The sequence below is a fragment of the Lissotriton vulgaris genome, chromosome 4_1 (assembly GCF_964263255.1).
Source record: "Lissotriton vulgaris chromosome 4_1, aLisVul1.2, whole genome shotgun sequence".
Classification (NCBI taxonomy): Eukaryota; Metazoa; Chordata; class Amphibia; order Caudata; family Salamandridae; genus Lissotriton; species Lissotriton vulgaris.
In genome coordinates this window covers 1720033941-1720106029 of record NC_141691.1, presented here as the reverse complement: position 1 = coordinate 1720106029, position 72089 = coordinate 1720033941, and the positions used below count along the sequence as shown (strand labels likewise).

The 72089-nt window shown below is 44.6% G+C and overlaps 1 protein-coding gene across 1 annotated transcript; it reads left to right on the top strand.

Annotated features, from left to right (window-relative positions):
* The first annotated feature begins 18681 nt into the window (after positions 1–18681).
* GEM (GTP binding protein overexpressed in skeletal muscle) lies at positions 18682–56700 on the top strand. Its single transcript, XM_086966000.1, has 5 exons — positions 18682–18803; positions 31160–31486; positions 44968–45044; positions 50502–50706; positions 55421–56700. The coding sequence occupies exons 2-5, from the start codon at positions 31168–31170 to the stop codon at positions 55696–55698; spliced, it is 879 nt and encodes a 292-aa protein (XP_086822126.1). The 5' UTR covers positions 18682–18803; positions 31160–31167; the 3' UTR covers positions 55699–56700.
* The last annotated feature ends 15389 nt before the right edge of the window (positions 56701–72089 follow it).

Sequence of the window (72089 nt, the reverse complement as noted above, 5' to 3'; positions counted from 1 at the left end):
ATCACCATTCGGCAACTTAAAACATGACCCATCCACATACAGGGTGCCATCCGGGTCTTCCAATGGGGTGTTTTTAAGGTCCACACGACCTTTTGTTTCCTCTTCTGTCCGCAAGTAACAGTCATGTTCTGCTACTTCATCTGACTCTGCACTAACTGGTAACAAAGTTGCCGGATTTAGGACATTACAACGTTTTATCTGAATGTGGCTTGCCAAAAGCGTCAATTCGTACCCAGACAACCTCGCACTCGTCAAGTGCTGAGTTTTCGTACGATTCAACAGAGTATCGACTGCATGCGGAACCATCACCGTAAGCATATTATCCATGACCAATCCTGCTGATTGTCGGATGGAGACCGCAGCTGCCGCAGTTGCTCTCAAACAACTCGGTAATGCTCTAGCTACTGGGTCTAAGGTCGAGGAAAAATATGCACATGGACGTTGCTTACCACCAAAAGGTTGCGTTAAAACACTCAACGCACAACCTTCCCTCTCGTGAACATATAACGTGAACGGCTTACTGTAATCAGGGGTACCTAACACAGGAGCCGAACACAATGAATCACGCAGTTCAGAAAAACTGTTCTGACATTCTTCCGTCCATGGTAAAGGAGTAGAAACATCCTTACACGTAAGAGCCACCAATGGTTTCGCTAGCAATGAAAAATTAGGAATCCACTGCCTACAGTACGACGTGATACCTAGAAAGGCACGCACATCTCTTTGGGTTTGTGGCACAGCCATGCGCGCAATCGCTGCAATTCTCTCTGGGGTCAATCTCCTTCCCTCCTTTGACAATAAGTGACCTAGGTAGGTTACTTCTTGACAACAATATTGGAGTTTAGAAGGTGACACCTTGTGATTTAACTCACAGAGATGTTGCAGCAGCGACACTGTAGCAATTTTGCAAATGTCCTGAGTATCAGCAGCCACCAATAAGTCGTCGACGTATTGGATTAAAGCCGCACCAACCGGCAACCTAAACGCATCTAGTTGACCCTTCAAAGCTTGACTGTAAATCGATGGACTTTCACAGTAGCCCTGAGGAGCGCGTTTGAACCGGAAGCTACGTCCACCAAGAGAGAAACCGAAAAGGTCCCTACTCTCTTCGGCAATCGGGATGCTGAAAAATGCATTTTTCAAATCAATCACCGAAAACCATGAAGCAGTAGCTGGAATCAGAGTCAGTAGCGCCGTGATGTCAGGCACAACAGGGAATTGAGGAACCACAATTTTATTTACCTCCCGTAAATCGATAACAAAACGATAAACAGGCAGTTTGGTAGGATCAGTACGTTTAAGAATGGGCAGTACAGGACTATTGCACACGTTTCCCCGAGTTTCTTCAATGACATCTTTCTCGATCAAATCATAGATGATCGCTAACAAAGCTCGTTCACCATCAAGGGAGATACGATATTGGGGAATACGTGGCAATCGCACATTAGATTTCAACTGAACAACATAAGGGGAGATATCAAGTAGGCCCACATCATTTGGACCCGTCGCCCACAAAGACGCAGGAAGAGAATCCAATTCCGGTGGAAGCTTATCGAGAGACAAGTACATGGGAGAGACTACTCTCTCTCCTAACGTAAGCTTTACACCCGCAGGAGAACAATACAAAGTCGCATACAAACGTTTAAGCAAATCCAGACCCAAAAGATTTTCGCCACAACCAGTGGTCAAAATCAATGGAGCTTCGAGCTCACAAGGCCCAATTTTAAGGGGCAAAGGGCACGAAACTGGATTGCTAACGGGGGCGCCAGAGAATCCAACGGAAACATTTGTTAAGCCAGACAAAGGTGCGCCAGGGAGTTTCGAATGCATGATAGAACTTTTCGCTGCACCAGTGTCCAACAGAAAAGGCTCAACGACGCCCGATGTAGCAACTGCGACGTAAGGCCCTCTCTGATCAACCGGAACTGATACCACTCCCTCTCCTTGTCTTTGGCTGTCCTAGTAATTACTATCGTCAGTTCCCTGATCGACGTAATAATCGTCTACATTATACTGCGCAGATCGTCCTTGCGATGATCCACGTTGATCGAAACAGTTATTAGGATTTGATGAATTGTCAGAACGGTCGTTCTGAGCACCACGACCTCTACCACGTGATGCGTTCTGTGAACCACCACGACCTCCTCTAGACGAAGTACCACTAGTACGGTCATTCAAAGCAGGACAATTAAATTTAATGTGTCCCTCCTGTTTACAATAAGCACATTGATTGTACCCTAACGAAGATCTTTGGAAAGAGGAATCATTACGCGGCTGCGATCGATTCGATTGCGACTGTGATCTATTCTGTTGAGGCGCAGTCTGATTAGAACGCGGCGGATATGCTTGTTGTAACAACACTTTAGTTTTTAGTTCTTTCGTTTTTTTATCGGCACGGTCATTTTCCTCTTTTTCTCTATTTTCGTAATATTGTGCCGTAGCCAATATCTGAGCTGAGGTAGAAACAGCCCACGCACTTTCTGAATTTTTCAATTTATGGCTCAAGTCGGGCAATAAGTTCGACACGAATTTATCTACAAACAACCTCTGTCCACCCTCAGTACCCATATCCTGTCCACTATGATCAACGAATGTTTCCTCGAACCTCGTAAAGAAGTCTGAAACACTCTCATCTTTCTTCTGCTTACAGGCTGACAACTTATCCCAATTTACCTTCATAGCTGGCATAAGCGTTTTCATTAATGTAATGATTCGCTGAGGAAGAAGTTCAATCAACTGATCGGGTTTAGTAGCAGCCACTTGTCCCGCGTCTGCCGCTGTAATGGCAGCCCAATCACCACCTAATTCATTCGCATGATCTTGGTGACGAATCTTGGCCCATACCGGTTGCGGTACGACATTGCCAAACAACATGTCGATATCGGCCAGATTCATTATCGTAGCGTCTACGAGCTGCGACAATTCCTTGTAATATCCAGCAGGATTTTTGCGAGGATCAGGCAAAGTTTGTTTCACCTGAAGCACTTCCGATCGTTTCCAAGGGAGGTGTATCCACACTCTCTGGAAATGCGCCGCCACTGGAGCATTAGCATTAGTATTATCAGCGGGTACCCAAACCGGCGGAACTTCACGCATAGGATATTGGCCAGACCCATCTACTTTCTCAATGTCCTCAACGAACAATGCATGAGGAATAGGAGCGGGACGAAGAGATAGCAACCGCTCAATAGCGCGTCGGACATTAGTGTCGACTATCAGTCCAGTTGCGAACTGAAGCCGAAGTTCAGACAGGGCGGACAGCACTTCGTCAGGCGCAAAGGCCACTATCTGATCATGTAAGAACTTGCACATTTCATCAAACACATACCTCTGAGTTGGTATGTTGAATTGATCAAACGTTTCGAGGACAACACGTGGTGGATTTCTAACAGGGTTTATCATCCAACCCATCGCCATATTGTATAGCGCAACACGTTCTCTATTACCAGGAAGCTGGCTACGTCTCTGAGGACCATCAGAACCAGCAGAGCCAAAAACAGGTCCGAGCGACTGGAAGAAGTTTGTCGCAAGGGGAGAATTACGATTACGAGTAGAGGGAGAAGAATAAGACACAGGACTAACAAGAGAAGGAGTAGAGACATTAGCAGCAACAGGGGTTAACAACACAGGAGCAGTAGCGGGAACAGGAGTATGTGGAAGCGGAGGAGCAGTAGGAATAGAAATAGGCAAAGGAGCAGGAACAGGCGGAAGAGCGGGTGCAGGTTGAGGAACTGGTGGAGGAATAACAGGTGGAAGAACAGGTACGGCAGGGACCACAGGAGCTGCGGTACCCTGTACGTACGGAGGTGGCGACTTCATAAGATAAGACATTAAAGAATCCTCAACTGCCTCTTCCTTCTTATCCGACTCCGTAGGCAAAGCAGGATAGCATTTGTCTATGGACATACGCTGTAATCTCTCAAACACTTCCTTATCCTTATCCTCCTTATCACGCTGAAACTGCTCAGCTTTCTTCACTATAGTAGCAACAGTATCTCGCTGACTACGTTTATTTTGTCTGATCTCTTTCTGTCGGGCTTCTTTGCGCCAGAACCGAAAGGCATCAAACATGGCCGGCCTAGATTTGCGTTCGAACAACTTTATTTCCAAATTATCTAAGATCGACGCTTCGAAGCTACCGTGAGGTGGCCAACGAAGATCGCCGTCTTTCTTTGTATATTTTATCCAATAATCGTTAAAAGCAATCGGGCCTAGCCCATGTTTGCTATATAAATCATAAGTAGGAGTTCCAACCGGAGGTATCGGACACGAGTCCTCCAGCAGGGAATCCGCACCACAAGGTCTAAAGCAACTGAACAAAGTACTACGACCAGGCATCTTGCACACTAGCCGAGTTTCACAAACTTCAAGGGTTACGGGATTTCGGGATTTACCAAGTCCCAGTAAAGAACAAAACCCTCGGTCTTTGGCGGCTGCAGTCGTCAAACAAATACAACAACAACAAAGTACGCTAGCAAAGTGTCACCGACAAAAACACTCACACAGCGTGTACAACAAAGACACCCGCTAAAGTGTCTACAACAAAAACACTCGCTAAAGTGTTTACAACAAAGACACTCGCTAAAGTGTCTACAACCAAGAACTCTGGGAGCGACCCACAAATACTTAACTCAAAGATCAATGGCGTCCTCAGGAAGGCCCGTCAATCGTCTCGCTATACCAAGGTCTACGCCAGGCGCCAAAACAGGTCTACAGTCAGGGCAGCAGTCCGTCGCAGCCGTTAGGAGGCGGGAATCTTCGCGGGAAAAGTCTTCGGGCCACTTATTTCGACAACAAGATCGATGAAGCGGGGTGCACCTTCCCTCGGAGATTTCACACGAAGTTCCTCACGATCGTCGGGCTTGGACCGGTACCACTGATGCAGCCCCACGTTGGGCGCCAACTGAAGGACTGGGTTCCTTTGGACCCAGCGGTGCCAGGGCACAACACCTGAAACCTTCGTGGGTAACCTGCTCCGGCGTACAAGTCACAGAGACACGGGACACTTCCTTCGGCGTCAAAGAGTCAAGGTTTATTTACTGCAGGGAACACAGAAGTCACAGGAAGTACATCGAGTGTAGTTCGGGGAGACTGCTTCAAATTGTATTTGTGGATCGCTCCTTTTATACAGTTTTTACCCATAGGATAACATGATACACAATAGTTTACAACCCGGTTCCCACAAGTCGCTCTCAGAGGGGTCGCTTTGGTCACTTTGAAACACACAAGGTCCGGAACATAAGTGCGGAAACATTTGGCGGTTCCCAACTGTAAAAACCCATCTTCCCACCATTAGCAAATTCCAATCAGCAGTAAAGTAGATCGAAAAGAACGAAGACAGGTGCAGAGGAAGACGGAGACAGTAGGGAGATCGGAAAGGGTGTAAAAAGGGGAGGTATCGAGAAGCACGAGATACAGGCATCAAAGGGACGTGCCTAATGAGATGCACGGCTGAGACAATAAGTCCGTGCGGCAAGATGAGCCTCGAGCGGCGTCATCTGCCTTACAGCAGCAACCCCCTCGTCATAAAGACACTTTCAAAGAACATGTGTCTTCCGCAAATATCTTGGGAGTCCCAGGGTCGCGAAGCGGACAGCGTCCGTTCGCTGGCTACTTGAGGGCAAGAGACAAAATGGATGCCGTATCTAAGATGGAACCCGTGGGTACAGATGACAAACCCACGTAACAAACGAACGGTTTAAGTTAGCACAGCGAAACTGCGCACACTTACTAAACTCGCCATTTGCGGTTCATAGATACTAGACTCGCCCATATTCGTGCGAGTCGAAAACACCACTTACAATTGTCACGGAACCTCAGTTTTCTTTCCTGATTTGTCTTCCCTATGCACATTTTTTGGCAAGGGCATATAGTGCATATATCAAATTTTCTGTTTTGCAGTTTAAAAATTCTTTCTGCTTCCATTTGATGTTCTGGTGTACGAATTCAGTGCCCTCAATTGTTGTTTCACATCCTGAATAGTTGCCACACTTTTGGTGCCCCACTTTAAGGCTCCACTGTGACATATCTCTTCTCCTCGTTGCCGGGATGATCTCTGTCCGTACAATTCGCTGACCTATGCTGGCATTCTTTTTCATAGCAAACAGTGGTGGCTGTAATGGTTGTTCAAGATTTCGTAACAAATGCCCGTTTTTGAGTATAATCTGGTGAAATTTGTTCATGTGTGGTCCAAATGTGGAGACGAAAACCAAGTTATGTTCATGGGGTTTTGCTTTTTTGGATAATAAGCATTCCCTGGGTGTATTCTGTGCTCTTTTCATTGTATATTTGAGCAACTTTTGGGATACCCTAGATCTCTCAATTGATCATGAAATGTTCCTGCATGTTTTGCATAGTCCTCTTGGCGTGTGCAGTTCCTTCTTATCCTTAGCAGTTGTCCATACGCTAGACTGCCCTTCAGACTTCGAGGGTGAAAACACTTATAATATAATAGAGTATTTCTATCAGTTGGTTTCTTATGCAAGGTGGTTATTAATACATTTTGAATTTGTTTGACTTCGACATCAAGAAATGTTAAGCTGTCTCTGCTCTTAGTGAGGGTGAACTGGATATCTGGATATCTACAATTCAGACATTGGAAGCAACTGTCCAATTATTTTTTTTGTCCCAATCCATGGGCACCAAATGTCATCTATGTAGCAGCACCACTGTTTCAAGTGTTCCAGATGGGTACTATTGTTGAAGATGAATTTATCCTCAAACCGTGCCATATACAATATGGCCATCTCTGGCGCGAAGGGACAGCCCATTGCCGTTCTCTTTGTTTGGACATAACATGTTTCTTCAAATTTGAAATAATTCTTCTTGAATGCTATTGAAGCTAATTTAAAAAAAAATGAAATTGCTTCTATCTTCAATTTAGTAACGTCTGTTCATCTGTTGGGGCCGAATTTCAAGCCCAACTTGAGTCGGGTACTGATAATTCATCTACCGTTAAGATTTTGTTGGACAGGTTAACAATTGAGTCTAGGTTTTATAGAATCTGCGTCTTGTGCGCATTTCTCATGTTTGTGGCTTGAAGCTTACTTTGTTGTTCTGCTGGCCTTTCTTTAAATAAGTATTTCCTCTTTGTTGGTTACTGTTAGAGGGCCCTTCCCCTGCATCTGAGTCTCCTATGGAGTGTGATGATGTCTCTGAGAATGCAAGAAATCTGTTTCTGGACCTTCCTGGGTATTCGGACAGGACCCTGCGGGAATCAGTTTTGGTGTAGAAGTTGTCTTTCAGGTATGGATATACTGTCTCCAGGCTAAAAGAATTTATGTCTTTTTCCAACTTTGATGATTTAAGGTTGATGGGGTTGTCTTTAAAGGTGACTAATTCCTTTTCAATGTTCTCTAGTAATGTTTTTGACTCTGGTACTATATGATTATCTTTGATGGCCTTTATTTGTTCTTCAAGCTCTGCCGCTTGTTTTTTGCAAATGCGTTTCAATTGTGTGTACCATCAGGTCACGGCTACATTTTGTGCTTATTCCACTGAAGGCTTTCTTGTATTCAGGATCGTCCGTGAAAATCACGGGGAGGTTTTTCACCTGAAAGTCCCACCGAATGGGCATAACCTTATGATTCCGATGGATCCTATGTACTTTATTTGGTGATTATGTCTAACCAATAACTTCCTCCGGGGGCGGAAACATAATGCTCCATGCAGCCTTGCTGTAGAGAAGAGCCTGAAAAAACCTGTGATTCACCCACAAGTAAAGCAGTAGGAGTCAGCTCTCAGTATGTGCGTCCTTGAGTGGCACGAAGGGAACTTTGATAAGCCCTTCAGATGCCGCCGCGCGACACGGAGGTCTGGGGTGTTCAGAGGAGGTACATAATCACCAAATAGAGTACATAGGATCCATCGGAATCATAAGGTTGGAGAGACTTACCTAACACGTCGTTGCTCTTTCAGGATTATTTAATGAACTTTCCTTCTAATTGCAAATCGTTTTGGAGAAATAAATCTTGCGCAGTCAAGAAAATCTCCAGGAGAGAGTCACATTCTTCTGGTTTCATTTGGGCGTACGACTAGTCATTTTTTCTGGATCAGGAGGCAATTCATCCTTCCAATTAAGGTCTTAGAACTTATTTCCTTTTGAGAAATCATTGATCAAACTCTGACGTTTTCCAACTACGAGATAAATAAGCCTTGAGGAAGTTATGTCTAGTAACGAAACACGTGTCGGCTGCCTGCATCAGTTCTTCGGGATCAAAGCACAGAAGAACTGACCGCAATAAATATTGTAACATGTGTTGTTAATAAGCATTGTATTGAGAGGAACTGTATCCAACAATATATTAAAACACTAAAGGAATGCCACAATTTTGATGTTCTCTTTTCATACGTCGATATTGATATTGTCTACACGAGTGATTAATAGTCAGGACTCTCTAAACAGGTCAGGACTGGGAACAAACTCCCTTAAAAGCACATGTTTTAGGATAATAAATATTGGAGTGCCAAGGTACAATTAAGTTCAAATATGTCAATTTAGGTGATTAATGCAATTTATAATGCACTTGTTTTCTCGGAATATTGTGATATGTATTTCTTTTCTAATCACTGGCGAGTCCAGACTTTTTATTACTTAATTTAGGCCCACCAGGGTTAAAACATTTTCCAACCCTTTTTGCTCCATGATTCGGAGTCTATTTTCTATTTTCATGAAGAACGCCTGTGTTCTTCTTGGATTTTATAAACTGGTCCAACGCTGCTCGCATCTTATCTATTCTTCTTTTGTATGCCACCTGGTGCGGTTCGCTCTTCAGTTGATTCAACGCTGCGGCCATGGTTGCTTGTGCCGGTCACATGGCAGGTCCAAATGTTGGCCCTCGGGCTGCTTGATTTGATAGTGACATACTTGGCTCACCTTTTTTGCACGACTGGAAGACTGTAGAATGCAACAGGTACATGGTTAAAATATTTTCTACCGATTTTATTCGTCCACTTATCGGTCTTTTTAATTACTTTTTACAGTCCGATTAATGATTATTGATTAGTGATATATGATTCACTGATCTATCCCTCCCTTCCTTAGATCGAGTGCATACATGACTTCTTCATACGTAGCCCTTCCACAAGCCATTCAATAAACAATTTCTTCAAAAAGTGACCCTCTCTGCATCTCTAAGTACCAACCCTCTTTAGGGGTCTCTGGGGTTGGGTTCACTTTTTGGTTCCAGTTCATAAAAGGCAGTCATTTATTTCTGCTGTTTGTTTTTTCAGACTTACGCTGCTTACTTGAATTAAGTGAGTAGCCTATCGGCATACTTTAAAAAACAAATGAGATCCACAGTGTTCATGTTAAACGTAACTGCATGTAATTTTCATGTTTCCACTTTACATGGCTCACTGCTTCGTTTAAAACTTCAAAAGGCTTGATGATGATCCATCACTCAATTAGGGTCGGGGCACCGTCAACATAAACTGCAATTGAAACCGGTGTGGATTTATTCAACTTCTGATTTAATACTAACTTGATGTATTTAACTTTGTTATAATTTGTCATCTCATTTGTTTTGGTTGCTGAATTGTTTTAAATGCATTGTATTTTTTTCTTCTTTTGATCACTGTGTTAAAAACTTCTATATAAAGCTGTTTGTTGGAAACTGGCATAGGCTGTCTTTATTCATTAATTGACTGTTTACATTAATTGTATCCAGATCTAAAAAACGTTTGCGCCAAATACACGTATCAGAGGTTTCCTTTAAACCATACCCTGTGCTGGCCAATTAGTGGGTGGATGCAGCAGGGAGGTGTTGGTTGACGGCACTAAAATGTTTAAAGTAAGGATGGGTGGGGGAAAAAGGGGACAACGTAGCCTGAAGAGCATGGAAACCCAACACAGCTCATTTAAGCATACCACCAGTATCCTATCACGTTCCGTCAGTGTCATTTAAGTCTTGTTTAGCCTGTACTCAATCAAGGATCATAGTAGAATTGAGGTCAAGTCCTTTGCCATTTCCATTCTTGACCCATCAGCAGCAGCTCTCCCACCTAGGTTGCAATCTGTCGCTGTGGTTGCCTCACCTATCAAAGCCACTGATATCATTGTAGCGGGTTCCGCTTTGATAGTTGCTGCCCATTCTTCTGTCAATGCTTTATTACAACAAAAACTCAACATATGCCCACCACACAATTGTCCTGGGATGACATTTTGTTACTTCCTGCATCTTAAATCACGTTAATCCGTTGTGCGGCACTAAATCCGAATGGCCTAATTCCCACCGTACAGTCTAAGTGAATTATTGGGGTATAGATCTGCAAATGTGTGCAGTTTCATATCATTAACTAGAGGTTTTACTTACCCCATCTTGAATACAGGGAAGCATAAGATTCTGCGCCAGCGGTATGGATAGAGCATACAGCAACGAGATGTCAGCTCTCTTCCGCAGCTCCCTCCATGCCCAACGTAGAGTTTCCGGGGACGTTGTGACGTTTGATAAAGCGCGACCCCGAGCGGGACAGGGGCTACCACATCAATCTCCACTGCCACATGGGGCTGGTAAGGCATAGGTGGACTCAGAAGTGCAGAAACTGGGCCTGAGCACACAGAGCATATAAGAGCATGTCCGGAGCTCCCAAACCGCCCTGCCGTAGCGGGAGAGTCAGGAGATCCCAGGAAACTCTGGCCTGCCCTCCGGCCCAAACCAGGGAGATCAGCTGCGATCTAAGGGTAGTGAAAAAATGTTGCGTAAGAGGAATTGGCACGTTTACAAATAAATACAGGAACTTCGGCAGTATGACCATTTTTGCCAGTTCCATATCTCCTGCATATCACAGCTTAGCCACACCCCCAAATATTTGACTGCCTCTGCTTCCTATCTCAGAGGGAATTCAGATGTTATTTGGGGCATACCATTGGTCAATGGGAACACCACTGATTTTGCCCAGTTGATTGAAATGCCAGGAAGGCCTCCAAATCGAATAAATTATCTAAGGACAGGGTCTAAATTTTCTTCAGGGTTGAGAATGTACAAGGTCACATTATCCGCCTATAGCGAAATGAGTAGGCTCCGAGTGCTGAAGCCAATGCCCTGTGCTGCGTGGTGTTGCCTGATCCGGGTGGCCAAGGATTCCATAGCAATGACAAAGAGCAGGGGCAAAAGAGGGCACCCCTGTCTAGTGCTAGGCGTTATGGAGAAAGAGGGCTTCATTATTAATTGCTTATTTTGAAGATGTTCAACAATATGCTGACAGAGCATATAAACTGGAACAAAGCTTGAGTTGATAGAGAGGCACTTGACCCCAGTGATTTGAGACTGAGAGTCATCATGATAGCTGTAAACATCTTTTCTTACTGAAGGCGACAGAGAAGGCATATCAAGCCCTCTGCACAGCTCAGCTTAACTGCCTGCCTTGAGGACAAAGTCTCTGAAAGACAGATATTGGAGCTGCAGCTGCTATTCCTTTTTTGAACACTGCTTCTATTGTACAGAAAAGGTATGCAGGTGTGAACTTGATTCACATTGTGTGCACTAGGATAGGATTTTAATTTCAATGAGTGTTGAAAATATATTCCTAGCTTCCGAGTGTTCTTGAGTGTGTCTATTCATGATGAAAAAATGTTGAGGTTCTACTAACTATTCAGGTGAGCATCCAAAGGACTGACAGTTGCATAAGAGGCACATTACTCATGTAATGCTCAGTGGGTTAAGGTCAATCAGGTTCTCTCCTCATGTATGTACACTGACTCAGTCCTTTATGCAGAGATTCTAGAGAACCCTTTCTCAGGACGTGTTCTGGAGAGAAAGCCAGGAAGCGTATCAATGGAGACTTAGATGTTTATCCTTCTACCGGTGATAAAATGAGACCCACATAATTTTTTTATGAACATCTACTAATTAGTATGCTATGAATCTGGAAGAAACTATGGAAAAACACTTACACAAAATTATTTGTATGCAAAGGCATCTGTATTAACTCTGTGTGAAAAAGCTGATCTCTAAAGGAAACAGACAAAACGGACTGCCGTGTTGGTTTTGAGGCCTCTTATACACAGTAAGGACATTGAGTTGAAATAAATAAATGTAGTTGCGGCTCGCAATACTTGCAGGTGGGGGTGGGGGGAGGGTCACATGGGGATTCGCTTGGGGGGGTAAAAGATTTTTTTTTTAAACTCACCTGACTTGCCGCCTTTGCTCTTGGGCCGGGTCATGCGTTTGGTGTTTTCCTGCTCCTGAACAGGACAGGAACAGGCATGCTCCCTCCCCTCCCGTAAGCCAATCACAACCCTGCAATGGCAGCGTTGTGATTGATACGGACAGCGCCCAGCCGGGTGCCTGTAGGGAGGCCATTGTAGAGTGTGCATGACTGGTTTGGTCGGCCCCAGAGGGCCGACCAAACGATCAGGGTCCACAACAGTGGCCAAACCACTCCTACCCGACCCGCCCGCCCCCAACCAGGCATAACCTGCCTTCTGCTTTCTCGCAGTGCGACCAGCAGAAACATAAAATGGTATTTAAAATATCATTTTATGTTTCTGCTTTTCGCACTGCGAGAAAGCAGTGGGGTGACGCTCCTCCGCCCTAATGGAGGAGCAACACCCTGAGTAAATATAAAACCATTTTACTGTGAAAATTATTTTATTATTTTGGTTTGGAACTAGAATCAATAGGCAGTAAGAACTGCAAAGGTATGGGGTACAGTTTGGGTATGCATACTCTTAGTGCTCTATATTTTGCCACACATCGCAAGAGTGTATCATATTGCATTACCTTTGTGTGCAAGCACAGCAGAGTGGTATCCTTGAAAGTGGATTTTTGCAGCCTCACTATAATTTTCTTTTGGTTACCTTTAATTATGTAGCTAATCAGAATACAAAAACGTTAATCAACATCTGTTGTCCCATAATAAAGGTGAGCATGGCCGGCGCTTCCAGCATGCAAGTGCCCACAACTTGATCAGGGAGAAATCAGAGGAAAGTGAGGAACTTGTCTTTGGATTTTCATGGGAAACACTCTACAGTTGCTTATCTGTGGGGCCTAAGACAGAGATGCCATCGCTTTACTGGGTGACAATCTTTGACTGTGTGTCCCAGTGAGGCGGTGCAGGGTCTGAGGCAACTGAAGGACACAATGGCCAGTGTAAATGGGCGTGGGTGAGTCAGTCTGAGTAGACTCCACCCTAAAGTAGCTGCTGTAGAATGGAACCCCCGTTCACGGACACCCGGCCTGTACCTGCCTCACAAGCACCTCTCCTCCTGCACCGCTGCCTCTGTTCTTCCCTAATGGGGGTCTGCCCACCTTGGCTACCCGACTAGCCTTAGGCCCCTGTCTGTGTCCCAGCTTGCGTGGCTCTTGTGTGGGCACTGGGGTCAGGCCGACCTTGGTGAGCTACTTGTACGAGAGCGCAAACTGCGGCCTTGCAAGAGAGGCTGTGAACCATGCAGTCTATGGGATAAGCGTCTCCCATCCACTCTGCCTGTGTGTGTGTGTGCATTTGTGTGGCTGGCACTGTTTCTGTCCATACTGTACCTTTTCTCTGTATGTGTAAGGGAAGGCTGCACAGCTGATGTACATATGGAAGCTGTATTGTGTAAGCAAAGGTGGTTTCTTCTGATGTTTCCACTTATGCTCATGCAGCATCTATTTTGTGCATGTGTGGCAGGAGCTTGCATAGCTGCTCCCTTTGTTACAGCTGCTTAGTGAGTGTGAGAGAAGCTAGCGCCCTCTTCCATCTAGCACCCCACTCCTTTCCTGTGCACCACCTTTACTTCCTGTGCTCCCCTCGTACTGTGCCCCCACCTCTTGCTGCCTGAACTCTCCCCCTATAACTTACACTCCACTTTGCACCCTGCACGCCCCCTTGGACAATATAAACCACTGCAGACTGGATGGAGGCAGTAAACAAATGCTTGGAAACCAGAGCTTCTATATGATCTGGGCATACGCCGACGAGGCTGGGGGTTTGCTCCAGACCACTCGGCCGTTGAAGTGCGCCAGGAATGCCAGCCAAATGAGCATGTCCTGGCGAACCTCGGCCGACAGTCTCGCGCGGTGGTGCCCTTTCTTGAGGCCTACCATGGACTGGGCAATGGATCGAGAGAAAGGGCGAGCCATCGGTATCACCCTTAATGCAAAGTTAAGCTGACCCACTGTCTGCTGCAATTGGTATAATGTCACTTTCTCGGTCCGGAGACACTGCAACAGGGAAGCCCTGAATTTGGCGATCTTCTCCGCCGGCAGGCGGAAGCACCCCTCCACGGAGTCTAGTTCTATGCCCAAAAACTCCAGGGAGGTAGTCGGCCCCACTGTCTTCCCTGGCGCCAATGGAACCCCGAAACCCCGCATGAGCACGCAGAAGTCCTGCAATGCCCGTGCACAGTCCCGAGAAAAAGGAAATCATCAAGATAATGCATCACATGTTGGTGCCCTGTGGCCTTTGCGAAAACCCACTCCAGAAATGAGCTAAACATTTCAAAATAGGCACACGAAATTGAACAACCCATTGGCATGCACATATCCATGTAGTATTTCCCCTGAAACGTAAAAACCCACCAAGCGCTGATCTTGGGGATGCACCGGAAGCAGCCTAAATGCAGATTCAATGTCTGACTTTGCTAACAATGCACCGGGGCCTAAGCGATTCAACAGCACCACTGCGTCATCGAAAGATGCATACTTTACACTGCAAATCTCAGGATCGATCGCCTCATTGACAGAAGCCCCCTTTGGTGCCGACAAATTATGAATGAGCCTGTACTCCCCTGGGTCCCTTTTCAGCACCACCCCTAATGGGGAGCATACAAAATCAGCCGTTGGTGGGTCACCAAAAGGTCCCGCCACTCGCCCCAAGCTAACCTCCTTGCCGATCTTTTTGTCGGCGACCGCCGGGTTGTGTTGAACGGACAGTTGGTTCTTACAAGAGGCGGTTCCACGAAAATCACCCGCCGGGATCCTGAAGCCATATGAGAAGCCATCTCGCAGAATCCCGGCGGACGCATGATCAGGGTATCTGTTCAGCCAAGGGGTCAAAGCCAAGATATCTACGGGCGAAGATGTGGACTTCCGGGGCACCGTATCAATCCTGCTTGGTACCCCCTTTGCCTTCGGCGCCATTGGCCCTGGATCGGCAGCTAGTTTCAGGGTGTGAGGTGTTACCACAACCGGAGCACGCATGCCTGAAACTACACGCTCCTTTATTGAAACCCGAACACACCCCTCGCTTATTTCCATTCCCGCCCGAACTAGGCTGAGACTCCCCCCGTAGTTCTGACGAAAGGGCTGTGACTGTCTCTGTGGATATGCCCTGGAGCCATTCGTGCCTGACCCCGAACCACCCGCTGATCCTGGCAAGAGCTGCGCATGCCATGATACCGTATCCAAACAATCCCAAGTCAATGCTTCGTTAAACTCTTTCGCTTTTCTAAAAGTCATGTCAAACCCTTTCCACTCCTCACCTCCATACTTTTCATGGAAGCTCGTGATTCTGCTCTGATAACAAGCCAAGTCACTCAACAGTTCTGGTGTACGTTCAGCGATAATTGCTACAAAGATAGAAAAGGCCCTGATCCAGTTCATCATCGACTCCTCGACCCTGAATTCCAACATTTTTGCCCGCCATACACTGGGGTGCCATAAATCTTTCTGGGTCTTGGCATATTCTCGATGATCAGTCAACAGTGAAAACATATTTATGTATTTGTTGGCCCACACCATCTCCTTAGTAACCATGGGAACATGTTGCGACAAGCTTTCCCGCCTTGAGGGTACCGAGCCCTCCCCCATCATCGGTAGCAATCTCTTACCGGCTCCCGCCGCACTTCCAGCCGTGTCCGTCGCCTTATCCTGGTTGTCTGCCGGGACCACCTTCGCCACTTGTGGGGAAATAGAAGGCACGTTCGCTGCCCCAGCACCCCTTGTCTGTCGTAACTGTTCAATAATTCGCCTAGCTTCCTCGGCCGGGTCTTCTACAGCCGCGGATCCCCCCGCTCCCTGTTTTAACCAAGGTAACACAGCCGCCAACTGAAGCGCTAATTCAGGAGGCATTTGATCGTTCTCCAGCGGTGTGATAACCACAGGGATTGGCAAACCCCCATCCGGTGTGGGTACCGGGCTGGTCGCTGGCGCTACTGGGATCGGTGGGACCTCCATCGGGACTGGGGCCTCGCTAGGACCCGCTTTCACCCTCTTCTTTTTCCCCTTATCCCCCCTGGGGTAACGTTTGGCAAAGCAGGCCCTACGACCCTCTTAGGTCGCCCTGAGGGGGCAGCTTGAGCCTCAACTTGTTTCCTGAGGGCCGCTAGGCCGCGACCCAGCTGGTCTACTTTACCGAATTTTCGGTCCATCGCCGATACCTGGTTCACCAATGTACGCAGCATCCGTTCCATCTCGGAGCTCTTTCCAGACTTCTTGCCAGGCATGTCCGCGTTCAACGTTAGCTCAGCCTGTCTTCCCGAAGTGACTCGAACTCCAGCTACGCTTGATGACTGAAACAGAAAAACAACGATTACACGTTCAAAAAACTGCAGCTTGTTCCCTTGAGGGCTCACGAGCGACGAGTGGTGCAGCCTTCAGAGTGCAGGAACAAGAGGACGCTTCCTTGGATTTCCGCGCCTTTTATCCAGCAGCGGGAAGGCGGGCCGCGCCCCCATCACGCCCATCGGTACACGGACTTCCGGGCGGGTGTTTAGGACAACCCTTTTTGGGCGGTAGGGGCGTGCTCCGGCCACGCCGCTATGGGCATACCAGCCGGGACACGCCCCCTGCCCGCAACGGTTTCCCTGGGGATCGGGGCACCCAACCATACGTTCGGGGTAACCGAGTGGTCTCCCCTTTCCATTCCTTCTTGTCTGGCAAGTGAGGTCTGTGGCACGAAAAAGACCCTCATACTGGACTTCTTGACCAATGCCTGGTTTTAGGAAGAAAGTGCAAAATATGAAAAGACCCCGCCCGACACAGCGCAATGACCTGAACTTTGCCTTTGTTATTGCCTTTTTAAAGCCCAGAGTATTCATTGCTTCCCCTTGTCAGCATGAATACCAGCAGTAACTTGACTGCTGAAACACCACAGGATTACGTCAGGGCCTCACACCACACCCAGGAGTCCCCGGACATGCTAGACTGACACACACTGCAGACAAAGGGGTCTATTAGAATGGTGGTCGGAAAATCACTCCGACCGCCATGGTAGCGGGAAAACACCGCCCGCTAGTACCGCTGCATAACCAATTAGTATACACTACATTTAGTATATTTAGTATGCTCTGCAGTCGAAATCCGACTGCGGTGGTAGGATCGCGGCATTTTACATTGTGGCGGTTGCTCCTCCCACCAGCACCGCTGCGATGTCCAAAAAAGCATGTCCTGCATATCCCTGCACTGTGTGGCAGGCACTCCTGGAACAGGGACATGTAGGGGGGTTCCATGGGTCCCGCCCAGTGCACGCCCCCCATACACATTGGGGGCCCAGAATGGGCCCCCGGAGACATTCTCTGCATGCCTTTCCATGGCGTCCCAGCTGGCTACCGCTGGCATCATTATCATGCCGGCTGAGCCTGGCCCTGCACCGGCCCCATTTTAGCGGTCCAGCTCCGCCTGCCAGGCAAGCGTGTGGACTGCTACCGGCGGAAAAGTGGCGGGTGGAAAATCTCACCACTGCGGTCGTCACTGCCATGCTAATGGCACCGGCAGTTTTCTGGGTTGTGATCACGGGCGGATGACCGCCGCCGGCCCGGCAGTAGCCACTGCCGGCCCAGCGGCGGTCATCCGACCCCCATCCTAATAGACCCCATAGTTATTATATACCTGCACACAGTGGAGCACTGCGATGTTGTACTAGTGACAGCTGCATGCTTTACACATGCTAGATATTCATTTACAAACATTCATGCCTCCTGAATGCCCGACAACGGTGCAATTAGTCCACAAGAGGCAAAGCGGGTGTCATGTGACCCCATTAGTGCGTAGCGTGCCGTGGTAGATTACAGCCAAATATTGCGTATTAAACCACACATTAATAGTTTCTATACAGTCCAAATCCTAAACTGATGCCTGCGACGACGAAGGCAAGGAGACGAAGTCAAATAAAGTAATTGCAGACCGCCACACAGTTTGATAGAGGGGCAAGCTGGGACCTCTAAGTAAGAATATAAGAAGCCATAGAAATGACCGGATGGTTTGGGCTCGAGACAGGGCCCCAGGTGAACCAGAGCCAGGGATATGGCTCGGCTCGAGCTCAGTTGCTCGCCCATCTATAAGACGAGCTCGTGAACAGGCGTGGTATTTGACGTGATATGATTTAGTTAATTTCCCATTGCTGTGCCTCTTATAAATTACTGTTATACCTATTCAGGTCTATCAGAGTGTGTGTACGGGGCACAGACGTCTTATGTGTACGGGGCACAGATGTCTTATGTGTACGGGGCACAGATGTCTTATGTGTACGGGGCACATATGTCTTAATTAAAGCCTGTGTGTGATACCCCGTCTACCTTTCCTGGGCTTTGGCAGCAGCCTGGCGTGGATTCAATCCTTGGCTGAATGTCTTAAGCGGATCGTGTGCCCCTTGCGCGGTAATGGTTTTGTGATTCCTAAGTGCGCAGCGCCGTGTGCTCCTCGCTTTCCCTGCTCGGGGTGGCGGCTCGGCGCAGAGCCCAGTGACATCACGGAAAAGCCCTGTCTCCCATCACTTCTGCTTCATATAAACCAGCGGTGCCAAGAAAGACTTAGAAAGAGGCAGTCGGGGAACGGGAGAGGATTTACTTCAGAAACCGGGCTCCGTCTCTGGTATTTACAGGAGTCGGACGGCAGCAGCGGAGCGGGCAGGCAGCGCCGGCGCACGGGGGTCGCACCAAGGTAAGTCATGCAGAGGCAAAACAAACCGCGATCTGCACTCTTTGCCTTCAGAGAGGAATTCCCAATTAAACTCTTGTTTTTTGAAAAGGCTTCAAGCAGTGGCGAGACTTTATGCAAGCATGGCTGTACTTCTTTATTTTTAAATAGTCCTCTTTGATTGGGCCGTGATTTTTGCACACTTTGAAAAGTCCATTGATAGCAGAAGCGTGCGTAGTGAAGCGACCCCGCGGTATGCTGCGCCGTGTAGTTCATACCGTTGAAACTTTCGGTGGCTCTACATGAACAGCGTCTGAAACGGGCCTAAAGACAAGGCCACTGGAATGATGCGACTTTACAGCCACGGCACTTTAAGCATAATTATGCATTTGCCGCTGTTTCCACACAATTCATCATCTGCTAATTAATCTGCAGATTTCAGGGAAAAAAATGTCTCTCGCTCAAACGGACCAACAGTTATAAAAACACACTGCAACACGTGTTGTTGCGCAGCGCAAGGCCATTCGCAAAGGCTGCCCGGGCACCTTTCCGTTGCTTATTTCTGAAGTGTAGTGTCAAAGTGGTACTCATGAGGTGAAACCTTTGCCCAGAAATTGTTAACGTGTAAAAATGCAAAAATAATGAGGCAATATGACCACAAAAAAGTGCATCATTATGCCACATAATTTGCCTTTTTTGCCGCATAGCTTAGTCAACACTGCCACACTATATGGTCCTCCCCTACCGCATAATTCACATGATGGGAAGAAATAACAGAAGATGGGTACCTGCTCACACGGTAGACAGCCTTTACAACGCTGTCTTTACAACGGAATGCCTTTACCACGCATCCTTTACCATGCAATACCTTTACCACACAATACCTTCACCACGCATCCTTTATAATTAAAGGTAATTATATTTAAGGTGTGTAGGTGCATTATATATATATATACATATATATTTATGTGTGTGTATATATGTAAATAAATAAATTAGGGTGTAGGGATGGGTAAGGGTTTTGAGTGGTAAGGGTGTTTTTAGAGTTTAGGGGTAGGTAGGGGTATAGGGTGGTGAGGGTGTTTTATGGTTTATGTTGAGGGTAGGGGTTTAGAGTGGCAAGGGTGTTTTTAGGGTTTATGGGTGGGTAAGGGTGTATGGTGGTTAGGATATTTTTAGGGATTAGGGGTGGGTAAGGGCATAGGGCGGGGTGTTTTAAGGGTTTAGGGGTGGGTAGGGGTATGGGGTGTTAAGGGTATTTTTAGGGTTTAAGGGTGGGTAAGGTAATAGGGCTGTAAGGTTACAAAAAAGGGGGGTTCCCCCAATAAAAAAATAAATACAATTACCTTTAATTAATAAGTATAAATATATGGTTTCGCCTATTTTATCTACACTTACCTAGCTTTGTAAAAGCGTGTGTGGAAAAGTTATATGCACATGGTAAATAAAAGCGTGGTAAAGGCAGTGGGTGGTAAAAAATATGTGGTAAAGGCATGCGTTGTAAAGGCGTGCGTTGTAATGCCATACAACCACTTTCAATATAATTGCATGTGGGTGAATGAATACAAATCTAGCAAGTTCCTTTCATCTGAAACAGGGCCCCTGGAATGAAGCAATTCTGGGTCCATGCATTTTGGATCAGTATGCATTTGCTGACATAATCTGCTGCATACATTGTAGATCTGAACAAATAATGTTTCTAGTCGAAACAGGTCAAACGTTTCTAAAACATACCATGCAGGAAGTAGAGCAAATTTTGACCATTTACAAATATTAGCCTGTCGACTTCCATCAACCGATTGTTGCAGTCAGACTTAAATATGTGTCCCAGATGGTGTTAATAATCCCAATAGATGGAGTGATGCAAAGGCTTTTATGTTCAGAAGAAAACCAAATCACACCTACTTAAATCTAATGGAAGAATTGTTGTAACGTGCAATAAGTCTCTGGTACTTCTTGTCAGAAAGAGGTCCTTCACACTGTGCATACAGAATAAACCCAGCACAGCTCTGAAAGGCAGCTTTCGAAATGTTGCTTGAGGTCCCAGACTGAGCGACAGAGGCAGCCCCGGTTTAGTGCTTGGAGGCAAAAGGGGCAATGGTACTAAAGTCCAATGCCCGTGCTTTCCTACAAGACAACATCCCTCATTGTTGCTGATTAGCACTACGAATAGGATCTGCTGAAGGAGTATCGTTTTGTAAGGAACCTCTTTATGTTTTTGCAGCTTTGAGGTCTGCTTTGTGTCTGTAACTTTGGGAGGTAACATCAAAATAGAGAGATAATGATTAGTATTCGGCACATAATTTACTTTTGATTGCATCATAACTTAAGTAATTCACTTTTAATTTGGCATATTCTAGTCATCTGTGATGTATAACTTGATCCATCGTTGTCGCATAACTTAAATAGACTTATTTCAGCTCAAGCCTTTCTAAAAAGTTAGCTTTGTGACTAATAAGACTACCCGGGGACAGTTTCATCAAATGTGTTCATTTTTCCTCAAAGAAAGCTACCTAGGGATTTATTTTTAAAACATGTTGACATCCAAGAACACCCCACCTCGCAGGTTGCTAGTTCTTGCTTTGATAATGTAATGTCAAAACATGTGTTATGAAAATATGTGAAACCCCACTTCATGTGTACTATCTTGAAGCATCTCCTAGCAGCCTACACTCCACCTACCATGGACAGCTTCTGTAGCACCTAACGTAGGTGTACACTGTGGAAGTCCATATGTAGTTCTGCATCTTTCGCAGACAGAAATGCTAGTGGTACATTTCCCACCGACCTCTTTCTATGATGGAGATCTTAACCCTGCCCTGCCAATAGCATGAACCATGCTGGGACTTGACAATTTCTCTTCTTCCGTTATGAGGATACGCCTCCAAGCTCCAGCATGCTAAGTATTGGTTAAAAAACTGGATTGGCTGAAGGCTGTGCTTGTGGCCCGGGGCCCGTTGACTGCCATGTTTAAGTTGCAGAGACCCCCTTCTTTCTGATGTCTTGCCAGTAGGCATTAATTAGTGTTGCAGTTCCCACTGCTTGCAGAGGAGAAACACAAGGCCTAAGTTTCCAGAGTAGTTGCCCAAACAAGTGTCACTGATGCTGCTGCTGGACAGCATCAAACTAACGTTACTAAACATGGTAGCTGTAGGGCGCGCTGCACGTAAGGCAGGCCAGGCTTACTTCAGTGTGGCCGGCCCGATGCTCTGCACGCCAAGTGTGATGGAAAGGTGTGCCTACAGAGGCAAGCTCCCCTGCCCCTCCGCCAGACTTTGCTTCGGTGGCTCAACTAGGAGCAGTGGTTAATTTGTAAAAAAAAATACGTGCTTGGGGCTCTCGTCAGGAGGCAGTTTGCACCAGCCCATTTCTCCGGTAGCACCGTCTAAGGCAGAATCAACTACTAACCATGACAGTTTGGAGAGGATGTGGCGTAATGGCCAGAGATGCCGACTTCGGAGCTGGGGAACCAGGTTCGAGTCTCGGCGTTGGCTCAACAACCTGTGATTCGGGGCGAATCACTTAATCTCTCCGTAAATGAATGTGTCCTCAACTGGTGCTCATGGAAAGCACCAGTGCTGATGATTAAGTGCTGGTGCTGAGCACACCACTTATTCAAATTAGAAACAAAAGAAGTTACCGAGAAGCACATACCTCTAACGTATTAATTTGTCATATATTGATAACTTGCTATAGTCTGCACTTATTGAGTGTAATAAATACCACCAAATTACTGCAAGTTTTTGCCAATAATGGGGAATAACATGCAGAATCTACATGTCTCTCTTATGTTCCCTGATAAATGTCGGCAGATTTCGCCTCATGAAACTTATCTATGGGTTTCATTTCTGTTGCAGTACTCATAATTCTGATATGTGCAGTACCAAAAGTTACTACACATACCACAATTTAACGTCCAGATCTTAACAAGGGCCTTAACGTTCACCTTACCATTTCCAGATCTTAACAAGGGCCTTAACATTCACCTTACCATTACCAGTATGCATTTAACTTCCAGTAGACACATTTGCCTAAAAAGCTTGGACTGGCTGATGCCGCGGTGGGCATGTGGAACCACTACATTTGAGCACCCCAAGATTTACCTCAACAGCTCTCCCAGGAGTTGATGAAACATAGACGAAGTTAAACATCAGTCTCATGAGGCAATGTGTCCCCAAGAAAAGGAACCCCACAGCACATCAAAATACGGTCAAATAAGTAAGGGGCCACTCAATAATTAAATTTTAGATCAGGAATAAAATTGAAATGGTTTATTACAAAAATTCAAAAGGTACCGGAAAGAAATCACAAATGGAAAAAGTACAAAGTCATTGTTATGAAGGCTCTCAGATTGGGGAATTACAGAAGAATGTGCTAATCAGAAAAAAATGTAAATCCCAAATGAGCAGGGATATCAATGTAGCAACGAGAGCATTCCTAGTAGCATCGGAAAATGTTCTGTCTAACCCAAAAATCAGGGGTTTCTATTAGACTAACATTAATAAATAAATTAATAAATCAGAGCACAGTTTTATGAAACGTCATAATGCCTTAGCATCTAAACGCTATCCTACTACATGAATACTGATTCTGCCCACTTTATGCTAATGTTATCCAGAGATGGCAGGGCAAACTAGTTACATGAGCAACAGCAAACTATTATAAATGAGTAGGGTACAGTGAGCTAGCTGTCCTTGAAGAAAAAAATATTATTTTGGCCATGCTGCAAAGCTTCATCGAGATTAGCAATAACATTAATGGAACTAAACAAATATGGCACTGCTTGACTGTGTGCTGCAGAAATGATGAACAGTATACATGCAGAACAAAGATATTCATTTTGGACAAGATGGTGTTTGGGGGCTATAATAATAATAATAATAATTCTGAGTTTTTAAAGCGCCTGGTTACACCTGCCGGTGTGTCCCCGCGCTATCAAGGACTGAGACCTAGTTAACAAGAGCCAGTAAAACAAACTTTTATATGTTATAGGAAATTTGTTTCAAGTGCAATAACATCAGGTCAGTATGCACATTAAAATTTGAGTACAGTCTGTACGCTATCAGTAATGTACAACACATATATATATTATGCACACAAACTCTAACACTGTTAATCATGACATAGTGGGAACATGAGCATGTGTTGAAATTTCAGTAAGTGAAAGACATACAACCAATGTGCTTTCTTGACCGTGTTCAGGGCCAGTATGTTGTTTTTTGCCTTGTAGCTTCTGTCATTTGTATCATATTTAGCCATTCTTAATATAACACAATTTTCAAACATATAGTACTAATAACACAAAACTACAAGTCCCAGAATGCAAATTTCTCCTTGATAACACAAGAGAGTATGAATGAAAGTGCCATACATGTCATGGGTCCTCTTGGCGGCTTTCCATAATGTGAGAAAGTGCGATTCGTGCTGACACTGTAATTTTAACAGCACATTGCAACTTGATTCATAATTCAATCATTACACAACAAAATAACTGTTACTATAGGTTTATATCCATACATTTATTCATTAAAAAAAATTAGAACATTGGAATGTTGGTAGCTCCATTGAAGACGATGGAAAGCTCCGGGCTTATAATGGCTGGTATAAGCCCGGAGCTCCAACATTCCAATGTTTTTTTGTCATAGCTCCTGCTGTGAACAAAGGCTTTAGAGAGCCTGAGGGGATTTCAATCCCCTCGCGCTCCCGAAAGGCTTTGTTTAATTTGTTAGAACATTCTGCCCGCTAGTGGCAGAATGTTTTAATAGCCTCATAGCCCTTCATCTTCGCCCAATCTCACTCCTGCCCTATATGGCTAAAGTGGCGGAAAAAATAGCCAATTTACAACTAATGCAGTTTGTGGAGGAGGCTTCGCTACTCCATGACTCGCAATTTGGCTTCCGCCCCCGTCACTCGACGGAATCCGCGCTTCTCATGGCGGTCGAAGCGTTACGACAGGGCGTGGATGAGGGCCAAACCATGGCTTTGATCTTACTTGATCTAAGCGCGGCATTCGACACTGTAGCACACTCCATCTTGCTACAGTGTCTGAATGAAGGAGGGGTCACTGCAGAAGCGCTTGGCTGGATCGGGTCCTTCCTGTCTGACAGGTGTTTTCAGGTCCGATTGGGTGACTGCTACTCAAAGGAGATTGAGTTGGGCCAGGGCGTGCCTCAGGGCTCGTCCCTGAGCCCAACCCTATTTAATATCTATGTCTCCCCCCTAGCAGCCGTTGTGGAGGGACATGGTCTACGCTTGGTGTCCTACGCCGATGACACGCAGCTGGTCATCTCCCTATCGCGTGCACCCGGCCTTGCAGCGGACATCTTCAGGAATTGCATGCAAGACCTGGCAACCTGGATGTCCGCAAACTGTTTAAAGTTGAACGGTGGCAAGACTGAGGTGCTCGTGGTGGGGGGAGGGCCATCTGCTTGGTCGTCGGCGTGGTGGCCGCCCTGCCTGGGTGAGGTGTCCGTTCCCTGCCGGGAGGCCAGGAACCTCGGTGTGTGGCTGGATATGGATCTTGCCTTTGGTCCCCAGGTCAGCCGGGTGACGGGGGTGTGTTTCGGTGTTCTGAGAGCCTTAAGGAAAGTTTTAGACCTTCTCCCTATTTCTGCTCGAAGGACGCTGGTGCACGCCCTGGTCACCTCGCGACTTGACTATGGGAACCTGCTATATCTGGGGGCCACGGGCAGGGTCATGGGCCGCCTGCAAGTGCTCCAAAATGCCGCTGCGCGGCTTGTACTCAGGCTCCCCAGGAGGTCACCCTCCAAACCAGCTCTACAAGCCCTCCACTGGCTCCCTGTGGAGAAGAGTGTGGAGTTCAAAGCCCTCTCCACATGCCACCGCATTCTGAGCGGTAAAACCCCTGCTCCGCTCCAGAGTCTGGTGACCTGCTATGAGCCCACACGCAATCTACGGTCCTCGCAGACTGGACTGCTAAAGGTTCCCAGAGTAAGGAAGGCGCGTATGGGAGGAAGATCTTTTAGACACCTCGCGCCCAGATGCTGGAATGCCCTACCTTTAGAACTGCGACTAGAACCATCTGAAGTCCTGTTCAGGAAGAAGCTTAAAACCCACCTTTTTAGCAGGTAGCCTTCTGTGGGAGGGGGGGGGGGGGGGCAGCCACTCCACTTATCTCAGCGTGGGGACCCGCCAGTGGCATAACCAGGCGCTTTACAAATGGCCCAAATCAAATCTATACCGGCAATTAAAGTCCCGCTGCTTTTTTAAAGTCCCTCGCCTTCGGCTCGGGCCTTTAACGCTGCAGCAGGCCTTTAGTAGCCGGTATAGCCCACTACGGCGGGCTATAAGGCTATAGTAAAGTTGTGAGAATGTATACATATACTTTTCTTGTGTTACAGATTATTTTACGCACGGTACAGGTCAAATCCTGTATTAGATGTCAAACAGGTGTATTTTTCCGACTCCAAAACTGAAAAGGGAACCTCCCATTTGAAGTCACGAGAATTGATCCATTTCACAGCCAACAAATTGTATATGTCAACACTGTAGCCCTTGCTCAGCTGGCATTTGGATGTCCCTTTCTCAATGTGCAGTGTAGGGTTGAGAGGCGGGCAGCCCCTTGACAGGATGACCGAACAGCTGTACTGCACACATGGCCTCTCTGTAGGGGCACTGTTTGGGCCCCTGGAAAGCCAGAGCGTGAATTTAATACACAGGCGTGGCCAATGCAGGTAAGAGCAGTAGGGCAGGCAGGGCGGGTGGAGGGGGAGTCGACAGCCGACGGAATAGGGAAAACAAAATGTATAAACAATGAAAAACACTTACCTTGCACTCGCCGCATCGCCGACTCGGCGATACGGCGAGCGCATGGTAAATGGTTTTATTTTTTTAAATGTTATTTTTCCCTATTCCGCCGGCTGTCGACTTCCCCTCCTCCCCGCCCCTGCCCCGCCTCACCGCTCTTACCTGCACTGGCCACGCCTGTCAATATGAGTGTCTGCAAAAAACAGACGGAGCAAACTGTAGTAGCACGGGCCATTCCCATGTGGGTGTATCACTGTAAACACATACAAGAAGGTAAAGAAATGAGGTAGGCATCCAGTGAATATGCAGGCAATATGGGTTTGATCCCCCTCCTATTTTCAGACCAGTTTAATTAGTACAGGTTAAACATGAATGTTAGATTGCCCTTTTCCTCATTTACTGCAATGTCAGCCTTGACAGCACAAAACCCTTTCAATGAATATATAGAACAATAGGTAGGTACCAGTGAATACCGGGAATGGTTTGCACCTCAGTCACCCCAAATAGACTACAAAAGCAAAGCTCAAGTTGCCTGTGATGTCACTCAGAATCCTGAGGTGAAAAACTGCTGTTATTTACTTTTACCCATCTATATAATATTATCTGTGGCCCCGAAAATCATCTGCACCTGCTTTCAACTGCTACGAAGTGGCAGAGGAGTAACGAGGCAGTCGTACATACAAAATGGTATCTCGACCATGTCTCCAATGTAAAATACAATACCTAGGCTCCTGCCCCCTCCCCACCAACCTCTGCGCTTTGCCTCCTCTTCCCCTCCTGAAGCTGTGGTCCCTGCTCTCCATCGAACAGAAAGCTCTGTCAGAGCAACATCTTTTGTTTCCTACTGCTACTGTGGCATTCAAGTGAATGACCAGAATTAGACTCTGGTTTTCACACTAGTGGTGCTCAGTGAGAGATGCACATTATAGAGATTTCTATTAAAAAAAGGGATGTGAACTTAAATTAGAACATTGGAATGTTGGGAGATCCATTGCAGACAATGGAGTGCTCCCTGCTTCTATGGGCCGGTAAAGGCCAGCAGAGCAACATTCCAATGTTCTACAAAGGCTTCTCGAAGCTCGAGGGGATTTATATCCCCTCGAGCTTCGAGAACCATTTGTTTAATTTGTTAGAACATTCTGCCCTCTAGTGGCAGAATGTTCTAATAGCCTTATAGCCCTTCGTAGCAGATCTATACCGGCAATTAAAGTCCCACTGTCTCGTTAAAGTCCCTCGCTTTCGGCTCAGGCTTTTAACGATTCAGCAATCCTTTAATAGCCAGTATAGCCCGCTACGGCGGCCTATAAGGCTATAGTACTTCAGGGTACTTCATATGAAAACTATGCCCGCAACATCTGTGCAGAAAGTTTTCCTTAGAGTCTGGTGTTTACTATGTGCTTCCGGGTGCTTATATGGTGAGAACTAGGAGGTGGAGTTTTGGTACCAAGGACAACACACACGTGTTGGAGAACATTTGAAGGGAATCTCATGCTGACTCGGTGCAAAATGATACCTATTTGCAGTGTACACTTCATCTTTACCTCTATCTCCTATTTATAGTTGCCTTACCTTTCTTCTTTTCTACTCTCTTTGTTGCATCTCTCTATAACCCTTTTCCTTTTTCTCTTCCTCAGTTCAACAGCCCTTCCCGCTTCTATCTCAATCTCCTATTTTTAACTCTCATTCGCTCACCTACTTTTGCATCGCTCTCTCGTCTGCTACCTCTTCACGTCTTTACCTCCCACTCTTTTCTCCTCAAGGTTCCACATCGCTGTCTCTTTTTCAGTTTTTTTTACACAAGTCACCCTGATTCTCTTCCCTCTCATCTACTTAAGTCCTCTTTCCTCTCTCTCCATCCCTGCTCGTCCGTTGTTCTGTTATCCCCATTACATTGTTCTACACTTTTTCTTCTTCTCGTCCTACTCCTCTCTTCCCTTCCAACATACCCTATATTTCTGTGCTTTCCATTCCTCATCTCTTTTTCCCTTCACTCAGTTTTTATATGCCCTCTCACTCTGTCTCTCAACCCCTCTCTTTTCTATCACCATATCATCTCGGATTTCCTCCTCCTTCCTCTCACCCCTCTTTTTTGCCTCTCCTCTTACTATTGTTCTCTCATTCTACTTCTTTCATCTTTCTTTTCCCTGCTCTCTCCATCCATCTTTTTCTTTCCTCTGACTTACATTTCTCGTAACCTTCCCTCTGCTTTCCTCTCATGTGTTTACGTATGTATGTAGATGGCATTTCTCGAGAGCAAACCTAGCCATAAGGCAGCAGAGCACTATGCATAGTCAAAGACAAGATTAAAGTCGGCGAGTAGTAGGAGAGAAAGCTGAGATGTGGATGGTTAATTCATTGTAATGTAGTGTTCTTTAAAGAGGCAAGTCTCAACTCTTTCCTAAATTGTAACAGCATTGGGACTAACCCTTGGCGTAGTTTGCGCAGTAGCGCTACGCGCAGCTACACGTAGTGCATTTCGCACTACGCATGCTACACGTAGCTACGCGAACTGCGTAGTGTGGTAGAGAACATGCTGTTCGCACTGATTGCACAGTGCCGGATGCTTGTCCGCACTGTGCAATTATTGCAAACGGCATCTTGCACAGTGCAAGCGGTCGTTTTCTGCCGCTCGAGTCGATTTGAACTCGAGCGGCAGCTTCCTCAAAGCGGACTTGTAGTTTCTTATCACGAGTGGTCGCGAGCATACGCGACCACTCGCAATGAGAAACCTGACCTCCCCGCATTGAGAATCTCGCCGGGAGGTTTATTTTCCACGCTGCGATCGGCAACTTGATGTTGCTGATCGCGAACGAGGAAAAAGTCTCGCCGGGATGGTGATTTTGCTCGCTCGCAGTCGCCAACTTGACGTTGAGGACCGCGAGCGAGCAAAAAATGCTCGCTACGCTCTTTTGCACTGTGCTACGTGCAATTTGCGTAGCGCATAGTTGAGCAAACTACGCACACTCCGCGAGCGTAGCTTAGTGTTTCAACCAGGGTTAATTGGGACGGTCCGGGTGGGTACGTGGATGTTGCTCCAGATCCTTGGTGCATAGATGGAAAAGGCCTGTAGTCGTGTTTTTACACTTACTACTTAGTATATTTATCTTTTCAGCCTAATGTCCACCCGTGAGGTGATATCCTCTGTATCAAAGGCCACACACTGATTTCCTGTTTTCGAATTAAGGAAACTTTTTGTGATGTAATTTCCTTTGATGTCAATTTATGCTAAATAGAATGTCAGAAAACTGTAATTCCCTCTTTTTTTTGGTCATAGAATGCTGGCAAATTTGGAGTATTTGTGACTTCAGAAACGCAGTAAGGGGGCAAAAGGCATTGTCAATGATGTTCAATGCCCAGTACTTTACAGTATTCACTACATTTGCAAAGAGTTACCACATAGAAACCTTCCATTTCCCCAGCCCCCTAACTCACACTTATGACTGCTGAAAATCCATTCACCGGAGAGCGTGGCAGCAGTGTGTCCCATGCACATGTACAATACAAAGGGGCACATGTCAAAAGCATTTATGCATTTGGAAATGGCCCGTTTCGCAGAATTGGGGCATTAGCGACCGCCAAAATGCTTTTACATATGTACATAGCACAAATTGTGATTCAGTAACATTTTACTGAATCGCAGTGTGTTAAGTGATTCGGTATTTGGAAGGGGCTTGTTTAGGGCTTCCCTTCCTGATACGGTATTGCAGTGCTATGTATGAATGTTTTGCAACTGAATTGCGGTCACAAATCATTAATTTTTTACCAACATCTCAAGGGTGGTGGTAACCATTCGCAAATGGGAAGGTGTCCCCAGTGGGCCCCTTTCCCCTCGTGAATGTTGAAACAATATATTTTAAGAACAGGCAGTGGTCCAAAGGACCACTGCCTGCTCTCAAAAAAAGAAACTGAAAAGTTTCATTTTTTTTAAATACATCACATATTTTTTGTAAGAAAATGGGCTGCAATTAAACAAAAAGATTTATTTATTAAAAAAGAAGTCACAGACATCATGGTCTACTGCCCCAGCAGGCCATCATTCCTATGACGGCAGCAATTACTAAAGGGTCGCAAATTGTGATCTACCTCATTAATTTTGGAGATGAGGGACCAGGTTCGAGTCTTCCCGTCGGCTCATCCTGTGATTCTGGGCAAATCACTTAATCTCCCTGTGCCTACCAAAAAATAAATGTGTCCTTGTGTAATATAACTAGTGCTCACGTAAAGCGCTCCAATACCTTTGGGTCAAGCTAGCGCTATATAAAAGTGCAAAAAAAAACATTCATGTGGTAGGTCTTTTGTAAAGCCAATGAGGAATCGCTATTAGTAACTTGTGAATTTTTGTACATTAGGAATTGCAATTTCCTAATTCCGACTTGCACAAAATCGCAATTAGGAAATTGCTCTCCCTAAACTTTGTAAATGTGGCCTACAATTTGTAATTTTGCGAATCAAGATACCTTATTTGCAGACTGAAATGCAACTTTTTTGCCAGCGCGTTTTTTTCTTACCTACTCAAAAGTTTTAATAATGGGCCTAGTTTTAAACAGAAAACATACAAACGAAGACGGTTTGTGCCCTGTGATCTAATACCAATATAATACTTTTTGTTGCAGGGGCAAACATGACTCTGAACGTGAGGATGCGTCGCAGTAACACCTCTCTGACGCCGCAGCAGCAACGCTGGAGCATCCCGGCGGACGCGAGGCACCTCCTGGTCCAGAAGCATCCACACTTGACCCGGAAGTACACCATCAACCCCGAAGACTACTACAGGGGGAGCTGGTCCTCCGACTCCTCTGATTCCGTCATCTCCTCGGAGTCTGGGAACACCTACTACCGGGTGGTGCTGATAGGGGAGCACGGAGTAGGAAAGACTGCCCTCGCTAATATCTTCGCAGGTGTTCATGATAATACGGATGGAGAGTGTGAAACTCTGGGAGGTAAGATGCCAGTGCCCTAATAAGGTCGTAAATTTGGGCAGGTGATAAATGACAGCTCTTCCCACACCAATGCCAGGGGCGTAGCTTCGGGGGGGGTGGGGGGGGGGGAGGGGGGAGGGGGGGGGGGTTGTGATTATGGTCTTACACAGCCCCCAAAAAATGTATTTTTTAATAAATGGTTGGGTACCAGAGCTTTCATTCTGATATGGTGAGGTGTGTCTTGGATTTCAATTGGGATTTTTAAATACCCAGACAAAAACACACACACACACACTTTTGTTTATGTTTTGAAGGACTTAAAACATTGTTATTTTACAACGTACTGTATTTTAAGTATCCCCTCACAATCAACTCTCCTTTCCCTTTCCACTGGCCCTTATACCCCCTCATTCACTTTCTCATATAATGAATGACATGATATGACGGCGCGATTGTCGGAAAATCTGAAGCCCACACCCCCCCCCCCCCCCCCCCCCCCCCCAGTTTCACTGACCAGGCTATGGCCCTGACTAATGTTCCACCTGGAGTATCCAGTGATATGCTGATTACCACCAGCGATATTGAATTAGTGCAGTAGCAAATGCCACTTGGGGAAATTACCGCTGGGTCAGTCATAAAAAAATACAATCACTGCACTACATACTTTAATGTCTTTATTGGCTAAATATTCTGAGATAGAATTGATAGCTGGCCCTTAAAAATACCACCAATGAAAAATACATTTCAATTTCAGGAGCTGTTATGTGTTTTTTGCCGGTTTAATTATATGGCATGTGTTGGACAAAATACTTCCGCACTTCGTGGAAGCTTGTTATGGGGTTTATTCATTTTATGAACAGACCAGGGATTATGTTAATTTGAGTGTTAAAATCATTAATTTTGGAAAACTCTTTTTCTGTAAAATATCAATGTGTGAGAAAGTGCCCTCTTTCTTGCATGGTATGCCACCACTTTTTCCTGAATTGCTGATGTGCTTTGACTGAGTGTGCCCGGGCTTCTGCCAACCAGGTACCCAGGGCCTGTGTTCCTTCCCTAAACCTGCATTGAAGCCTAAACCCAATTGGCACCTTTGGCCACATGCCACCCCCTGGTAAATGGTACTACAGGTACCCAGGGCACTGTGGCCAGAGAAGGCCCCTAAGGGCTTCAGCACTTATTGTGCCACCCTTAGAGGACCTGTACCCTGACACACACACACTGCCTTTGCAGGCTGCGTGTCCTTGTGCAGAACAAAACAAAGAGTTAACATGGCACACACCCCTGTGTGCCATGCCCTCAAACCACTGCCCTTGCATACATCAGTCACCTCTGTAGCTGGGTGCCGTATACCAGTGGTGAGGGTACAGGTGCATGAGCCCTGTACCCCCACAGCCCCCAAGTCCATTCCTGGGCCCTGTAAGTGCAGTGTTGCCATTAAGAGTATATGGTGCTGGAAGTTTGTCATTATGAACTCCACAGCACCATGATGGCTACACTGAAGACTGAGAAGTTTGGTCTCAAACTTCTCAGCAGATTAAACCCGCGCTGATGCCAATGTGTGATTTAATGTAAAATGCACAACAGAGGGCATCTTAGAGATGCCCCCTGAAATTCGACCAACTACCAGTGACCTGACTGAGTGGCTGCGCAGGCTGCCACCACCAGACATGTTTCTGGACCCCTGGGTCGAGAGCCTGCTGCTTTCGGGGGCCTGGAACAATGCACATCCTGGGACGAGGTGCCAAGCCTCCTCCCACAGGATGGGCAGGGTTCATGAAGGAGAAGCTTCAAAGGCAAACCGCCTTTGTGAGCCTCTCCAGACCACTTACTGTACTCGGCAACTGGTCCCCTCTGGTTTTACCCCCCACTTTGGGCAGGAGAACCTGATGGAAAAACAAGTGGGGAAGAGAGGCGTACCCACCTCTGCCAACTCCACCCCTAAAGTATACAGTGAGCCAGTTTTTTACACAATGGTAATGCAATCGAGTCAGTTGTCATTTTCCCCCAGCATTGCCTGAACATTAGAAATTGGGCAACGCTAAATTTACTAAAAAAGACACACCAGTGAGTGGCCACACTGCTGAAAAAAGCCTGTTTTGCGCTTCGCTAAGGGGTTTATTTAGTAACATTTGGCATTGTGTTTGAGCTCCAAAACAGACGCAAATCGGCAGAAAATGTTTATTTGCAATCTACTTTCCAGCACAAAATTGTGGTGGAAAGCCATCTGAAAAGTAGCACAAATGTACTTTACTTTGCTTCAAGGGAAGTTCTGTGTATGGTACATTGGCATTCCCATGCAACCATGCATAATTTTAGGCGCGCAACCCTTTCTGCCAAGAAAAGAAGAGAGGGTTCTGCATTAAAAAATAACATCTTTTTAACACTGACGTTATGGCGGAGTAATGCTTTTATTTCTCCAGTCTTTTCTGACTTTGCATGTGTGCTGCACAGTATACAGACAAAGTAGGAAACGTTTCAAAGTTAGTCTGAGCATAGTAAATTTGTACTGGCATTGTAGCTTTCCAGTACAAAACCTATGCACACATTTGCACAATGGTGCTAAGATGTGTGCAGGACTCTATGCAAGGCAAGCTGGCTGCCTGCAAGAGCTGGGGAGAGGGCAGGACAGCACTACATCTTTGTAGATGTGGCACTTTCTTGCTCTCTTTCCCTCTCATGCAAAGCAGCTCAGAAACTTTAGTCGCTGCGTTTCAAGGCATTTTAGTAAATATACTCCTAGGTGTTGCTCTACGGCGTAATGGGAAGGTAGCAGTGTCGAGCCTGAGATTTTTCCTCTAGGTACACCCTCCAGTACAAATTGCAGTGCAATGGTAACCGCACAAGAGTAAGTTGCATAAAATGTGTAATTTCACGTAAAATACGCGTCTTACGTGTAAGGCTATCAAATGTTATTCAGCGGGCCCCTCGTTTTTGCCTCGTTTCAAACGATCAGGGCCAGACTGGGACCCCAAAGCAGACCTGGCAATTTTCTCAGACCAGCCCCTGGGAAAGCACTGCCTGGCCCCTGGAGGCTTGAAACGCTTGCTGCTTTTATTACTATGGGGTCGATATAGAAGCACCATTGCAAAACCTGCACCCAGTAACAAAACCGGCCCCACCGCTGGAAAACCAGCCTCCACCCTGTCAGCCTCCCGGGGAAACACCCAAAGCCTGGTATGGCCCTACAAAGTATGTTAGGATTTTACTCAAAGCTGTGTCATGATATTTTAGCAGATCTTGCATGTTTGAAAATCTATGAGTGTTTTCACTTTGCCTGCCCTTTTACACCCCTTTTGCATAGATAATAAGGGGGGGGGGCTGGGGTTGGAGATCCGCAAAGCAATTTTGGAGGTGTGTTTGCGTCATTTTTGGCACAAAAATGCTTTTGGCACATTACTTTGTCTGAGTGCCTATGCAACTATATAGAAAATATGGGCTTCGGTTTGTGGTGGTCACTGCTCCTATGAGATTCAAAGTGGTACCATCTGATAAAAGGATCAGTGCGCCTGCCTGTGCCTGCCAAGGTCCAGCGGTGCCCCTAATCTCTCTCCATCTACCCTTGCCATCAATTGGTGGATGCATTTTTGCCTTGGAGAAGATGCATAGTTTGTAATTAGGCCCATAATCTGAATCTACTTATTGTTTAAGGCCATGAATTGCTTCAAATAGAAGTCATTTGTGTTTTTGTTACCTTATTTAATGTGTATCCTTAGAAGACAACACACTATTAAATTCACTTATCCATGCTACAAATTCCCAACTCTTTCACTATTGAGTAACTGTTTTAAAAAGAAATATTAAACTCTTTGATTCCCCACACACCACCAAGTGCTTTTATCACGAGTCGGTAAAATAATGGCAAGTCCCTTGCTTCATCACCTTCCCCACTACTACTCAGTGATTTAAGGGTTTTATAGATTGCCAATATGTTGCTATATATCCATCTGTTCATGGTGAGGTTAGCAAAGGTTGGGCATCTTAGGTAGATAATCTCCATGTAAATCAGTCTTGGAATTTGTCGTCAGACCGAAAGCCACCCGATGAAAAACCAGGATAATCCCAGTTTAATGGTATGATTAGTGGATTTTGTTAAAATGTACACTTGTCGAAGGTGGATTAGCACTGTAAATGGCCACTACTGGTTGCTGCAAAAAGGGGTGGGAGTGTGCTCATATGGTGAGGTCCTAGTAGACAAAGCATTGCTCACACAGAGGAGTTTTCCTTATATTTTTGCCAGCTTAGATGTATCTGTCCTCAGTGTTCTCGCTCTGTGTTTCTTCCACATAAATCTGAATTTGCAGATTGTAGGGATGTGCCTGGGGTGCAGATTCTTGGTGGGAACATAAGTAGATCGATCCCTGATCCAGAAGACGCCATACATGGTGCCCAGGGACTTGAGTTGTGTCTTGGATCCACTGGAAGTCAGTGGAGTGATTTGTGGAACATTTCAAATTATTGAAGCCTGTAGTGCGTGTTAAACATCTATCCGCCTACAACCATTGGCTGGCAGCGTGAGGGGAGTATGGCATACATGCCACAGCTATTTGCCTACAATCCTGAGGCCGGAAGCGGTATACAAGCACTTTTAAAACAGTTCTAGATAACAATCCTGTTGAAAAAGGTCCCCCCCTCCCCCCCCCCCCCACTCCTCTGCACTGAGTTTTCAATCACTCAAATCATTTGTCTGGGGCCCAAATTAGAAGGAAAAAGACACGAAAGGTTAGAAAGTGGTAGAACCCTAAGTTACCGTCTGACATTAGAGAGGAATCAGGCGAAGCAGCGGCAGGCAGATCAGTGGAGGGATTTACAGGTGCTTGTGTTCTACTTGTGTATGTTGTGTATGTTCAGACTTGTTTTGCACCCCTCTAGTGTTTGCACTTGTGTTTTGGGTAATGCCATGTACTGGATGCTTCATCAGTCTAAGCTTGATGACGACAGTTACCTGGTTAGTTCTACCAGGAAGTTGGATTGGAACATGGCCCTCTTTCTGAGCATGCTTGATTGGATGTTTGTCAACTTAATCACTCCATTGAACTCGGACATTCTGGATAATGACGTCAAACGGAACACAACTTTTTACCAGTTGCACAGAGATGGGGCTTCACTGAGGAAATAGGGCCTTGCATAGGGAAGAACATTAATCCAGGATTTCTATGTTTTCATTTTGTTTATTGGAAAAACACTTTAAATTAGAGGGAACATTTTTGGCCCAGCAAGCATGTGACCTGAGCCAGGTTTCCAGGTGTGCACTCCTAAATGCACAGCTCAGAGACCTGGGGGCATATGTAGGTAATTCACATTTTGCGATTCTCAAATAGCGATTTTTAAGGAATCGCTATTTGAGAATTGCAAAATGGAATGTAGGTAAAAATTCGCAATTTTTTTGCGAATCTCAAAAAATCCTTAATTGCGATTTGCAAATTGCGAATCGCAATTAAAGAATTAGTGTCCCATTCATTCCTATGGGCCAAGAGGCCCATAGGAATGATTGGGATACATTCTCAATTGTCATTTTCTATGAGAAAATCGCAATTTGAGAATCGCAATTCCAAGGGTGCCAGGGTGTCCAAAGGACACCTGTTGCACCCCTGGAATGTGCCTGTAAGTACATGTGGCGCACATACATGCCCTAAGGGCATGTCTGTGCGCCACATGGCACTTTGAATAAAAAAACAAAAACATTTTTGAAAGGAAATCGCTAAATACCATCTACTTGGAGTAGGTGGTATTTTACAATTCCTTAAGCCCAAATCGCTATTTTAAAGGCACCCCTACATAGCATTTAAGGAATCGCAAAATTGCGATTCCTTAAATGCTTGAGCAACATAAAGAATCGCAATTTTTGTGATTCCTTATTATGCTATGTGGTACTTACATACCAAATGGTCGTTTGCGATTGGCAAAAGCCGGAATTCTGCGAATTCCGGCTTTTGCGAATCGCAAACGCCTACCTACATATGCCCCCTGGGCTGAGGAGTGAACGCTCAGTTTGAAAGCTCTGACAGTATGAGACTCCTTTAGGGGGAGGAGAGCTGCATTTCTTTATGATTACCGTCCCCAGGAACATTAGACCTACATTGGGACTAAGGCCAACACTTTTTTTTCACAAGGATTCCACATAGAGATGGCAGATATGGATTTAACAAGGAACACACACGTTTAATGTACCTGCTGGAGGTGGGCTCAGATCTAATTCTCTTTACATAGTTTCTAAAAGCTCATCATTAGAGTTCTGAATGTAAACCTTTTTCATTTGAGGTCTCACTTCATTTCGAGTCATGATTTTCACTTTTCATACCACACTGTTACCCTACAAGCGCTAGTTGCCCTCTCCTCTATGAAGATCTTTGCGGCACTAAGGTGCAGATGTACAAATGTTTGGGTCGAATCACAGATGCTGAGGTCATTCAGCCTCAGTAATGTGACCAGACCATTGTTTGCCCTGTTCTGGATGGATAATCCACTATAATCCAAGAATGGGATGTGCACGTGTTATCAAAATTCTTGCCTTACTAGTATTCCTAAAGCCGAATTCCCCTGAGAATCATCGCGAGTGCCTGTGAAAGCAAACACGTGTGCTGGTAAGGGACAACAGACCTCTGTCTCTGCAGTCACAGTCTCCAAATAACACCCCCAACCCCAGCATTCCCGCCATCGACAAGTATGCACGCAGAGGAGAGTCAGCGGGTTCCTGGGATGGACCAGGGCCCATGGTTCCTTGATAATCTTTAAGGTTACCTTCCTTGTGGCATTGCTTACCTTTACATGTCATTTTAGCACACTATCTTTACTGTAACTGAAAAGTATGTTGTCTACCGCTGCCCAAATTGAATCCAGCTCATTTGGAAATCTATTTTGTTGTCAACTGGATTACACACATCACGTTCTATTTACAGCACCCTGTGTTCAATATGGCCCTGCTGCTATACAATTATGTATGCAAAGTGCAAGTATACATAGGGATTTATGCAGAGTATGACCATATGGCTTGTATTGACTCGCCAACTGCCTGCCTGGCACAGCAGCATGGACTCTAGTTCTAGGCTGTCCACTGGTATGCCCAGGTGGTAAATCTTATGAACGACTATGTAAATATGTTCTATTTAGTTTCAGTATAGTGCGTTACAATTAACCATAGGTGGATACCCTGAAAATCCGGCCCTGCTCTGTCCCCCTCTGGACCTACATTGGACAAAAGCTGGTCTTCTCTTAAGCCTCCAATTCTATCCTTGCTCTTGGAAAGACTACTGATCTCTGCCCTGTACTTCCATGGTATTCCTTTTTGGGGTTATTTATTTGTGCTGGGCTACCTTTAACCCATCTATCCTTCTGGAGGTCTGATCCCTAGAATGGGACACGATGCAGATCCACAGAGCTCCATTTAATATCAGTCGGACACATTATGAACCCATTTTGACTTTTCTGAAACTGTTCCTTATTTATTCACCCAGTTTGGGGTATCATTTCTGCTGCAGACCCAAGCTTTATCTAGAACGATGGAAATGTTCCACTCCAGGACATCTGCAGAGGTGCTGATAAATGCATCACCAAACATGGACCTTTCTGTGGATCCTTGAGGGTTCTCTCTGATCACACCACTTGCAAGAATGTGTCTCTTATTTCCTATGTAGGGTGTAACCCACCCACAGTGGGGGCCCAGGCTAAAGCCACTTATGTTGTTTATGAGTCAGCTGTACAACAAAGTCTCATCAACCTCCAAATAATCCAACCTGGCCACATCTATTACTTATTTCAGGTTTCCCTCACCTCGTTACGGATCTATCAGAATTGTTAATGATGACTGTCCCCTGGTGAAACATAATGCAGGGAATGCTACAGTCCTGCAGCATCAGGTATACTTCCAATCTGTCTTCAGCATTTTAATTAAGTTCTGCATAACCGAGTTGAGTCCTACATACCTCCTATTAGCAGTCTGCTTTTGTTTGACTTTAATAAAACAAAATCACATTTCCCTTTCTGCATTCTACTTCCAGCACACATTTTAGTGGTACTGTGAATATTTCCACAGGCTACCAATGTATCCTGATAACATATTGAATCAGGCACCAGTCCCTTCCCTATCATTAGTTTCCTATACATTCATTTCATAAGGCTTTATTCGGAACAAGAAACACGTCCATAAAAGCACAACATACAAGAGTACAGTTAAAAAGCGGTGGCCATATTAGCGCAAACTATACAGATAAGTTAATACTGGTTAAAACTGCATACTTTTCCTGGCATTAATTGATTTTAAGAGGAAGGTACCTGTGTAAAAACACACATCAGGGTGTTGAAGGTTAAAAAGCAGTCTCCTTGAGTCCTTTACAGTCCTTACTCCAAACTTTACAAACAAAGGTTTAAGATAAGCAATCCGCAGGTGTTTATACAGTTGACAAAACAAAAGAAAGTGCATAGTGCTTTGTAAACAGATGTTATCACATGGGCATGGGCCAACAGGGGGTAAACGCTGTTGTGGGAAGGCCACTAGTTTGTGGGCTATCCCAGTTCTCAATCTAGTCAGCACATACCTGTGGGACTTCCAGGTCACCTGCGATAAATACGGTTGAAAGCCCGAAAAGTCATTTAAATCATGATATAAAATGCAAGAGGAAAGTTCAACATTGTCTTGGTGCCGTCTGTTGGCTTGGTGATTTAAAAAAGAGTTCTTGATTTCATGGTTAGCTAGATCAGAGGCACCACAATTGTTAGTAAAAATATCCAGGCCAAAAATCTCCTGGAAACTATCCACATTATATTTTATCCATGGTATCCTTCGATAGTTGTCCAGGGACAAACAGTCAGAAATAATTGATCTACACAAGGACGTCTCTTCTTTCATCCATATCGAGCGTCAGAGCATAAGTGGTCTCAGGAGAACTAAATCGGAGAGATGGAAAATACCCAATTCTTTGTGCACGAAAACGTTGGAAACTGAGCTGGGTAGACACAAAAGTCTCTTTAAAAAGGTGTTCTCCTCTACCTGGAGCGATCCCGCCGGGGCATGGCCCCAGACACCTGCCCCATACAGGGCCGTGGAAAGACATCGGGACTGAAATATTTTAAGCATATCATAGACACGCCTGTCACCCAACTTGTAGCCAACGTAAATATACCGTTTGAACTCCTGGCCATCTTAGACCTTACATTATTGTGCTCACTAGACCATTTGTTATATTTATTGTTTGACTTTAATAAAACAAAATCACATTTCCTTTATGCATTCTACTTCCAGCACACATTTTGGTGGTGCTGTGAATATTTCCACAGGCTACCAATGTATCCTGATAACATATTGAATCAGGCACCAGTCCCTTCCCTACCATTAGTTTCCTATACATTTCCCATGCCCCTGTGAATATAGAATCTATTATTTCGACTGTGAACACTTCACGAAAGTTCATGTTCACAAATTCTTTTTTACTTAGTTCTTCTCCTCACCTTCTCTAAAGAGAGGTCCAACTGTCTTTTGTCACGATTCCTATGCTCTGCTTGATATTTCTGTCTTGCTACAGCCACCTATATAAGCATAGGTGTTTGCAGAGAGCAAACCTAACTAGCTAGAAACAGAGCACTGAACAAAGGCCAGAGTCTTAAGTAACATATCAGGATCCTTTACAATGAAGCGGGGTGGTGAATGCTCTGAAGTGGAGATGTAGTGTTGTCCGAAGAGTTTGATCTTCAGCTCCTTTGTGGAGTTGGCTTCTCTTCTTGTTTTGGATTATTTTTTTTGTCTCCAGTCTAGGGATGCCTGTTTTTTTGTGTGACCCTGTACAACAGAGGTAGTTAGTGTCTGTGCCACATATAGAGTTGTGCAGATTCTGTTAACCTTGCATATAATGTAGCTTCTCATGAAGATGATGTGGGCTTGATGGGGGAATTAGTCTATTTTCTTCATGGTTTGTTGGAGCTTTGATGAGACATGCTGCTACATGCAGCCTGTCAGAAAAGACAATGTAATGCCAGGGAGATAACCGAGCAGGGCATTGACACTATCAAGATGCAAGTCGACTAAGAACTGGATCACTGTTCAGAAGTCAGTTTTTGGAAGGTACAGATTCACTTTCTTCAGGTTTTAGAGTTGTTACCATGTTATATTCGTTTGTTACCAATATGTTCTTTGAAGGCGAGGTCAGTATCAAGAATGAAACTAAGTGATTTTGCTTTCTATGTCACCTGGGGAATGAACCCACATGTTCATTTCGGAGAGACAGACTTCAATGTGTGATTGTTTGCGTCACTTCGCAAACTGGAGAAATTCTGTCTTGGCCAGTTAGAGTTTTAGGTAGGTGGTGGAAATTAAATTCTAAATTAGATCGAGGCAGGTTTTTCAGGCAGAGTTCTGTGTCAGTGGTCTATGGATGGATCATGATGCTGTTGCTGGCAAGTAAGAGTCCAAGGGATGCCATGTAGAGGTTGAAGATGATGGGGTACAGGCTGGGGCACTGGACACTTCACATGAGATGGGTAGTGTCTTGGCGCATCTGGACAAACTGGTAGCTGTTCGCGAGGTAAAAACATAAACATTGCTGGGCCATATCAGAGAGCCCCAGTGTGTTTGCAGCGGGTGGATCAGTATTCGGTGGTTGGCTGTGCAAGGTATAAAGAAAGGTCAAGTAAGATCAAGGAGGAGGGGACGGTGTTGTTGCTAAACAGGAGGGTGTTGTCAACAATTTAAAGATTGCTGTGCTGCCAAGAGGTCTGAAGATGGATTAATAGACCTGTCGGGGGGCATTATTGCTTATTTCCTCTTGTAGTTGTAGGGAGACTGCTTTCTCAGTCATTTTACCAAAGGTAGACAGGTGGGTGATGGATCAATAGTTGCCATGATCTTCTGGGTCCCAGGTAAACGTTTTCAGAAGGGAATATTTAGTCCTGTTTTGAGAATGACTGGGAAGGCTCCTTGGCTGAGGGAGGTATCGATGATATTAAAGAGAGGTGTGAGGGCATCACCATGGAGGAATTAAAGGATGGATGATGGTAGAATGTTATCTTTTTAGATGTTATGTTGTGAGTTCAGTGCAAAAGAGGAGGTCAAAGGTGGCCCATATTGGGGTATAGCGGTGGGTCCTTAGAGGATGCAACAGTCCCTGTTTGTTGTTGTCGATGTAGGTTATGACTTTCTTTATTTTCCCTGTGGAGAAAAGTTTGATGGTTTCACATTTGTAAGTTGTACATTGAATAGGTTAGCCTAGGAAGGGGCTGATACAATGCGTAACTACCCTAAAGAATCCACACTAGCTCCTGCTCACCAAAGCGCTCCTCCTTTGTAATTTCTGAAGGCAGTGACAACCCTGCCAGGCAGGTAAGGTTCTCTTAATGTGGCGTGCGGTCAGGAGCGGTCCGTGCAGGTAAGAGTGGTAGGGCAGGTGGAGTTCGGGCGAGGGATTCGACAGATGATGCAGAGGGAAAATTAAATAAATAATTATTTTTCCCTTTTGGTCGTCTGTTGAATCTACCCTTACCTGCACCAGCCACTCCAGCATGCAGTCCTCTGCCAGAGAAGCAGAAACCAGAGCCTCTGTGGACCGGATGGGCTAGTGCGCTGCACGCTATGTATAAATGACCCCCCAAATGAGTTCACGTTTACCACTGACATCTGACGTTACCAGCAGTTCATGAGGCAATAATTTGAGTAAATGAAACTCCCGTATTTACAACCCTTAAAAATTACAGAAGTGCTGTGTGCAAGACTATGTAAAAAGCAAGTTAACATTATTACACTTCTGAATTGGACCTAAATTGCTGATGTACTAATAACTACTATATGTAATGTAGAAACAGTCAAAGCTCACACAATATCAAGGGGCCAATAAACTTCATGTAGAGTGGCTGCGTGGTAGGGGTAAACATCGTTTACAACGCGGGGATTACATTGCGATGCTATTATATCGCGGTTTTTACAGCGCAAGTCGTTACAACGACTTGCGCTGGATGGCGCTCCAGGACAAGGAATAGTATAATTTACTATCCAACACCTTCCCTACTGTATGTAAACTAGAGTTGGAATAGTAAATTATACTACTCCTAAGTCCAGCGCCCTCCAATACAAGTTTTTGTAACAACTTGCGTTGTAAAAACCGCGATGTAATGTACTGCGATGTAAATGTATGCGTTGTAATGTCATACATCTGTGGGAGGACACTCCCTAAACTTGCCAAGAAGTTGTTGTGATGTGGTGCTTTGTTTTATACTGATAAATCACTTAAAGCAAAGAGATGGTGTTGTTGCACTTGAAGGTGCAACACCCAGTTTGTTTACAGTATTGAAAATGTGTAAGGAGCGAGAAGCCCTGTCCCCACTTGATGAAAAGCGAGGTGACACTATCCGATTGAAACCAGGAGTCCTTCCAATTGCAAAATGTACTTATGGGAATTTTCCACAAAGTGTAAAATCTAGGTGAGTAAATCTTGCAAAGTTGTGAATTTGCACAAATAATTTACAAAAAATAATCTAGAGTGGGATATTTTTCCCTACGGAGAAACCCTTTTCTCCACTCTTTCATTTAATTTATGGCTGTTCTCTTACCTTTCTCTCAATGAGCAGTGGCTTGTTTCGGTCTTTCACTGGAGTACATTCACACACGTTTCCAGGCTGGCAATGTACCTGGCAGAGGGATCTAAGTACCCACAGACATGAACGTTTGTGGTTGTTCACTTACTTCTTCTGCAGGATGGTCCCTACTCTGAAGCACCGGTCTCCTGCCCTAAACCTAGGTCTCCGACTGTCAAATTCCTGAAAACCTCATTCTGTGATTCAGGATGTGCGGTGTGTGATCGCAAAGTGATTTTTGCACATTTAAGCATGAGAAAAAATCAGGGGAGCAAAAAAAGTGTGTGAATTGTGCCCCCACAGAGGATGCATAGGGGCACATTTACAAGCCCCTTGCGGCACTTTTAACATGGGAAAAGTGGCACAAGGGGCTTGGAAATCTGCCCCATTGTCTTTAGACCAGTAGGGTGAGGGCTCTGAAGATGCCTTGCCCCTACTGAGCGCATCCCAGTAATAAACTAGAACTACCCTTGTGAGGTGCCCTTGCAGAACCCTAGAAAGTTGAAGATTGATATATCCTGACATTTCTGCAACTATTTCAGTCTTGGCAGAGTTACAGACTTCCCCAGCAAAGCCAAATATTGCAGCTGATATCCAGCCAACATACTTGAAGCAGTAGTAATGCGAACCACAAAACATCACTGGTGGGAGGGCAACACATTATTTTCCATGATCAGGGCTGGCTGGAGTCTGTTTGTCTGCTGCTTTATTGTGTTCTGGAGGGTCCACACTTACTCTTGTCACTTTCACTGTTGTGCCTTTTATGGCAGCCATGGAAAGCGAGCCAGGATGTGAAGAACACACTGGTATATCACGGTGAATGCAGTGTTGGGATTAGTAACACCAGACTGCAGAGATTGAAATCGATATCAATGTACTTGGATCTGTTTACATGTGTTTTGTGTGATTGAACTACCATAATATTCACTTATACTCTATTTCCTTTGCAGAGAACACATACGAGAGAACCCTGACGGTAGACGGAGAAAGCGCCACCATTATTCTGATCGACATGTGGGAGAATAAGGTATCACTTTGCATTCTCTGTAGTGTGTGCTCGTGTGTTGCAAGCTATATCAGTGTACCATAATATCTTGGCCTAAATATCGAAGACCAAAATGTAGAGAAGATATGTATGTTTGACTGTATACTCCGCTCCACTTGACCGTACCTTGACTACATGTGTGTAGATGTGAAATTAAGAATAGCACATCTATGCTTATAAAGTTTTACCTTTTTGATCATTTGGTCCACAATATTTGAAATGTTTTGGCTGGTCAGTATTTCCTACACTATATTCTGACAAGCAACTCTCAAACAATGGCAACTGACTGAGTAGACCAGCTTGTTCTTTTTTTCTACACTAGCCTCAGATTGTTGGATGGCCCTGTTTGAGACAGGAATAAACAAACAAGATTTCCAGCTGTTGTCTGACTGATTTTCCATCACCCAGTTGCCATCACTAGGACACTGGGTGGAAATTGTTCCCCTGAGGAGAATCAGGGAAATACAGCCCCATTACTCCTCCCTGGCAGCCTCATACAAAATCTGTTTAGCTTTCTACCACTGCCTCCCTTGTCTATCCTGCCAGTTGCTGACAATCTGGTCAATAATCCAGGTTGTCCCAGGGACCACTGTACGTCTCTAAGACGTAGGATTAATAAAGGTTCATGAGGTTGGCCCATTCTTCACACCCCTTTGAGGAAACGTAAACCTCGTTGGCGTTCCCATCAATTCCAACATTTATTATGCCAACTTCTAATGCATAGAGCTTCTAGTATCCTGAATCTACAAAAGGTCCAAAACACAACCTTACAGTGACCTTTGGCCTTATCTATAACTCAAGCTCCTTTCTGCACTTCTTTCCTGTGTCTGCAACAATACAGTCTCTTGAAAGAGCCTGTCACAACATAAAAAATGATATCCCTTTAATGACCAATTAGGTCTTCTTCATCAGGGTGGCCCATTCACATGCCTCTTCAGGGTTGCCAGGTACGTTCATTGCTTTTTCCACCATGCCTACTGAAGCTTCCACCCACTTCCCCTCTGTGAATGTATGTGAAAATATTTTTTAAGAGCAGGCAGAGGTCCCAGGGATCACTGCCTACTCTTAAAAAAGGAAACAGAAACATTTCATGTTTCTTTTTTAAATGCATCCCATTTTCCTTTAGGGAAAACGGGCTGCATTTAAAAAAAACTGCTTTATTTAAAAAGCAGTCACAGACATGGTGGTCTGCTGACCCCAGCAGGCCACCATTCCTGGGAGTGAAAGCCTTTCCCGATGGGGTTGCAAATTTCACCTGCCTCATGAATATTAATGAGGCAGGCAATTTACAACTTCATTAGTAATTGAAAACTGTCTGAGACACTGTTATAAATTACATTTTGCAAGTCGCAAATTGCGAGTCGCAAAACGATACAATCTGTGACTCACAAACTGTAAAGGTCGTACATCTGGTTCCGAAGAGGTGTGTCTAATGGAGGAGGCTCACATCAGGTCTATATCTTTTGATATAGCGCAGCACCACCAATCTCTTGATATGGTCTAAGAGAAAGTTCATATTCCAGGAGACGACTATAACCATCTGGAGGGAGGGATCTAATAATGGCGGTTCAATCTATAGCCTCATGGAGGCAAGGTAGGTTGGCGAGGGGCACCATTGAGTCTTATCCAAATTTGGGATATAGACGGTGGAGAACCCTGTGATGTGTACCTGTAAGAAAGATTGCAAAGCAGCAACCCAACTCAAAATAACATACCCCCTTCCAATTCTCCCCACCCATACTTCTAGCTTGGAAGCATCATAAGAAAGACAGGACAAAATCAGTGATTGACAGTAGCAACTAATATTTAGAGTACAACCTCTGATACTAGACAACTGTATGAAGACCATTCCATCTCCCTTTCACATCCCTCCACACAAAGACTGTCGGAGGTACATCACCCCACATCATAGATAGTCCCCGGGGGGGACACAACAGTTCATGGGTCAAAAAACATGCTGTTTGGTGGCCTGGGGGGTCATGTCAATAAGTCCAGAGCACCCACAAGGCTCTTAAAAAGAATCGGGGTGTCAGAGAGGGTTGGCTCAGATCAGCTACATGTGGAGCCTCCTCCACAGGAGGTGGGCTCGCTGATTTTCATTTTCCATGTAGGCCCTGGTTATCCATTTCGGGAGTGGGTATGTTTTATCCAGGGTGCTCCACCAGGCCCTCAGAGCTCGCCAGTCGCAGCGGCTGCTGCTCTGTCACTCACTCCTGTGCTTGGTCGGGGGTCTCAAAGAAGTAGGTTGATGAGTCAGAGATCACTTTGAGACAGGCTGGAAACATGAGTATGTACTCAATCTTCAGTGCCTTGAGTTTCTGCGTAAAGTCTTCAAATTGGCGGTGACGCTGCTGGGATGCTCTGGTATAGTCTGGAAAATGTAGGATTTTGGCATTAAGGTACCACGGACCTGGTTGATTCTGGGCTTCCCGGAGGATAGCATTGCAGTGGTTAAGGATGCACTCTATTAGTGGGCGAGAGGGGGTCCTCCAATGGGGGTCTTTTAGAAAGGGCATGGTGCTCCCACTTTCTACTACAAAACGGATAGACATTTTATCTAACAGAACCCAGGACCCGAACCATTCATCCAGGAGGATGTCCATCCTGGAGACCTCCACCTCCTCTGGAAATCTGATAAGGCACAGGTTGTTCCTTCTGGAGCTGTTTTTGGTATTTCTTCCATCAGTTTGGGAGCCTAGCATTTGGAGGTCACTACATAATCTCCAATAGTCAAAATCTGGGGATTGGTTTCAGTCACTCTCTGCCACCTTGCACAGTTCCTGACACCGAAGGGAGAAGTCAATGTGGATTCCATCTACCGTACTCTGGATTCCACTGCTTGCCTGGAATCCGGATTTGCTGCAAGGCTGTCTGTCAAATCTGTGGGGTTTGAACCGGCTTGATAGGCAGGGATTCCGCCATGGGCCCCCTGTTATCTGGTACAGAGGTGGTGTATTGATCTATTTTGGTCTGGGCTGGCTTCCGTACAAGTAGCTTAATGCGCCCTATTCCCAGTCATAGGGTGGTGAATGACATCAGGAGCGAAGGCGCGATTTCACCAGCCAGATTGCCTCAAGGCATCATGGGCAGCCAGCACTACCAAGTACAGATCAGCTGGGAGGAGTCACTGCTGTCCACAGGCCATCACCCGAACAATGGAGTAAGTCTACTTGCGGAGCCCTATAATTATCGATCTGCTCTGCTTGCAGGCTGCACGAGCAACCGGAGGCGATCATCCAAGATCTTCTCAAGTGTGGGGGGGGAGCCTAACCCGTGCAGAAGGATGGACTCAGACAAGAGTACGTTCAGGTACAGGACTGGAGGGCTCCCAGCACATGAATGGTCTCACCCACATCCTCGGGAAACAGCTGTCACCCGATCCCTGGTGTCACAGGTAGCATTCAGTACGAGCCGCACCAGGGCCCCTTTGCAGGAAGGCTGGCATTGTAGTTGCTGCTATCCCCAGTGCGCAAGAAACACCCCCGGAGCATAGCCTGATAAAGCAGCCCAAGCCCTGCCAATATATCTGATTGATCCCTGCATTGCAACAAAGGAAATCCATCTAGCCCCCAGTATTTTCAGCACACGTCTTCTTGGGTTAATCCAACAGTGGCAGGGTTCACTGAAAGTGTGCTGCCACTGAGTTTTTCTTTAGCACTGTAGCTCCGAATCCTATGGCCCCCTATATAGTTACACATCTGGTTCAATCCCTGTACGGTAACGGGCCAGTAAAGTGGAGGGCCAGACTCTGACCAGCAGATGGTTAGGGCTTGGCCACACTTAAGGCTTCTTCATGTTTAATGAGATGCCAGAGCTTACATCCCCAATCTACCTAGGCCCCCTCACCTAAGGGCTGGTCATTGTCAGAGCCCTTAAAAGCCCCCCGCATGTGTGCCCTCGATTGCCCCGGCCAAACACTATGAGGTACGGGAGAAATCCACCAGTGGCACCAGCCCTGTGCAGACATGCCCACTGCCGTAGGTGGGCAAAGCCCTCCTAATAATATTGAAAGCAGGGCTCCCGGGGAGGTCACTGGAGATCTCCTAAACCCCTCAATCGGGGAGCTGTCATGCTGCTTGAATCACAGAAGAGTTCGCAGACTGTCAAATTGTGCCCCAGCCATGCCTCCTGTCTCCAGGCTGGGGCTGCCCCAGGAATGCATACCGCCTCACCTCCGCCCAATGTGCTCCACCGCATTGAGGTGGGCCTACCACACAGCAACATCGGGCACCTAAATTCTCGAGATGTGGTGATGGCAGGCTTCCATCTTGGTCAAAAGTCAAAAGAAGTCCCGAACTTAAAGGCACCAGATTACCTCAAATGTGGACTAATAATAAACATCAATCTAGTCCTATTGACAACTACTCATAAGGTAAATTACGTCAGCAAAGACACAAGATAATAAAACCCCCCAAAAATACAATTGTTTAAAATTTTTTTTTTACATGTTTATTACAATCAAAAATTTAAAAACAGTTCATACATAAACACATTTCATATTGACATTTGTAAAAATAATTTAGACAACAGAGTCGACGCGGCGTTTCGGTGAGTTAATGGATGGTTCACCTTCTTCAGGACAGTTTTCTAAGTAATATAACACAATTTATTAATAATACATTCTTGTGTTACTGACGACAACCTTTACCCTAACTATAAAAAATCCTATACAATTTCACATATAAAACCATTTGATATACATTCAAATAGTCATTTTAAACAAATTGACTTTTGACCTGTACTGACCCTGTCCCTATTCTAAATAGTAGGGTACCTCCCTTTCTTTGTTACTATAGGCTTCCATCTTGACCTTGGTGGCTGCGCCCCAATGTTTGTGCTTTTTTTAAGCCATTTCTGACCATGTGGGTCCTTCTTATAGCCTTCCCTGGCTCGTGGATAGTTTTCTTACGCTTGTACTTAAATCATGTTAGTCTACCTAAATGAGATCAGGGGGCGTGCTATGGAATGTGGTGCAATTTCCTTGTGAGCGCCGGGCGCACTTTTCAAAAGGTGCACCCAGCGCTAGCAAGGAAAATACCTCCATATTATATTAAAACCTAGGTTGCCCTGGGGGCAGTGTATTCAAGTGAAATATGAAGCGGCTTTGAAGCAGCGGCTCCGTGTTTCACTATGCAGGCGGCAACCTGCCTGCACTTTTAAAGGTTTAGAGATCCCCTTGTAGGCGGATGCAGTGAGTGATGGCACCAGCCTGAAAAGGGATGTCTGGGGAGTCCATAGAACCCCCTTACCCTTCTCCAGACGTCTGCCTTCAGGAAGGTGGCGCACTGGCAATGCGCCTCCTGACAGCTTCTTTGCCTCTGACAGAAAAACAGATATAACTAGGCAACTTTGATAGTAACAGTCAAACTTTTAAATAGTGATTTTTCTTCTGAATCTAATTAGTATAGTAACTCTTTTTTTCTGCACCTTTTTCATCAGGGTGATGACAAGTGGATCCAAGATCACTGCATGCAAGTCGGTGATGCATATTTGATCGTGTATTCCATTACCGACAAGTCAAGCTTTGAGAGAGCTTCTGAACTCCGAATACAGCTACGCCGAGCCCGCCAGACAGAAGACATACCTATTATACTAGTGGGCAACAAAAGCGACCTAGTTCGATGCCGAGAAGTATCAGTGTCAGGTTAGTACAACTGTCTTTGTTTAAATTTGAAAGTCCCATCATCATAAAATTACAGCCACAATGTTGTAATGGCATTAGTTGTGTTCTTTGCCCATATTTAAGATTAAAATACCAGGCTTGTAAAACATGATTATAGTGTTATCCAGGAATTGCTTTAAATGTGACAGAGGAACAAATGGGCAACATCTGGGCACTCGCCATTGAAATGTGGGGTAGCTGTCATGGGCCAATGGAAAAAGTGAGGAACCTTTTTTAACCTGAGGACTGGAACTTCCACAAGAGAGTGCAGATAATTTAGCAGAGAATGAAGTATATCTGAGCATCACTGAGGGAAGCAAAACAGATCTAAAGTCCACTCCTAGTGGGCGGGAGCTTTTTTAAGTTCCAGCACGCTGGGATCGAACTTGATGTTTGCTCCTGCTTGGAAGGAGGGCAAACACATGTTTCCCTGCCTTCACTGCTGCAGCAGGGAATCTGCTATGTCCTAGGGGTGGGCACCCTGGCACATAGCTGCTGAGCTGGACCCGGGGATTGACTCCATAGGGTCTTTAGAGGCTCGGGGAGGGGGGCATTTGGCCCCACTTCCTATAAAAATGAATGTCGGCCCTGGGGGTGGGCTTTGGCCTCATCAGGCATGGGGATGGGGGCCGTGTAGGTAGGCTCCCTGGGGCTTGTAATAAGTAAATATGGCCCATACGCAATTTATTTTTCAATCCCACAAGAATCTTGTGGCATTGCAGCATTTTTTATGGCATTTGTTTTCTTTTTTCGCCCAGGGGAGGTTCCTTCAAGGTCTCCCTCTATTGGCCTAGGAGGTCAGGGGGGCCCTACCCTGCCCCCATATCTATATGTATCTATCTATTTATATATATATATATATCTTCACCAAAAAAGGTTAGCCCCTAATGGAGAGTCCATCAGGTACGTGCATATTTGCATCTCTTTATTGAGTCTGGCAACAGCAATGGAAATTTCATGAAAGTAAAAATATTGCCAGGCCAGACGCGTTTCGGGAATATGTTCCCTTCTTCAATGGCAAATTCTCACAAACAAACGGCAGCTTACAGCGCACATTTTTGTTCCCAGATACCTGCCCCAGTGGGCGGGGCCATTCCCATGGCCTCCTGGTTCTGCGAGTGAATGATAAAAAATACCCTTAAGTGAGTCCGTAAAGTGCGCTATGCAAATGTTGTTCTGTTAATCCCCGGTTGGTTGATGCAAATTCATACTACAATTCCCGCCGTACTTCCACGCTGACATCATGAGCACAGCCTCCCGTCGTACTGATGAAACCTGCAGGTTCCATCAAGGGCCCGCTACAATTGCGGTGGGGCATTCCCGCGGCTGGTCTTCAGCTGCTACAAATCCAGCAAAAAAGGTTAGCTCCTACGGGAGAGTCCATCAGGTACATGCATATTTTCATCTCCTTATTGATGACAATGAACAGTCAGGAAATTGCAATGGAAATGTATATATTTTGGAACCTCAGGTCTGGGTGCTACGTTTCAGAGTCCTGTAATGGCTCACCCTCACAGGAGTCTGACTCCTGCAGGAGCGTGCTAGCCCAAGGAAAATATAGCTTCCTGGGCCAATCCGAACGCTCCTGTGAGAGTGTTCCAGACTCTTGTTAACCCAGTCATCCAAATGTTATATATTTGTTTACCCTTATTATCTCAAAAACTACTGAATGGATTTACACCAAAACACAAAAGCACAATCTGCGGACCAAGATCTAGCCTCTAGTTTAATTTGGTGTAACTCCATTCAGCAGTTTTTGCAGTAGCCCGTCTTAAAGAAGTTTATGGAAAATGCATGGGGATTTTGCTTTTTGGCTCCACCCTTTATTCTCACTTGACGGGTCACCCCAAAACGTTTGGGAAAGGAGCTAAGGGGGATGAAAATATTTTGTGTGTGGAAAGTTTTGTGAAAATGTGTGAAACGTGGCCAAAGCTCTTAGCAAACCATGCTCCATGTATGGAAAAGCAGACCTAACTATAACTACCTTTCTACCTATATATATATATATATATATATAGAGAGAGAGAGAGAGAGAGAGAGAGAGAGAGAGAGAGAGAGCAGGGTTAAGACTGATTTGCTTATGGCTGGAATCCAAACTGGGGTGGCATGGTGAGCAAAAGAACAATGGATTTAACCCAGATCTCTTGGCTGGGGTGAGTGTTTGAAACGCTTCAGCACTCCAGCCATCATTTTATTGTGTTTGAGATGTATATGTATATATATATATATATTCATCAAAAAGTTGCCCTGCAGCAAAGACGCCCACGCTGAGGAGTGCTTCAACCAAGCTTTAATTTGTAAAACCGGCAGTTTACACATCATAACCAAAGTTCCTTACGCGTTTCAAAGCCCGGAGGCTTCTTCATCAGAGGATGTCACATGTTCCAACTGGCTAATTCGCAGGGGCGCCATTATCTGCATACTCGCGATGTCCACGTGACTTTGATCCACGTCACTTGCACTGGTAAGTAGTTTTAATGCATGCTGGAACCCGTAGTTTCAGTATTGGCGAAATATTTATTAATCCCATGTTGGAGCAGTTCCAGAACAGTGTCTTTTTCTTTTAATAATTATTTCGCCAATACTGAAACTACGGGTTCCAGCATGCATTAAAAATGTAAAATGCAACCATTCTACTTTCACGTAGTCATAGACATAAATAAGGGGAATCAGTACAAAAGTTACCAATGTGGCGGCCATCATTAAATGTACATACTACGATATCCACTGAAGAGAAAAGGCTGCTTAATAAAGTGCTTAAGTGCAAATTCCTAAAAACATATATACACACACCAAACAGTAAAGTGCAAAAAAAAAAATATATATATATAAATAGTCTGAAGCCAGATCAGTGTTAAAAAAAAGATATTGTTTATAGTTGGATAAATGTAAAAAAATTACAGCACTACATCAAGTGAATATCCTCACACCCAATATACATTGAATAGAGCAAATGTAAAAGTACAATAACTTTGTCAATAGCATAAACAATGTTGTCCTACCTAGAGAACAACATAAAACAAATATAGCATGTGTTACAGCTTTCCAAAGAAATGCTACTTGTTATCACGATAGGACTTAATAATATTTTGTGATCACAATGAACACAGCCGATGCAGCCAACATGTGTTCTTCAGGGCTGTAATGACACTCAGTTAAGGTATATATATTAACCCAGTCAAGCCAGTTGGATGCACCACACAGAGTTACAAGAACGGGAGTTTTCTCCCACTGTATTGTTTTTTTATTTGTGGCCCGTGCAAGTAAGAACGATGGGGCTAGTTGGGGGGGAGGAGTTTCAGCAGATGACGACGAGGGTAAATTAATTATTTAATTTTCCCTTGTGGTAGCCTGTCTAATCTCCCCCTCAACCTGGCCCCACCGCTCTTACCTGCACCTGCAGCTTCAGTTTTATTTACAAAAATTAAAGACCCAGGTGAAAGTGTTCTTACTCAGAGGAATTCATTTTAAAAAAGAGCTCTCCTGGTGATTGCGATTATTGGGATTTATTAGAAAGCACCTCATGTTAATACACACAACAGCAACAGGTATGCAAAGGTTATGGGAGACACAGCCTAATATACCCTCAACTACTGACCAATCAAGGATTGGCATGAGCAGAAACACATTCGCACACTGGCTCTGGGAAATTTGTGCACTGTGATGGAATGAAAAAACATTTCTTGGGCCTTAAAGAAGAATCTTTGAACATAATATGGTATTTGGCAAGCCATAGTGGCCCTTTAGCAGGATGATGAAACTTGGGGCCTGATTGAGATCTTGGTGGATGGGATTTGGGATGCTCCGTCACAAACGTGACAATTAATCCGTCGGCTGTATTACAAGTGCCATGGGATATAATGCACTTTTAATACGGCAAACGGGATGTCCGTAACGTTTGTGACGGAATATCCCATCTGCCCAGATCTCAATCAGGCCCTTAGTGCTGAGGTGAGAGCGAAATACAACTACTGGGTCTTTGATTATCTTTACTGAACAAATAATGTAAATGTACTTGCAGAAAAGCAACAACAACAACAACAACACTACTACTGCTGTTACTCCATCTGCTACTACTACAACTAATAACAGTAATGAATACTTCATTGTGCTCAGAGTCATTCATAAAACGCCTCTGCTGTTTGTAGGTGCTGTCAAAAACAGGTTTTCCTCATTGTCCAATTTAACGGTAATTGCTGTGCCAACCTTGCTGGGATGGAAACTGAGCGGACCTTGTCAGAATGTGCAGATCACTACAGAGTTCACTCACTGAGCCTTCTTACCTCTATTGTGGCATCCAAAGAGATAAAATATGTGCAAAGATTCCTTGCACATGCGAAGAAGTATATTATCAAGAAGGGCGTTAAAATTATCGCTGCTTTAGCGGCAGGAAACTGCAGCTAAAGCGCCAATAATGGGATTGATAATATGCCGTTGAGAATTCCCATAGGAGCCCATGTTCACACCACAGTTTCATGTCGCTTAAGAGGGCGATAATTTGAACGCCATTTCTTGATAATATGCCCCTACATTTCTATCCAATGAAGGTCGAATGATCGTTTGCTTCTATCTCAATTTTATGTAATGAGCACTTTGGAACTTGTGCATAGTTCCAAAGTTACTTTGTAATTTATCATACAGTATTTTTTACAAATAGCCTTAGACTCACCCATGGTTGTCATTGTTTCTTTTGCAGAAGGCAGAGCATGCGCAGTCGTGTTTGACTGTAAGTTCATCGAGACATCTGCCGCGGTCCAGCACAATGTGACAGAGCTGTTCGAAGGGATTGTTCGACAGGTCCGTTTGAGGAGGGACAGCAAAGAAAAGAACGAGGAAAGAATGGCTCACCAAAAAAGGAGAGAGAGCATCCCGAAGAAAGCAAGGAGGTTCTGGGGCAAGATAGCGGCTAGAAACAACAAAAATATGGCTTTTAAGCTCAAATCCAAGTCTTGTCACGATCTCTCCGTTCTGTAGACCATTACAAAACCCCAGGAGATATTCTCAATTTGGGCATTTGAGACTGATTCATGACCGATCATCAATCTATATTAGATTGGAGTACTACTAGCGTCTACTTTTTTTACATTTATGGTCGTGATCAGAGAGGACCAGAAGCATACTTTTTATGTTTGGACAGAGACAATCTTTTAATTGTAAATATTTATTTGTCGAGGGACAAACTGTATCATTTCCAAACCAGGATGCCTAAAGTATACTTCCTAGTGACGTTTAAGGAACTATTGTTTCATTTCTTTGAATATTACTATATAAACTAGATGATCTGTATCTCCTAGCAGAAAATGAGAGAGTTTCTAAAGCATTGGGCAAAATCGAGAAAATTGAGGCAAGCGTGGAACAACTTGTTGTTGGCAATTTTTACGTCACCAAAAGACCCAAGCTCAGAATGTTCAGTTCTTTTAGGACAAATAATTTACTTCTCCATTTTTCTTTTTATCTACTCTTGAACGACCATCATATTCACCATATGCAAGGTCCCCCATTTGAAGTGATTGTTGCATCTCTTGGTAGAATGTCTACATGCAGTCTCACTCTTGGGTGCTGTTTGCCTAACATTTTGTAACAATATGTATTTCTTGCATACTGTTTTTCCTAAGCCATTGTTTCTTCATTTGGGCTCTTTGTTGTCTTTTCTTTCTATTTGCTCTATAAGTTTTTAGTTTCTTATAAAGCTGTGAATCTGTCTGTCAATCGACCAATGTCTGCCAAGAAGACTAAAACTTTAAGTGAGGAAACAATCAACCAATTTGAAAATGTAATTTATATGTTTGGGAAACCCATTGTATAAGCCAAGATGTGAGAAAAGAGAACTTTCCTGCTGAGAAAGTTTCAACTTTGAAATATGTTAAAAAGTGTGATGTACATTTTTAAATTCACATCTTTTTCAGACTATGCAGGTTTGTACTTTCATATCTTGTAAAACTTTGAATAAAATATTTGCTTTATTTAAAGCACAAAGCTCTTTGATAACTAATTTGTCAACCTGTCTTACATCTTTTAAATAGAGCCTATGTTATTAGACTTCCCACAGAAAAATTGGAAACATTCTGACTGATACACTATTCCAGGCAGTTATCCTATGATAGAGCCCATTATTTAAGTCGCTGTATTACAATTTGAACCTGTGGTTTGACCTGGCGACTGCTGAAGCTCATACTAGATCTTCTTCGAGTTTGGGACACAGTTGTTTACAGGGATCTTCACAATACAAATTCATTTTCCCCTGAAAACGCCTTCCCAAAGATGATCAGGGACAGCAGGTGAGGCAGCCACCCCAGCATCCATGGCATAATGAGCCAAACATTCCATATCATGCTAGTGGCCTGGCGGGAGCTGGACACTGGAGGGAGAAGGCGGAGCCTCAGTCGGGATGTACCAATCGCTGCTTTAAGCTTCCCTGGGGCCTTGCAGGAAGGAAGGGCATGCCTTGGAGGGCTATTTCCCACCACTCAGTGGTGGAACCTGCCTATTATGTGGACTGTCGAGATAACTGGATGCAAGGCATTTGCAGGAGTAGACCCAGTCAGGATGCAGACATGCTGCTGAGTGGGTGTTTTTTATCAGAAAGAGTGTTCAGGTGCTTGGCATAGGCACGTCCTATCTGCACAGCAGAGGCGGCTCACATAGGGCGTGCTGCGGGCGGTGTGGTGGGGCCGGGCAGGGAGGCCCAGGATGGGGGGGGTAGTACACTCGGACATATGACGGAACGGAGGAAAGTATTCAGTTCCGTCGTATTTCCGAGTTACCTATCCCCACCTTGCCCCTCCCCGTCCCGCCGCACCGCCCTGCAGCACGCCCAATGTGAGCCGCCACTGTTGTATGGTGCAGCTCAAGTGAAAGGTGAAAAGTGGTGACGGGATAGAAATATATGTATGTGAAAATGGGAACAGTCCTGCTTGGTGCATCTAATAAACAGAAACCTACAGCAAAAATCCTTCAATATTCAGTATTTTTTCCCAAAGTTGTAATACACAAAAAAGCATTTTGCCCAATGTTTCACTGTTGGATTCAGCACAATTCATGTCTGTTTGCACTTCGCAGGAGTACTGAGGGGGATCGGTGACCCTGATACTTCCTAGCTGTATCTTGGGCAACACTGCAGCCCACACTTACCATTACAATGAAGCAGATACAGTCAAATATTGACTACATGTTTGGGGGATGATTTTCTACATCAATTACCACAGTGATTTGGTGACACAAATTGTCTAGGGTGCATTCAGGATCCTGGCCCTTGTTGGAGGGTGATTTTAGGGTGGTGCTTTACCACCATAATTTGAGCACGGGTTCGCTATCTAAAATAAGGAAACACGTGTGAGATGCAGGAATTGAGTCAGAGTGGCACCGTTTATTTCAGAAACAATTTAAACAATAAAAAGAGACCCATCAAAATAACTCTAAGCAGTTTAGTAAGTAACAAGTCTCAAAACTCATTTTAGATGAAGAGTAAAAACATGCTATCTAGTAAGTTCTAAAATTATGGCAACGCAAAGGAAAGTAAGAGAAAGAGAGAGAAAATACATTTTAAAATACAATAAGCATTGCAGCCTCAGCCAAAGATGCTGGATAAGATGGCTAATGGGGAATACACACGTGTCATGATGCATGGGATCACTTGTGCGAGGTAGTCCGCGAATGGACTGAAGAGCAGATCTTTTATACTCTTTTAATGAGGAACTATTGACCGCAGACCTTTGGCCACTTCTTGGAAATATTAGGAACAAAGAAGTGACACTACATTACAAAAGTTTACCAAAAGGTCACTTGATGTTTGACCGTAAATCATAATGAAATTGAACATTTATCGAAAATGATTTGCGTCACTTTTCTGAAATGTTTTATAGGAAAGCAGAACAATACAAAAGGTTAGAGGTCACTTGTAATTTCTAAAGCTGTGGAAGGTCCCAGTTGGCCCCCACTTCTTACTCTTAGCCAATTGTGTTGTTCTTAATGACAGACGCATCCTGTTATTGCTACAACTTGATGTTCAGAAAGATGTACATGAAGAGGTCATAGGAGAGATACATCTGAGTATACAGGAGGGCATGGGGCCTACTGCCTCTGTAGACGCTCAAGGCAGTGTGGACAATTTTAACACAACCCTGTCTGTGGGCTGGCAGGGGCAATTGAGACTCTTATGCTTCAGATGTGGACAGAATGGGCCTGGGGCACTATATGGTAAAAAGTAGACCCTGCTTCATCCTGAAATGATTACCACAGATGGGCCAAAACATCGACATCATGTTTAATATAATCACTTGGATGTGTTTTTGCAGCGCCATGCAATGTTACCTCTAATTTCTTTCTTTGTGTGCGGCAGTGAAAGATCTCTGTGGGCTGCTGCAAAGGCTGTGTGCACCAAGGAACTAATCATGAATGTGAGCACAGAGCTCAGCTAAACCAGTGCCAATTACCACTCACAACATTTGTTACAACAAGAGTTAAAACCGGTGTATTTCACACATATTGATACCAGTATGGGATATTGATGTTTCTCCAGGAAAACATTAGTGAGAGTTAATGAGCGAGTGGTCAGCAATAAGGTATGAAAAATTGCTGTATTGCAGTTGATTATTGAGTGTAATATTGAACTTGACAAGATGGAGAATTTGATAGATTTGTGCTGGGAAAGGGAATGTCGATGGGCATGTATAATGTTTGCTTACAAAGAAAATATAGAATGATATTCAAAGGCAGATGGGAAGATTGGTGGTATGAGAGTGGGGAAGGTTTTAAGAATCAAACTGAGGAGGATACCAACTCCTCCACCTTTGCAGTTGCTGATGTGGCAAGGTTTCTATTCATATTGGTAACTGTGGCTGAATCCTTGTAATTGACCCAGATTTCTTGGTGGCACAGATATGGAGTGGGGGTTGTGAGAATGAAAATAGTCAGTGGTGGTGTGGACATTTCATGAAAGATTGAGCCCACATAGCCAAAGTGATTGAGAGTTCATTAGAGGTGAAAACTCCCTGGTTTGGTGGAGTGTCTCAGTGTGTAGCTGAGATTGCTAGCTGTGGGTGTAAGGAGGCATTGTTGTGAGTGATCATAGAATTTCTGAGTGTTAGTGAAGAGGAATATTTATTGCCTAAGCTGTGAGTAATGACAAGGAGCTATATGGTTCTTCAAGTTTTATCAAGACAAGGACATTGCACTGCTAATGAAGTAATACAGGGCACAGCTGTTGAAAATAAACATTATGCAGATACCTGTAGATTATACTCCCTTTTCAGTGCAAATACTTTTATTCAAAGCAATTTTACAAACCGAGACATGGAGAGGAACACTTAAAGGGTAAGAACACAAGATTAGAGGTCAGGGGCTGGAGGGTGGAGTCTTTTGAAAGGAGGACCATCCACAAACAGGTTCTGTTGCATGAGACAAAGGATGCACTTGTGGTGAAGAGAGTTTATTGTGCAGTGAAAACGCTACACCACAACAACATGTTCTTCAGTCATCCAAAATGCTGAGGTAAATTTGGGTTTGAATGGCAAAAAAATGTAAGTCTGGTTGGGGGGAGAACTTAATGATTGTGAATTTTATATAGAAAGCTATTAAAAAAGGACAAGGCCGAGATTGATATGTGGCTTTTCGTAGTATGAGAAAGGTTGCCTTTAGTTGTGTATAAATTGCTATTTCACGGGCAGCGCGGTTTGCCATAGCGGGATGAGTCTTTACAGGTATGACTGGAGGCAGCTGCAAATAAGTAAGTGACTGTGAGTGTCGGACATATAGTCTAATTATTCTCAATGACTCTGATAAAATGCATTTGGTTTATATTAGAGCGCAGTCACATCCGCTGCATCGCTCTGACTCAGCCTGCCCTGCTGTGTTACACAGCTCAAGTAAAGTTCTTAAGTTAGACACAAGAAGTGAGAGCCTGGACAGGTCTTGGCTGTGTAGTATACGCGATGAGCCGCCCAACGCTTGCTGAAATAACTACGGCGCCTGCTGCTGCCTGTTGTAGTGCCTCAGCAGCATGAGGCTTATGTTATCAATGCCCTGAGGGGCGGCTGTCGAGTCAGCAGGGTTAGTACTGACTGTTGGGTGTTGACTGTATACTACGTTAGGCAGCTGAGAGTTAAGCTCATCTGTGCCGCTAGCTGCAATGCCTGCGGGGCTGGCAAGGTAGCGGGGTGCCGATCGCGACCGCTTCGTAGTAATGATTTCATTTTTTTTGCAGAGTTTTATAGCGCAAACTCGACCCGAAGGTATTGGAGCACTTTCCATGAGCTCCAGTTGCGTTACACAAGGACAAATTCACGACCCACCTATGTCACTGTGAGTGCCTCTGCCTTGCCCAGTGCCCAGTGCCGGACTGCGGATATGCGTTGAGTCAGATGACTTTGTTGACTCATAATTTTAATTACGCACTGCAGCTTAGAAAACTCTTGGGGGCATATTACCAAGCAATAGCGATAATTATCGCTATTGCTTGGTTAGAGACAAAAATGTACCGCTGAGCTGCGGCGATTTTTACCGCAAATAAACCTTGGTATTACCAAGGTTTATCGCAAATGCGATAAAAATCGCCGCAATGCATGAATATCGCTGAAAAGTCAGCGATATTCATGCATTACCGAGCTAAAGCTCTTAGCCATGTTATCCACCTCCCATTGGATAACATGGCTAAGAACTGCTCAGGGCAGGTGTTAGCTTTTGGAGATATTCGCGCTTAGCGCGAATATCTCCAAAAGTTGGTAATAGGAGATAGCGATGTTAGCGACTGTTTTCAGTCGCTAACATCTTGGCACGCCCACTTTGCATGTCATTAGTGATAAATATCACTGAAATGCAAAGTGGGGCCCAAGATGGTCGCTATCTCCTACTAGCTGTCGCTAACTGGTGTTAGCGACAGCTAGGTAATAGGGAGATAATTTTATCTCCGCTTTCTTGGCTTTTAAAGCCAAAAAAGCGGAGATAAACCCCCTTGATAATATGCTCCGTGGTCCTCTCAGCTGCAGTGCGTAATTAAAATTACGAGTTCCGTGTTGTTGGGGTGGCCTCACATCGCCAATTCCTTTTTATTTCCTTTCTTTTAATTGAAGTTCTATATTTCCCCTTTTAAATTCACAACTAGAAAAAGCAAAAAAAAACTCAACTGGTTGAGCATGCACACTTGCATGGAATTGGGAACGTTGAAAGCTCTGTTTCCCCTAGAAGAGATGCAACATGTTTAGGTCAAGCTTCCTTGCAAATAAAACACCACGGGGCATATTACCAAGCAATAGCGATAAGCTATTGCTTGGTTAGAGACAAAAATTGGTTAGAGACAAAAATTTACCGCTGAGCTGCGGCGATTTTTATCGCAGATAAACCTTGGTATTATCAAGGTTTATCGCAAATGCGAAAAAAATTGTCCGCAATGCATGAATATCGCTGAAAAGTCAGCGATATTCATGCATTACGGAGCTAATGCTCTTAGCCATGTTATCCACCTCCCATTGGATAACATGGCTAAGAACTGCTCAGGGCAGGTGTTAGCTTTTGGAGATGTTCGCGCTTAGCGCGAATATCTCCATAAGTTGGTAATAGGAGATAGCGATGTTAGCGACTGTTTCCAGTCGCTAACATTTTGGAACACCCACTTTGCATGTCATTAGTGATAAATATCACTGACATGCAAAGTGGGGCCCAAGATGGTCGCTATCTCCTACTAGCTGTCGCTAACTGGTGTTAGCGACAGCTAGGTAATAGGGAGATAATTTTATCTCTGCTTTCTTGGCTTTTAAAGCCAAAAAAGCGGAGATAAACCCCGTTGATAATATGCCCCCACCTTCCTTGACGGAAGTATCACAATTTTGCAGCGTGCACTGATAATCCTTGTGCATATAAATCTATAGCATGGGAGCTGCTTCATGTTGCTGTCTCTCACCTGAGTGCTTTGCTTCTCTTTGTCTCCCACGGTAACTAGTGCTTCTCTTCATCCCCCACGGTAACTACACACAATATCGAATCAAAAATAAAGAATGGACAGAATATCGAATTGAAAATATAGAATGGACATAAGATAGTGGTTAATAATATCGAAATGCAGGTAAGTGATATCGATGTCAAAATATCGAAGTACATAATATAGGCATTAAAATATATCGATTTTTAATAATACGATTATTTTTAAGTGTTTTGCATGTTAGTATATGTGTTAAAAGTGTATATTATTTTTGTAATGTATGTTTAATTTTTTTTAAAGTTAAGAAATGTATGTAAAATAATTTTTGCGTATTTTACTTCCGTAGCAGGTTGTAGGTTTATAGGGGAATAGGGTGGGAAGTAATTTAATTATAGTAAATTGAATATTGATTTTTAGGATTTTTAATTATTTTTAATGTAATTTTGCATTTTAGTTCTGTAGCGGGTTGTGGGTTTATAGGGGAATAGGGTGGGAAGTAATTTAATTGTGATTAAGTAAATATTTAATTTTATTTATTGGTATTGAAATGAATTCATTTTTAATTAATTATTACGTGGTAATTAATTTTTATTAATTGATAATTCATTTTTATTGATTACTTGATGATTATGTTAATTTTAATAATGTATTATTTGGAGCAGGTTGTGGATTTATAGGGGAATAGGGTAGGAAGAGATTTAATTGTAATTAAGTAATTATTGAAATTATTTTTGTGTATTGCTAATTAAGTATTTGTTAATTAGTTATTAATTGGTAATTTTGTATTACTTATTACATTTTTGGTATTACAAATTAAGTGGTTGTTAATTAATTATTAATAGGTAATTCATTTTTAATAAATAAAATGTATTGGTATTTATAATTAATTAATTAATAAACATTTTGTAATTGGTAATTCATTTTAATTAATGTATTATTGGTATTGATATTTAATTTACCTTTATTTAAACATCGAATCATTACTTTCTCTACTGTTGCACTCACTGGAGTGGGAATAGTAATTTTTTCCCCTACGCTATCCAACGCTTTCCCTGCTGTTGCACTCTCTGGAGTGGGAATAGTAATTATACCCCCCCCCCGCTATCCAATGCTTTCCCTACTGTTGCACTCTCTGGAGTGGAAATAGTAATTTTCACCCTTACGATATCCAACGCTTTCCCTACTGTTGCACTCTCTGGAGTGGGAATAGTCATTTTTACCCCTACGCTATCCAACGCTTTCCCTACTGTTGCCCTCTACAAACTAGGGCCCGAATGCCTCAACACCCGACTATCCTTCTACACACCCACCCGCCAACTAAGATCCTACAATCAAGGCCTCGCTGCAGTTCCGCGTATCCAAAAATCCACCATGGGGGGTAGATCCTTCTCCTACCTGGCGGCCAAGACCTGGAAGTCACTCCCCACTCACCTCCGCCTTACACAGAACCACATCTCCTTCAGAAAAGAACTTAAAACCTGGCTATTCGATAAATAATGAACCCCCTCCCCAAGCGCCTTGAGACCCTCTGGGTGAGTAGTGCGCTATATAAATTCTTGAACTTGAACTTGAACTTGTAGTGGGTATAGTCATTTTTACCCTCCTGCTATCCAACGCTTTCCCTACTGTTGCACTCTCTGAGGTGGGAATAGTAAATTTTACCCTCAAGCTATCCAACGCTTTCCCTACTGTTGCAGTCAGTGGAGTGGGAATAGTAATTTGTACCCTCCCGCTATCCAACGCTTTCCCTACTGTTCCACTCGCTGGAGTAGGAATATTAAAGTGTACCCTCCTGCTATCCAATGCTTTCCCTACTGTTCCACTCCCTGGAGTGGGAATAGCAATTTTTACCCTTCCGCTATCCAACAATTTCCCTACTGTTACACTCATTGGAGTGGGAATAGTAAATGTTACCCTCCCACTATCCAACACTGATGCAAATTTATTTTTAGAGATTACATATACATATATATATATTATGTATTAATTTTAATATTTTTAAATTAATTTTAAGTATGTTTTATTTAATTATATTGATTATTTAATTAAGTTAATATTACTTTTAACATATTTAAAACATTTGATATTTTTTACAAACTATGGGCCCGATGTAGGTGGCCCAAATACCGTTCGGTAAGGGTGAAATTCGGTAAATTTCACAGTTACCGACCAGTATTTAGGCATTCCTGATTTAGGGAAGGATTCGGTATTAAGGAATCCGTAAATACCGATTCCTTAATAACGATTCCTAATTGGCCTTGCATTTAAGGAATCGATAATACCGATTCCTTAAATGCAATGTAGGAAGCACTTTTCAGAGTGCTTTTGGGCCTTAGGAATTCGTTAATTACCACCAACTTCAAGTTTTTGCTTTTTTAAAAGTGCCATGTGGCACACATCCATGCCCTTAGGGCATTCATGTGTGCCACATGTGTACACATGCACCCTTGAAATGCCTCCCACAAATACCGAATCGGTAATACCGATTCGGTAATACCGAATTTCTTCACATTCATTCCTATGGGTCCCCAAGCCCATAGGAATGAATTGGTAGGTGATTCCTTATTACCGAATCAGTATTACCGATTTGGTAATAAGGAATATTAACGATTCAGTATTTTTTACTGAATTATTCCCTACATATGAAATACCGATTCCTAAATACCGAATCGGTAAAATTCGATATTTAGCAATCCGTATTTCCAAGTTACCTACATATGGCCTATATTTTAAACAACAATACTTTATCTTTAATATTTTTGTACTTACTTGTTTGTAGATATTGAGTCGATATTCTGTACTTCGATATTTTGGTGTTGCTATTCTGTCCATTCTATATTTTTGTTGTCGATATTTAGTCAGTGATCTGTCACCCATGCTCTGTGTTTCTCTCATTCGTTTATATGCTTCTCAGTATTTCTCTCCCTTGTGTGCTGCTTTTCTTTCCCCTCCCTGTCCCATACCACCCACTACTGCACCTTCATTGGCCCCACCCCCCAGGTTTAATTATTTGTTTTTAATTTTATACTTTAAAAAGCATTTCCCCCAACTTTGGTAGAGCCAATAGACGTAAAAGAGAGACCTGTTGGATTTAATTGATTCCCAGAGGGGATCCAGGGGGCCCAGTGGGCAAAGGCTGGCTATGGTAGGAATCAATTCGTTTTTTTGCCAGCCCACCCGGCAACACTACTGAAGGCTGATGAGAATGTTGTTGGGGCCTCGCATCCTGTTTGTCCCACGTGGGACAGAGCGGCCCTGGAGTCCACACTGTGATGGTCTGCAACTGCGCACCATTAATAGCCAGGGAGGAGTCAGGGGCCTAGTCGGCATAGCCTGGCTATGGTAATCAGTTGTTAATTTGCTTTTCTGTTGATTCCTCCAGCAACACATCAATGCGTCCAACCAGGCTTTGCAGCCCAGCTCCGATGTTTTCCTGGCTCAGCCTGTGCCCCTGCCCAACCTGGGTGTTTGTCTACCTTATGTGCACAGAGCTTTAATAAAATATTGTTTAATGTTCAATATCATGGTTACACATTCGTTTAACAGTATGACCAGGTTACAAGGTCACAAGTGCTCTTCAATTTCTGGTGCGTTGAAGCAGTTACAAAATATTGTTAGTGTTTCTTGTTGCTCAAATCGGTGTTGTGTCTGATATTTATATAGATTTCCCTCGTCTTGCTTGCTTAATTTTGCTCAAATGAAAGTGTCACTCATAGTTGTTGAAATGTCACTCATAATTAAACTAAAATTATGAAAATGTCACACATGGCAATCTGAAACCTTGACAGCTATGACTATGTTACATGTTTTTATTTTTTTTTAACATTGTTGGGATTCACAGGAATGCGAGCAGCCAGTGTGTGGATTTGGAGCCCAGCTCCCGAAAATACACAGGCCTAATAAACAGCCGAGTAGACATATAAACGTGCCAATAAACCTGAAATGAGAGTAAAATATAAAATATTGTGGTATCCTAGGTGAGGATCCGTGCCACTACCACCAATACATGCCCCATTCATGCGTCATGGCCGGAAGCTGCTGCTGCACACCTTGCAGGCCCGCACCTCCGACCCTAATAGAGCTCAAACAGCATGTGTAGCGACCGCCTGCTCAGTGGTCTGCGATGCAGTGGCGTAACGAAACTTGAGGGGGCCCCCCTGCAAACTACATGGAGCATGGAGAGGGGCCCCCCATTCTCCGTGCCAGTCTAGAGCTCTCAGAGTCCCAGCAGTGCTCAGTGCTGCCTCCTGCTGTCTCTGGGCCCCCACTCCCACCCTTGTCAGGGTCCCAGCAGAGCTCTGTGCTGCCTCCTGCTCTCTGCGGCCACACCCCACCCTTGTCAGGGTCCCAGCAGTGCTCTGTGCTGCCTCCTGCTCTCTGGGGCCCCCACCCCACCCTTGTCAGGGTCCCAGCAGTGCTCTGTGCTTCCTCCTGCTCTCTGGGGCCCCACCCCCACCCTTGTCAGGGTCCCAGCAGTGCTCTGTGCTGCCTCCTGCTCTCTGGTGCCCCCACCCCATCCTTGTCAGGGTCCCAGCAGTGCTCTGTGCTGCCTCCTGCTCTCTGGGGCCCCACTCCACCCTTGTCGGGGTCCCAGCAGTGCTCTGTGCTGCCTGCTGCTCTCTGGGCCCCCACCCCCACCCTTGTCAGGGTCCCAGCAGTGCTCTGTGCTGCCTCCTGCTCTCTGGGGCCCCCACTCCACCCTTGTCAGGGTCCCAGCAGAGCTCTGTGCTGCCTCCTGCTCTCTGGTGCCCCACTCCCACCCTTGTCAGGGTCCCAGTAGTGGTCTGTGCTGCCTCCTGCTCTCTGGGGCCCCCACCCCCAACCTCTTTCCTGGCCTGGCACCTCTGACTGAAGAGAAATAAAGTATGTTGATACTTTGTTTCACTTCAGTCAGAGGGAGGGGGCGAAGGGCTCGGAGCAGGCTGCAGACAGCCTGCACCTGCTACAGAGGGAAGAGAGGCTTGCTTCAGCGGAAAGCAAGCCTCTCTCACTGAAGAGCTGAGGGGTCCGGGGCCCCCTTCATTTACTGAAGGGAGTGGGCCCCCCCGCACCGCGGGGCCTGCGGGGGCGTTTGTTACGCCCCTGCTGCGATGTGTATCAAAGTACAAAAGCTGTAGCAAATGAAAACGAGACCTGTTACAAGTCCTTGCACAGTGGTCTGCTCTTCGTCCGACATTCAACTGCAAGAAAAAGACATTTATGTTTTGTCCCACTCATGAGTTTAAGGCCGCGGCTGTTAAATGGTCCCATGTGAAGCTGTGATGTGCGCGCTTTGTGAGAGTGAGTCCGCGCTGGGAAAAGACAATGTGCGCACGCGCGCATGCTGGGTGAAACAATGGCGTCGAGTGAAAAAATCTGAGAAGCGTGTTCATCTCTTATCCAACCCAATGTACGCAAAGGACAAACGTTTTCTCAACTTCCCCAAACTATTGGTACTCAAAGGAAAATGATGCTCCCGCTTACCTAACGCAGTGTACCAAAAGAAAATGACATTCTCCTCTTACCCACCACAATATAACAAAAGGGCTTAGGGCATGCTCCTCCTTATCGCACCACTGGTACTTGTTGGAAATGGCCCTTTCGGCAGGCCCCCCGCCCACAAACATTTTGACCTTCTTCTCCCCTTTTTGCTGAATTCCTTTTTGCAGGCTTTAGGATTCTGGGCACTTTACCACTGCTAACCAGTGCTAAAGTGCATATGCACTTATACCTGATGGGCCATTTAAAAGTACCCCAAATAATACCTACACCCTCAAATACATATACCACTGAAGCAACTAAACATACGTTTATTATTACTATTAAAAAAAATATTATCCATGTTTTAAATTTAGGATTTGTTTATGTTTATCTGAGCATTGTGTACAGAAAAAAATGCCCAGGTTCTAGAAAATTAGAGTAGGACTTCTATTTTCCCAGATAGCTGAGGAACCAGAGCTTGGAAGTCATATCACAGACACAAAAGGCCGCATGTAACCGAACCGGCCCACTGTACCCCTGTACGCTGTGCCTTGTTTATATAAATTTCTTTCTTCAATAAAAAATTACTGAAATAAAAAAAAAAGACATGTCAACTGCTAATTGATAGATGGGGCCATGAAAGGCGCTAGAACAGACAGAGATTCCACCACCATTCGCTTCATGAAGGTTTCATTACTCACCCAGTATATTTCCAAGTACCTTTTTCTGGTATTGACTGCCCTTTCCCTGTAACGCAGGACAGCACAGCAAGCTAACAATTCCCATAAATATGCCCCTGAGGGTATATTTAGAATAGCCATGATTGAGGTGCAATGGAACTTTTGTAGCCACTATACCTGCTGCACTGAGGCCACTAGCTACAGAGCTCATAGATCTTCTTTCTACCTCTCTTTCCTCTCTGTCTCACCTCCCTATATTCATCCATCTCTTCCATTTTTGCCTTATTGCTTTTCCTTCTCTCTATCCCCTTCCACGGTCTCTCTCCTTACCACTTTTCTCACTTTCCCTTATCTTCTCCTTTCAAACTTCTTTTCCACGCCCCAATTTACCCTCTGATTTTTCTTCTCTGTCCTACTTCTCCCTCATCCTATCCTCTCTCTTCTGCATCCTACCCTCCTCTTTCTCCTACCCCCTTTCATCTCCCTCTATTCTCCATGCCCTTTATCGCTTTCTCTTTCATCTATATCTTGTCTTTTTTCCCTTTTTCTCTATCTCTTTTTACCACCTACTTTTAGGTCATTCTCGTCTACATCCATATTTTTGGTCACTTTCATGTTCCTCCTTCCCATAAGCAGGGCTGAATCTAGAATGGTGCGACTGGTGGGAGCCACACCCGGTGCTGATTTCGGGGTGGGGCTGCATGCTTAGAAATAACACAGGTTTGAAAGCACCCCCTGCAGAGTTCCTTGTGCATTCTGCAGTTTGTTTTCAGGAAATGATGAAAATGTCAAAATAATTCTGCTAGGTAATTCAGATCCTCTTCAGCTAGGAAAGTCTCCGTGCCCAGGTTCCAGAAAGTCAGATTGGATGGTTGGTCCATCTCTGGGGCTGCAGTCAAGTAATGGAATTCCCTGCCCGGCCACATCGCTCCTTTGCCTCATTCAAGAAATCCTTTAAAACATGGCTTTTCTGATCATCAGCTCTCTGACATTTCTGTGCCTAGGAGCTCTGTGTCTGGGGGATAGTGCTTAGATACCCTCGGGTTTAATGCACTTTATACATTCTTTTTTCACTTTTATTTTAATTTCATAAATGTTCCTGAAGGAGAGAGATTGGAGTTTTGACTAGTGGCAATTTCCACTCATGATAAAGTGGCGCAGAGGGTTAATATGCCTGCAGCAAAGAACATGTACCACGCAAATCACAGAACTGGTTTTATTCGGCTAGCTTTGTAGGTGATTGCTTTTGTGACAGAAATCCTTTTGCTATTTGCATAAGTTACAACCTTCATATAGTCCAGTGAACTATGAACTGTCATCAAAGAGCTGCATGCAAACTACATTGTATAGGTTACCACCCAGCCAAATTCTTATGTGTTTTCCCGTCTTACCTTATCCTAATGTTGCTAAAAAGGGTTCATTTGGGTAGAAACACATTCTTATTAGTAAAGTCAACCACTGTGGTAGGTTTTAAATCCTGAGTTTGTGCTTTTCCAGAGCAAACACTCTTACAATATTCTGCCTACTAGTTTGGATGACATGTGACTCATACAACTTGTAATCCTCATAGATTTATGAAACATTTCCTATGGACTGATGCACACAAGTATGATTCATTGACTCTTTATAATGTGTGTGTGAGATAAAATGCTCTGACACTCTACACTGGTATGAGTAGCACTATAAAACAAAAGAAATGCATGCGAGGTAAGGGGCTATTGAGAGGTGTGGGTCACTGGTGGAGCGTGGTAGTGAGGGAATTCATGGAGAAGGGCACCACCGGCGCTAAAGCTGGCCCTGTCAATATGCTTCTTTCTTATCTCCATTCTGTATTTCTCGTCCTTATCGACTTCTCTTTTCTCCTATCCTGGCTACCTTTCACACTTCGTGTTTTACTTCCAATAATTTCTATTCTTCATTTCTCTCTTGTGTTCTCTTCCTTTTTTCTTTTTTGTTTGTTGTCTTTTCTCTCACCTGAACAGCCTATCTTCTTGTCTCTATATATTTCTCTCTCTGTCTTTTCCTTGTCTGCCGTCCTCTTTTCACTCCCGCTTAGACAAGCAGACATGCTACTGTAGTATGTGACATTCAGCCTCTCACTAGGTCTCCCATTTTCCATAGAGGCCAGTGTTAGAACTGGCTATTTCTGGTAGGCTAAGGCTGACGCCAAAGCCAGGCAGAAACCACCATTCTAGTCAGGGCAAGGAAGTCACACGCCAAGATAACCCCTGCTCACCCCCTTGGTAGCTTGGCACAAGCAGTAAGGCTAAACTCGGAGGCAATGTGTAAAGCATTTGCGTCAGCGCACAACAGCAACAACATACTAGGCACACCACAAAAGAGACTCCACACAAGGTTATTATAAAAATAACTTTTGTATTGTAAAAACACATCAGATAAAATCACACATATACATTGTGCCAACTGGCACGGGCCATATTCACATGGGATTATTCACAAGACAGGGCCACATGGGCCACTGTCATATTCAGATATAGCACTTCTAGAATAAGAAATAATAAACCTAAAATGGTAATCACAAAAGATCACAACCAGTATCCACTGGTAACAAGAACCAGGACCTTACTAGGACCACCTGTACTAAAAAGGACAACCACCTAAGAATAAAATACATTTAGGGGTATACCAGAACACATTACCCATGATGCAGGAACCACATTCAGAGGAGTAATAAAGAGAAACACATGATGCCTAAAACATTCAGAGGTGTTAAGAATAAAGCACATGATGCAATAAAATACATTCAGGGGTGCAGCGCAAGAAGGCACATGATGCCTAAAACATTCAGAGGTGCAGCGCAGGAAGAGAAAGACACATAATGCATAAACCTACACATTCAGAGGTGCCAGAACCTAAGTCAATAGCGCAAAAACACACAGTAGGCAATTACTATTAAAAACATAGGAATCACATTGCGCATAACTTACATAAGCCACCACCTGTGGCAGTCCCTAGGCCAAGTGGCCTTGTTGGGGCTCAGACGCCCTGAGTCAATGTCAGGGTGCGCTGCCATGAAGCGCCAGTCTCAAAGTACAAAAACCTAAACGTGGCAGCTGCCCACAAAGTGCTGGGCAGCTGGAGAATCAAACTGCACCAGGTTGGAGCCACACAGGCTCTGACATTAACTGTGCACCCAGCATTGGAGTCCCCCCTCTGGGGACTCGAAATCAACAAAATGGCGCCAAGAGCCTCGAGGGCTCTAAACAAACACTGCGGCCAAATGCTGGAGCCACATAGGCTCTAAAACCAATGTGCTCCATGGTAGGAGGGGGCGGGCACCGACAATGTGCCCC

Bases quoted from the DNA above. Each gene is read 5' to 3' on its own strand.
- GEM (XM_086966000.1), top strand. From the start codon at position 31,168: ATGACTCTGAACGTGAGGATGCGTCGCAGTAACACCTCTCTGACGCCG. The intron at 31,487-44,967 runs GTAAGATGCCAG...TTTCCTTTGCAG, and splicing joins AGAGTGTGAAACTCTGGGAG to AGAACACATACGAGAGAACC. The intron at 50,707-55,420 runs GTTAGTACAACT...TTTCTTTTGCAG, and splicing joins CCGAGAAGTATCAGTGTCAG to AAGGCAGAGCATGCGCAGTC.